The sequence below is a fragment of the Helianthus annuus genome, chromosome 8 (assembly GCF_002127325.2).
Source record: "Helianthus annuus cultivar XRQ/B chromosome 8, HanXRQr2.0-SUNRISE, whole genome shotgun sequence".
In the NCBI taxonomy this organism is placed as follows: Eukaryota; Viridiplantae; Streptophyta; class Magnoliopsida; order Asterales; family Asteraceae; genus Helianthus; species Helianthus annuus.
In genome coordinates, this window is record NC_035440.2 from 22,989,948 (window position 1) to 23,062,036 (window position 72,089).

The following is a 72,089-nucleotide window of genomic DNA, read 5'->3' on the forward strand; positions in this document are numbered from 1 at the left end:
AATATTCCGTTCATCCTGGAGCCGATAAGATGTACCAGGATTTGAAGGAAAATTATTGGTGGATAGGCTTGAAGAAGTCTATAGCTGCCTATGTAGCTAAATGTCTGACATGTGCTCAAGTCAAGGCTGAGCACCAGAAGCCGTCAGGTTTGCTACAACAACCTGAAATTCCCACTTGGAAATGGGAAATGGTGACGATGGATTTCATCACCAAGTTGCCAAAGACGCAGAAAGGAAATGATACTATATAGGTCATAGTTGACAGACTGACTAAGTCAGCACATTTCCTACCCATTAAGGAGACTTATAGTTCGGACATGTTGGCCCAACTGTATGTTGATAAAATCGTGTCCCTGCATGGGGGTACCAGTATCTATTATCTCTGATAGAGATACTAGATACACATCTCATTTTTGGAAAAGTTTCCAACAGTCTCTGGGCACGCAATTAAATTTTAGTACGGCTTACCATCCTCAGACGGATGGGCAAAGTGAGCATACCATCCAGACCTTGGAAGACATGCTTCGTGCATGTGTGATTGATTTAGGAGGTAGTTGGGATAGGCACCTACCCTTGGTCGAGTTCTCCTACAACAAAAGCTATCATACCAGCATTCAGGCTGCGCCTTTTGAGGCATTATATGGTAGGAAGTGCAGAACGCCCATTTGTTGGGCAGAGGTAGGAGACACTCAATTATCAGGTCCCGATCTAGTCTTTGAAACGACGGACAAGATTGTCCAAATTCGTGACCGCCTGAAAGCTGCCCCGGATAGGCAGAAAAGCTATGCTGATAAAAGGCGAAAACCCCTCAAGTTCGAGGTTAGTGATAAAGTTCTGCTCAAAGTATCACCCTGGAAGGGGGTGATGCGATTTGGTAAGAAAGGTAAGTTAAGCCCGATGTATATAGGACCATTTGAGATCATCGAATGTGTTGGGTCTGTGGCTTATAAGTTAAACTTACCTGAAGAGCTCAGTGGTATTCATAATGTGTTCCACATCTGCAATCTGAAGAAATGTCAAGCTGATGAATCACTAGTCATACCACACACAGATGTGCATATAGACGAGAGCTTGAAATTTGTGGAAAAACCTGTGTCGATTGAGGATCGACAGGTAAAGAAGCTTCGAAGGAAGTATGTGCCTATTGTCAAGGTCAAATGGGATGGCCGTAGAGGTCCCGATTATTCATGGGAGTTAGAATCCACAATGAAAGAAAAATACCCTCAATTATTTCAGTAAATCTCAAGGTCGGGATTTCTTTTAAGGGGGTGAGGATGTAACACCTTGGAAATTCCTGTCCAATAAAATAAAGGCACGTGTCATGTGAGACAAACGTGTCAGGAACCCGGATCAAATAAAGATGTATGGTAGGATTTAAAGAGGGGCGTCATGTTATTGAAAATACCTCTGAACGACCCAAATTATAAATCCCAAGATCCTTAAATCGTTTGATAAGCATCTGATATATAACTGGTTGTTCTAAATAAATAAAATTCCATTTCTATATGGAAAATTTGAATTTTAAGAATATTGCTATGACATTCGGAAGTTAGATTTTGATTTAAAAAGAATTGAATTGGAACAAATTAATGTCTATTGCATTTCCGACATTTCCAAAGCTTGAGACAAAAAGCCAAAGTGATGTAAAGGCATGCAAGGTCTGAGATAATGGTCCCTACACTGCAGTAAAAGCATGAGGAATCCGACACTACACAATTGCATGATCAATACTTGGAAGTTTGCAAGATTTTTGGCTTCTGGCCATTGGTTACGGACCGTATGGGTTTAAGCTTACGGTCCGTAAGGTGCATACCTGGGCGATTTCAGCAAGGGTTGGTTACGGACCGTAACAGTTCAAGCATACGGTCCGCAAGAGGAGCATACGGACCGCAAGGTCTTAGGCTTACGGTCCGTAAGCCTGTCGCTGGCAGCAGAAAATGGACAGCTGCCTGTTCAGCATGTTACACCGACTTATGAGCATGGTTTTCGAAACCAGGGACTTTCTAGGCAGTATTTAGCCACATAGGGGCACCTGGGATCATCTCACAATTATTGTAGAGTCACTTGGCATGATCTTGAGCCATGAGGTTCACTATATAAGGAGCTTGAGTTGCGAACATTAGACTTGCTCACTTGGAACTTTTGTTCAAGACTTCTCTGGAGCTCTCTCGACAGCAAGCAACCTTCTTAGTGATCTCTAGCAGTAATTAGGACTCTTGTAAGTGTCCTTAACCTCCCTTATTTCAGTTTAGCCTAGTTAATTAGCTAAAAGTCAAACCATCGTAATGAAGGTTTGACTTCGATATTAGTCAATAATTACTCAGTCAAATCTCGAATTAAAAGTACCTATAAGTAGGTAATTATGTGGGTAACAAACCCTTAAAAGGGTATTTCCAAATTCCCACTCTAACCATGATAATTGTCGAGTCAAAGCTTACTTTAAAAAGTCAACAGAATGCTTAAATCCAAATTAACTCATAATTAGCAATGTAGGATACATGCAACCTGTTTGATCATTAATATAACTTGGTAACTAATGTAAGAACATGTCCCAACATGTTCAACTCGACAATTTTCTGTTTTGACCCGGTTTGGAACTGAAAGTCGTATAGTTTGACTTTCTCTTTGACTTTCAGTTCTGACCCGTTTTGGTCAAGTTTAGGATTGCCTTAAGGCTTCTTTTGGACCTAGTTACATGTTAGTATAACCCTCTGTGATTATACGGCTTGGTTCACTAGCTGTCTAATTATTATGTAAGTTTCCGTTAAATGCCCATATGTTGACCATTATGCCAAGTGTCCATAAAATGTGATTTTTGAAAATATAAAGGATAGACATCTTAGTTGCTGAATTATAAACTTGTACCTAAAATTTGGCATCAGTTTGAGGTCTAGATTAAGAGTTATGCTCATTAGCGTAATTAGAAGCTTTCGTAGTAATTAATTAGCATAATTAGCATATAGCCTATCTAAACCCAAATTTTTATGTCAAACTCTATACCCACTGATATATAATAATATTTTGGGATTTTTAAAGATTTTTATTTATTTTTAGGCTGAGCATAACTTAGAGTTTTAAGCTTAATTCGGTTGTTGCCGGTTTTGCCCTTTTTGGCCATAAAATGAGTTTTATAAATCCTTTTGACCCCAAACCTTTTTCTACTGATTTATTATGTCAAATATGTTATTTTGAGCCTTCTGGAATTATAAAAATATCAGCTTTTCTTTCAAAACCTGGAATTTGGCTCCAAATCGCCTTTTAGGCATTTTTACGACATAGTATGTATTAAAACTAGTTTATATATATAAGGGTTGATACCTACTGATATATTCAGTAAAATTTTATATTATAACAGTAAGCTAAAGTTCCAAACTCAGATTTCCAGTTTTGACCTTTTAGGCTTATGTGGAATTACCAAAATGCCCTTTCGGTGCATAGGATGGTTATAACTATAAAATTCACATAAATATGATACCCTACTGTTATAACATAGTAAACTAAGTATATTTACTAATTTATTCAGATATGTAACTCAGATTACTAGTTTAACTCTATTATACCCTTTAAAATGACCAAAACGCCCTTATAAGGCATAAATTGAGTTTAAAATTATTTTGGGCATAATTGGACATATCTTACTGATGTCACAACATATTTAGTGCATATAATCTCAGGAAACTTGTATATGATTTATATAGTTACCCGTTACGCACTTTCGCGTTCGGATCGGTTTATGTAACTAGTTTACGCATATTAGCCGATACGGGTCAAACCATATCATCTTTGTCTCAAAATCCAGAATGTGTTTAGTTTACCCATATTATACAAGTCTCCAAACTTGTTGGGTCTAAACCACATTCTAATCCGGTCTTCGCCTTCCATGCGATTGAACCGTATTCTTTTATTAAAACTAACCAGTCTAAGCTTAGGCTAAATTAAAGACCCGTTAGGATTCTAATAGGTTATTATAAAGCTTCGTTCCAGAATAGGAGATCCAGTAAAAGATACGTGCACTTGCTTGTTGTGAATTATACTTGCAAAAGTAAATACTTTTAACTTATTTTTCCCTTATACGGGCTTGGGGTACGGTATATAAAATACCGCTTGGTCGGGCAATTGACCTTAATCGATTAGTGGTTAAGTATTATCAAGATGACCCGTTTGAAAATTGGTTTTGTTTGTTTTACGCCTTTGGGAGTTTAATGACCATGTCCCGGGTATCCTTGGCATCATTCATGAAATGGCCACGACATTGACACGCGGGTGTAGGCGTACACCCGACAATGTGTCCATATTTATTTAGGTATAATCCGTTGGTTTCCCGCCGCGTATTTATACTATGTGGTGTGTCTATTAATCTTAAATCCGGCACGAATCGGGCGACTGAACGTATAACAAACAAGTAATTCTTTTACAAGTTTAGATTTGATCAATTATCCCAAGTTATAAAAAGTTTTGTGCCATGTGCATTTAAATCAATTTTTAAAACATTTTCAAAATGAGTCAGTTAAATTGTATTTACTATTGTAAACTGACGTATCTTCCCCAAAAGATTAAGTGCAGGTTCTACACGAAATAGGCTGGCCTCTCCTTAGCATCGTTTAGAGTCTCGCAAGCTTGGATGCAATGAATCTGTTGAACAATTTTTTCTTTTTATTATGATCCGCCTGTTGATCTGTTTCGACTACTTGTGATACTTGGATATTACAATTTGTTGGTTGAAATAAATCTATCTTTATGCTTCCGCTGTGCATTTATAATTTGTGTTGTTTGACTATGATGATATCAACTACGTCACGATGCTCCCCCACCGGGCCCACCGGTGACACGTGGAAATTAGGGGTGTGACATTTGAAAATCCAATATTTAGGTAGGATGTAATGTGAAAACTAATATATTGTTTGGGATTACTTCTCAAAAAACAACTTATTAACTTATATAAGTCATAAATTATAAGTTACAAATACTAAATTATCATTCTTAATTTCTCAACACACAAAAACAATTTAAATAAGCTAACCCAAACACTATAAAAAACAATTTATTAACTTTTATAAGTCAATAAGTTATAAGTTCTTCCAAAATAAGCTAACCCAAACACCCTCTAAAGGTTTTGAAACCTAATCAAATCTTTTAAAACCGCATAACCATTGAATAACGGAAACAACTTATTAACCGAAACCGAAAAAATTTTAAAAAAGTTTAATTACCGAAAACAACTCGGTTATTCATTGAGCTGTTTAAAGTGAATAACCGAAGAAAATGGTTATTAACCAAATCGCTTAAACTAAAAACCGGTTAACGAAAAAATGAGAAAAAAACCGGTTGTTCGGATAAACAAACCCTTTATGGAAAACATCATTTTGTGCACCTTTACGATATGGTCCATTAAGACATGTATGACCTAATATTGGTTGTCGTGATCCATTAAGGCACAATATGATCCATTAACACATGTATGATCTATTGTTAGCCATCGTGATCCATAAGGCCCAATATGGTCCATTAAAACATGTAAGGTCTATTATAGTCCATTGTGATCCATTAAGAACTATATGATGTGACATCTGTGTCACTTCAACCATCAAACAAATACCAAACCAATGAAATATTGTATTTCATACTTGGGATTTGTATAAACATGTGTATCATTTGCACATATCAACTCTTGTTCGATTTCGGGCTTTAAATCGCTTTCTGGAAGGTTATACGCGCACTAAATGCGTAAATATAACCAGTTTAATGCAACAAACACTCCAGAACAGTGAAATAGGCTTAACATACCTTAAATAACCTTTACATAACTTAGAAATAAGTTTTGGAAGGTTTGGTGTGCCGAAATCAAGTTTATTCGCTTACAGGGACTAAATTCGACAAACTGCGAAAGTATGTCAATTTGTACTGTAACGGACATTCTGGAACTTGACCATAAGTTAAACATACCCTAAATATCCTTTACATAGCTTAGAAATAGGCTTTGAGGGGTTCGGTATGCTAAAATAAACTTTATGCTCATTCAGGGACTAAAAGCGTCAAAAAGCGCATAAGTTTGCATTTTCGCGCATATCTTACGTTCTGAATACATCCGGACATCCAAAAATTTATGTAAGCATTAAAATATTATGTTTTAGTCCATTCGTTGCGCAATTTGGATCATTTTCGCGTCCGTTACGACTTCCATCGTAATTAACCGAACAACGCAACCGTGCGGCCAAACAAACTGACATCCGACATATTTTTGAGCACATTTTAAGTTACCTATACTTTAACTTCATATTTGAGCCTTAAAATGAGGTTAACGGGGCTTAAACATGTCAAAACGCATCAAAAATCAAGTTTGGAGTTGCAGGGGCTTGTTCTGCCAAATAGCCAAACTTTCTGCCAGCTAGCCAGGTCCTTACGGACCGTATGGTCATGCTTAAGGTCCGCAAGCCATGCCCAGTTCAGCAGAAACCATTTTTACAAAACCCAGCTGCTTGTACATGGTTTTCTTTGCTTGTTTTCTATCTTGTGGGCTGGTTTTGGGGTTCCCATGGTTTCTTAAATCAGTGGGTGCAAGTGTAGGGCCATGATCGAAGCTCGGGAATTGAGAAACGATCTTAAAGGTTCTAGGAAAACTATAAATACCCCCATACCTTGCTCATTTCCTCACATTTGATCTGATTTTATACTCTCTAAGTGGAAGTATATGCTTCCTACCTGAGAGTGAATCGGGTCAAATCTTGCGGGGACCTTCTGTAAATCTTCTTTCATGCTTTTCTTTCGTTTCTAGCATTAAAGTCAAACTGTGTTTGACTTTCAGGTCTGACCAGTCAATTGTCTACGCGAAGTTCGGCTGAACTTCATAACGTGAGCGTAATCACGATGGTTATAGTCCCTAGTGACTATACCTACTGATTACCATGTTATCTAGGCTTAGTAACGAGTCGTAGTTTCGGCCAAAATGTGTTTTCTCGCGTATTTTGTAACCAAACTACTCTAGGGTATCAAAACCATTTGTTTTGATACCAAACCTGTTTTCTAACTTAACTAAACATGTTCTAGCATGTTTAGCTCGTCACTTTTAGATTTATGCTTGTTTAGGGTCGTAAAGGTAAGCGATCTAATCAATCACTTATGCTTTCGAACCCGACCCATTTGGTCGATCATTAGGATCCGACCAAACACATTAGGTGACCATAGTTGTATAGGGAATAACTTTCCGAGGTTATACCTTATGGTCACGTCGTTTAAGTAGTTGTATGATAGGTAGTTTATATGCCTTAGGAAAATTACCAAAATACCCTTTTTACGCATAAATTCAATTTAAGCATATGTAACCTAAATTTTGACATCTAAACTGATTAGGCAACTATATTAGACATGTTAAGGCATATTCTACTTGTCATAGGACTAGTTAGGCAGTCCGCACGCGTTTTACGCGAACGACGCGTTAAAGTAGCATAAGCTACCTAAACGGGTTGTAATGGGTCGTAAGCACTTAGGTTAGGTTTCATTTTAGTATGTAGGCTTTGTTAAACCATATCATATGAGTTCCAATACTCATTTGGTTTACGAAACCTCATACTATCCGATCTCCCGATTTAGGTCCGGTTATTTATGTAGTTATCTATATAGGGTGCCGTTTGATTCCGTGATCCCTCTAGCTTTGCTTGGTTGTTGTTCAAGACTTCTAAGCACCCTCAAGTGAGTACATAGTCCCCTCGTTTACTGTTTTTCAAACATTTTGGGGTGAAACACATGTGCCTACTTGTTACTTTCGTGCTTTTCATGTTTTCATATCATATACTTGCTATGTTCATTAGTACACTATTAGTACATGATTTCATTATGTTTTTGCTATGTATGTCCATTGTGTGCATACTTAGTACATCGTTTTACATGACATTTTATGCTTTGTATGTTCATTTAGCGCATACTTAGTACATTGTTTTACATTACCTTTTCATGCTATGTATGTTCATCATACTTAGTACATTTTACATCACATGCTATGTATGTCCATTTGTTGCATACTTAGTACATTTTCATCTCATCACATGCTTACATTTTGGGTATGACATTTGGTTTGTTTAAGTGGGACAATATACATTCATTAACATTGATCACGATGTTCGTTAGTAGGTAGTGGTACCATAGGAATTAACAACTCCCATTCCTGAGATCCTAGGTTTGTTTGGGTCGAAGAAATGACCGAATTCGATATACATTTACTCAGATAAACCTTTAATTCGTTAGGGGTTTATCGCCACAGTCGCAAGGCTTGAATGTATGCATTTTCATAACACCGCATAAATGTTTGTATCAGTATAGCATGCATTTCCACAAAACATAACTTTGATTTAAACCGAGTTTTACTTCAGTACTTTGTTTTGTGCATTTTACCTATGGTTTAGTTGATGCATTTCACTTGCCATACATATCATTTTGGTTACACATTACATGATTTACATTTGGCACATAAACATTTTTGACATTGGTTATACATCACATGATTTACATTTTGACATAATATTCAATACATTTGGCAATTGGTTTAAACATAGACATTTTACATTGGTCGTTTGTTTGGGTAAGTGATTTAAGTAACGAAGCGTGTGTAATATGATACAAGCATGGTGGATACGCCGCTGGTACTTCCTATATATAAGTGCTTGTATGATATTACATATCGCAGCGTTGTTTAAATCATTTCAGTTTAGACATATACCATATTTTTCACAAGACATTGTTTTACAAACAACTCATTTTATACAAACTCATTTTTACTTGGTTATTCACTTAACCTTACATTATTCTTTTAAATATACATATCTATCATCGCTTTTCAAATGATTTATAAAACAAAACATTTTACAAGGATCATGACTGACTTTTGTTAAACAACTTTTTCTAAACTTATAAGTCATGAATCCTAAATCAATAAAACCTATGTACTCGCCGGCATTTTTATGCTGACGTACCTACTTTCACATGTGTTTCAGGAGATGATGCATAGGATTGATCAAGATACACATAGGCGGATTTGGGCCTTAGTGACAATAAAAGATGCAAGACTAGTTAATTATGTTATACTTCTTTGTTTGTTTAGACATTGTAACTCAGTTAATCAATAAAACAAAATTTCAAATTTCCATGTGTTATGAAACAATGATTCTGTTACAACACTCCCCGATGATTCCGCCACGTTTTGTTGTTTTACGTGGTCGGGGTGTGACATATGATCTACTATTGGTCATCGTGATCCATTAAGGTCTAATATGGTCCATTAACACTTGTATGATCTACTATTGACCATTGTGATTCATTAAGGCCCAATATGGTCCATTAACACTTGTATGATCTACTATTGACCATTGTGATCCATTAAGGTCTAATATGGTCCACTAACACTTGTATGACCTACTATTGGCCATTGCGATCCATTAAGACCCAATATAGTCCACTAACACTTGTATGATCTACTATTAGCCATTGTGATCCATTAAGGCCCAATATGGTCCACTAAGACAAGTATGAACTATTATCTGTTGTGATCCATTAAGGTCCAATATGGTCTATTAACACATGTGTGATCGATCTACTAGTGTCCACTGTGATCCGTCAAGGTCAAATATGTCAACGAAGACATGTATGATGTACTATTGTCAATTATGATCAATTAAGGTCCAATATGATCAACAAAGACATGTATGATCTACTAAGTTTCATTGTGATCCATTAAAGCCCAATGGGGTCCATTAAGACATATATGATCTACTATCACCCATTGTGAGTTGTTAAGGCCTAATATGGTCCATTAATACATATATGAGCTACTATTGTTTGTTGTGATCCATTAAGGCCCAGTGTAGTCAATTAAGACATATATGAGCTACTATTACCTGTTGTGATCCATTAAGCCCCAATATGATCCTTTAATACATATATGATATACTATTGTGCATTGTGATCCATTAAGACATGTATGATCCACTATCATTTAGGCCCAATATGGTCCATTAAGACATGTGTGATCTACTATTGTCCATTGTGATCAATTAAGGCCCAATATGGTTCATTAACATATATATGACCACTATTGGCCATTGTGACCCACTAAAGACCAATATGGTCTATTAACACATATATGATTAGGGATGAGTTCGGTACCGGTACTGGTACCAAACATACCGGTATCGAAAATGCCGATACCGGAAATCATCAAATATGGGTACAAGTACCGGTACCAAAAATGTTCGGTATGGTACTGTACAGTACTCGTACCGCAACGCTATTTGAAAGTAAAATTCAGTAAACTACTGGTACCGTGTCGAACTAAAAGTTCCAGTACCCAAAACAATTAACTACAAGAAATTTGGTACCATTATTAATATGCATACATTAATATATTATTTAGAAGAAAACAAATATGGTTTAAAATATATAATATTCAATAATAGTTTGAATTATTAAATATCTAGTAAGATTTTTTTTTAATATTAAATAATGTAATTTTTTAAAAAAGAATATTATTTGAGAGGAAAGTTTTGAATCAAATATTTTGGGGGAAATTTAAGTTTTAGAATAAAATATTTTGGGGGGAAGTTTAAGTTTTAGAATGAAATATTTGGGGGGAAGTTTATGTTTTTGGATGAAATATTTTGGGGGAAGTTTAAGTTTTAGAATGAAATATTTTGGGGGGAAATTTTAGGATGAAATATTTTAGGTGAAAGTTTAAGTTTTGTAATTAAATATTTCGTGGGGATTTTTTAAAGATGTAGCAAGTTTAACATTTGGTCACACATTTTTTTAATGGCATTTGATAACATTTCGTCACACAAAATAAACAAAATGATGATTGTGTGACGAATGTTAATGTAAAACCACATTAAATTTTGTAATTTTAAGTGTGAATATTGTCCAACTTTTGGTTACATAAAATAATATATGTGGCCATATGTATTAGATTTTAGCCACATTAATAAACAAATAATGTGGTTGTAGAACACATTTGGCCACACTTTTCTAATGTGGATGTTTTATTTTAACGTGTGGCTAATGGTTTGGAATAGTTTTGTGTTTAGTCACGTGAAACAAATACAGTAACTATAGATCAAATTTGGCCACACTTTTATTAGTGTGACTAATAAATGTCACAGTTTTTTCTTAAAGTGTGGTTAAAGGTTTTGAATACACATATTATTGGTCACAGGAAAATATATAATGTGATTATAGATAACATTTAGCCACACTTTGCTAGTGTAGCAAATATATGTCACAATTTTTTTCTTAAAGTGTGGCTAAAGGTGTCAAATACATGTTTTTTTTTAAACAAAAATATGTGGCCATAGATCACATTTGACCACACATTTCGATTTGTGGCTAATAAATGTCACATTAATTTTTAAAGGTGTGGCTAAAGGTTCTGAACTGGTATAAATGGTCACATTAATAATAAAATGTGTGGCTAAAGGTGTTTTAAAATGTTATGAATAACCTTTAGCCACACATTTTTACAAATGTGTGACAGGGCGGTTATGCCAAAAGTGTGGCCATAGCCCCTTTTTCACGTAGTGATCGTTACAAAGCTTCGGGTTCGCTAAAAGGTCACTCAGAGGTATAAGTTAAACATGTTGACACTTTTAACCCTTGCGGTTTGTAAACTTTCACTTTCTTCCACAAACGACTTCATATGATTCACAATTCATTCGTTTAAGGGTATAAACATCGTGTAGGATCGTTGAAGGGTATATTTATCAATCATTGACACTTTGAATCCTTTTACACACATACTTTCTTTGCTTGTCAACTTTAGTCCTTCTAAAACAATTCTTTACACGTTTAAAGTCCATGACACGTGTCGATGTTATATTGGACATGAATTTACGAGGTGTTACATTATCGGAACTAAAAGTTTCCTTAATTGGCAGAAAATGGGCTGACTTGGTGAGTCTATCGACAATTACCCAAATCGTGTTATTGCCATGTTTGGTCTTTGGTAACTCGGTAATCAAATCCATAGTTACCATCTCCCATTTTCATGTGGGAATTTCGAGTTGTTGCAGCAGTCCTGGCGGTTTCTGATGTTCGGTTTTAACTTGTGAACACGTTAGACACTTAGCCATATAAGTGGCTATGGATTTCTTCATACCCATCCCCCACTAATTTTTTTCCAAATCCTGGTACATTTTATCTTCTCCAGGATGTACAGAATATCTGGAATTATGAGCTTCCTGAAGGATCAGATCTCTGAGTTCTCCAAAGATAGGAACCCATATACAATTATTAAATCTCAGAATTCCATCATTCTAAGGTGTTAACTGATCAACAGTCCCACCTAATCCTTCAATAGAAGCATTTGCTTCTAATAAGGCTTGCTTCTGAGCATCTAACAGCTTTTCATTCAAGCTAGTTCGTAGCTCAATACTTTTGGCGTTAACCCTGATAGGTTTAACCCTTTCTTTGCGACTTAATGCGTCGGCAACAATATTTGCCTTACCCGGATGGTAATGAATCTCACATTCGTAATCATTCAAAGTTTCCATCCAACAGCGTTGTCGCATGTTTAAATCCTTTTGATTAAACAAATGTTGGAGACTTTTAAGATCAGTGTATATAATACACTTTGAGCCATATAGATAATGTCTCTACAACTTTAGTTTGAATACTACGGCACCCAATTCCAGATCATGGATGGTGTAATTCTTTTCGTGCACCTTAAGTTGTCGTGATGCATATGCAATCACTTTGCCTCTTTGCATGAGTACACAACCCATACCTGTGTGTGAGACATCACAGTATACAACAAAGTCTTCAATGCCTTCAGGTAGGGTTAAGACAGGAGCATTGCTCAATTTATGTTTCAGAATCTCAAAGGATTCTTTCTGTTTGGGACCCCAGTCAAATTTGACATTCTTTCGGGTCAAGGTAGTCAAAGGAGTGGGGTATTATTGAGAAGTTCTCAATGAACATTCTATAATAACCAGCCAATCCTAAGAAACTACGAACTTCATATGGAGTCTTAGGTGCTTCCCAATTCATGATAGCTTCAATCTTGGCGGGATCCACTTAGATACCACGCTCGCTTATGACATGTCCTAGAAACTGGACCTCTCTAAGCCAAAACTCGCACTTAGAGAATTTTGCATAAAGCTTCTCCTGCTTTAGCAAATTAAGAATGCATCTAAGATGTTTCTCGTGATCATTCTGATTATGAGAATAGATAAGTATGTCGTCTATAAAGATAATGACAAACTTATCTAAGTATGGCTTGCAAACTCTATTCATGAGATCCATGAATGTTGCAGGTGCGTTTGTGAGCCCAAAAAGCATCACAAGAAATTCATAGTGGTCGTATCTGGTTTTGAAAGCAGTCTTTGGAACATCCTCGCTCCTAACTTTCAGTTGATGATAACCAGATCTCAAATCAATCTTCTAGAAATAACTAGCTCCTTGCAATTGGTCGAACAAATCATTGATCCTTGGCAATGGATAACGATTCTTGATCGTCATCTTATTCAGCTCGCGGTAGTCAATGCACATCCGCATTGAACCGTCTTTCTTTTCAACGAACAAAATAGGAGCTCCCCAAGGTGAGAAACTAGGCTGAATAAAGCCTTTCTCCAATAGCTCATCTAGTTGAGCCTTCAACTCCTTCATTTCAGTTGGTGCTAATCGGTATGGAGCTCTAGCTACAGGAACGGCTCCAGGCAAGATGTCGATTCTAAACTAGACTTACCTCTCCGGTGGCAGACCGGAAAAATCTTCTGGAAACACTTTTGGGTATTCTGAAATAACTGGGTTGTTTTCAATCCTTGGTTTCGGTTCATCAATAGTCACATGTGCCATGTAAATGACACATTCTCTTTTCAAACACTTGGATGCCTTAAGCAGAGACATTTTCTCGGGCAATCCATAGTGTTGATCTCCACGAATGGTAAGTACTTCACCAGATGGGGGTTTAATTTCGATAAGTTTCTTATCGCAGGCAATACTGGCTTGGTTATGAGCTAACCAATCCATGCCTAAAACTATATCAAACCCTGTCAAATTCATTGGCAAAAGATTAACAGGAATAGAAATGTTCTTAATGGATATAACACATCCATCAAGAATCATGGAGGCGATTTCTATACTACTATCAGCCATTTCAACTTCCTAAGTTATATCTAAAGCTCTTAGGGGTAGGTTTAGTAGTTTACTAAACTTATGATCTACAAAGCTTTTATCAGCTCCAGAATCAAATAGAACTCTAGCAAATATATCATTAACGAGAAACGTACCCGTAATGACATTTGCATCATTGACTACTTCTCTTGCAATTAGCTGAAAAGCTCTTGCATTCGGTTTCTTTGCCTCTCCACTCTTGCATTCGGTTTCTTTGCCTCTCCAGGCTTCACATTACCCTCCGTAGCTCGTTTATGGCAATTAGTCTTTATGTGGTCCTTCTCACCACATCCAAAGCAAGCAACATTCCAATAATACGTGATAAAACCTTAGGATATACATTTTTGTGTTAATATACTATACAAGAAAAGTTGATGCATGTTAAATCACATATGTTCCTATTTTATAATTTATGTTGCTTTAGTTTTTTCAAATATTCAAAATAGTTTCCACAAACTTAAGTGATCTAAACACAAGGCATTAAAAATCCACCTGAACAATCATGTGCAGGGGCGTCTTTAAGAATTCACGTACCTTGTTCGAGCTTGAAAAAATGTACCCTTTCGTAATGTTTTATTATTATTTAAAAAATCAAATTAGTATTTGGCTCAGTAAACCTAATGCCAAGTGGGGTAAATTCTAAATCTAAAAAATGATTTGTAAATGAGCCTATGTTGGAATTGGTATATGTTTACTAATTAAAAAAAATGATTTTTTTTAAATCACCTGCCTCTCGAAATCTCAAACCTTGTGCATAGGTCCTCCCCGCACACCATCATAGCCGCCTTTGACCATGTGCAATGTTAATTAACGAGACGAAAATCTTCTTCTACTGCAACTATACAAGTAACACTGTTGCATTTGTTACGGTGAAAAAGAATTTTTCTGATGATCCTCTTCGGAGTGAGAATGTGTAACAATTGACTTCTTATATCAACTAATGTTGTCTGTTTGGTCCACGAGGAACTCACAAATTTGTTTTTGTTTGTTTGAATGGAGACTTCTCAAGGGGTTATTCGTTTCGGTACTACTGTCATCTAAGCACGCTTAATTGTGGAGTTTCCCTGACATCTACGGGCATTGTGCAAAAAACGCGTTGGTGATATTTGATGAATGATATTCCTTATGAACCCAACGTATCTCTTGTCCACGGTCGATGTGATATTTTCTTACGGCATTACACTCACCCCCTTCTGTACTCACTGTCTTTGATGAGGTTTTCCCCACCATTACAATCAAGGATGTAGGATTAGTCTAATGTGTCCCTCTGAACACGTCCGTGGACTCATCATCTTTGATGATGTTTGTCCCACCATCCCGAACGCCACACGAGTGGCTCTATTACCATTTATAACATCTGCCCTCTTCTACCAATAGATATTATTCGCTTTACAACGAGCAGCTCATGAACTTTAAAAATACTTTTATTAAAAATACTAATTAAATTAATACATGATTTTATTAAAAATACTTTATACTAAAATTTGCATTTTATCGATTACCTTTCCGACCTAGTTTACAAAACGATTCGGGTTTTTTTTTTCTAATACCCGTTTTTACGGATGTTACAAAGCACTTAGGGTCATTCATCCAGAGTGATTGGGACATTGGAATTGATGTAGTGCATCGTATCCAGGCAACTAAGGCAACTAACTGGGTGCAAGTAAGAGTAAAAAGGACATTATACAAGGTTGTAGTCTGCCTAGCTATGCTATAAAAAATTAATTGTTAGGCTGTCAATAAGGCACAACGCAAAAGTTAGACGTAGTAGTATTATACGATGTTGAGATGGATGTGTAGGCACACCGAGTTGGATCAGATAAGGAATGATGGGTGTTGCATGCATTTTGGATAAGATAAGAAAAGGGAGATTGAGAAGGTTTGGATATGTGTATAGAGGACAAAGGGCGACACAGGTAAGAAAAGTGGAGACCCTAATAGTCGGGTGGGAGGGGGTGGACCAGAGGTAGTGTAACACTCGTCTTATAATTTCATTTTATAACCATAAAATACGGACTTTTTAAATTCGAAATACATGACCAACAAAAGTTTAGTTAATAACTAAGATGTACGTCATTATAGTATTTAAACATAGTCGACTAACTAGATTAAAATGTTCAACATTCAAAAGAGTTTACAAAACAACATGTTTTAAAACTAGATTAGCGCAGAAGCATTCAAAACTTGTGTTCGGTTCTTGATTCCCTTGCTTGATCAACATCCACAACAAACGAGCATCACCTATGGTCAAAACCACAATAATCGTTAGTTTTGACGTGTTAATATTAAGTAAAAACGAGTTCTATTGCTTAAATAATGAAAAATAAACAATTTAACTGCCAAACTGTGAGCCACGGTTCAGGACTGTGGCCCACGGTTCGCCCAGCTCAAAACAGAATTGCCAGACTGTGAGCCACGGTTCAGGACTGTGGCCCACGGTTCGCCCAGCTCAAACCAGAATTGCCAGACTGTGAGCCACAGTTCAGGACTGTGGCCCACGGTTCGCCCAGCTCAGCCTTCTTATATTAATTTTTTTTTGCTTAATTCCCCATAACTTTTTATTTACATATCCGTTTTAGCCGATTGTTTTTCCTATATGTCCGTATTAAAATTACGGATCTAACCATATAAAATTCACTTAACGAAACCCGTATTATGAATGAATGGCCCACAAAACCCTTGTTTCGATTATTCGACCCATTAACTATGTGTGCAAATTGTTTGTCAATTTATTCTTTGGCATTCTAATCTTATTTACCCATTCCCCGGGCTTGAAATTCTTGGCGTATCTGTACCATTACATGGCTTCACGCTCGTATTCGAGTTTCATGCTTGTTTTCTATATATTCAAGCATTGCTACATTATGCAATTCTTGCAACTAATTTCTACCATTCGACCCGATAACACGGATTTATAACCTTAACTTAGTATAACCTTTCATTGCTAATATAGCACTAGCGCAATATGATATTTCCAATTTACTATGCACATGATCATTTTATGAACATGGTTTTGACCCGTTTGGTTGACAAGTGAAATCCTCACCTTATTGTCGAACCAAACTGTTTATAAATAATATTTCGACCCGTTTGAGTGTCGAGTGAACTACGCCACTTCGTTGACACGTCAAACGCATATTCTACATTTCTACATCATTAACGCACTAAAATTTAAAAGAATATTCATATTATGACGGGACCAAAGTCACGTACTTGCGTAATTCATCATCATTGGTTTCTAACCACAATTACCCATTCCCGGGCTTGTCCACCTTAGCGTATTACTTCCATTCCATGGTTTACGCTTTTATAACTCAAATTTAACGAATGACATTTAAGTCACTTCAAGCACTACCATTTCCATCATTATTTTGACCCATTCTTTGTCTAATGAGTTACATCACTTTATTTACATTCCGACATGACTAATTAAACAATATTATCAATAATCGTACCTAACCAACTATTTTGACCCGTTTGATTTGTCGAGTGAATTTCATCACTTCATAGACTTACCAAACACTTACAATTTCACTATATCAACATTAGCATAATCACGACTAAGCTTGTCTACACAAATATAAACACAAGACAAGTCGCGTACCTTTAAAGCGCTCCCTTCAAACGTGTGTCACCACCGGCTTGTCCGCTTGACGTCCCGGTTTCCTTGCCTATAGAGTTCAACCACGAGTCGTTTAGAACTCTTTTCATATTACATAACGCATAATTCGCCATAATATACAAGTATGCGTTTTAGTTCAAATTTCCAACATTTAGCTTTCTTTTAGGCATTTCTACAAACAAGTAAAGGGCATATTTCATATAATTTACAATCAAGTTCATGACTAATTATTTAGCCAAGATTAACATCAATTAGGTAAGTTCATGTCGAATTTTCACATCAACAAATCTGAAATTACTTCATCAAACTCAAAATACACTAGAATGATAATCATAATCCTAGTGTTTGACATGTTTCTACAAAACCCACTAAACACCTATATTGGTGATTATGGATTTTCATAGTGATAAACATAATTCAACGAACTAATGGCTAGGGTTTATTCCTAGGCATGATTTCAACCCAAATTCACCCAAACAACTATCATGCAAGCTCAATTTCGAATCATAAGTGTTCATCCAGAATTTTAGATGGAACCAAATAGTGAAATTTTTACATACCTTATGATCCCTTTACGGAGGTGATCACTAATTTGTGCTTGGTTTTCTATTTGGGCTTGATTTCCCCTTTCAATTTGGTGAATTTTTGTAGTTTTAGGGTTTGAACATGAGAGCCTTTCTTGGCTCTGGTAAAATCGCAGACACACACACACGTATGTGGGTGTTTTGTGTTATTTATTTGTTTTAATTAAAACTTGTTACAATTGCCCATGTTTAGTCCCTCCACATTTATAGGTTTATAATTTGGGCTAATTTACATCAAGCTTTCTTATTGTTTAGCACTTTATGATTAACTAGGTTAGTAAATCCTAGTTACATTATTATTCGATAGAACAAATATGTACACCATGTGTAAATAATCATCAGTTCCTAATATTTACCTGGTTTATTTTTACCGCTTACGGTATTTTACCCGTTTATTTTCGGTTACTTTAATATAATTAATAAACCCATTTTTTTGGGGTGTTACAAGTCTACCCCCTTAAAGGGGTTTCGTCCTCGAAACCTTTATCACGTAATTCAATGGGTTAGATTTAATGAATCTGATTTGATTTTTTTTTTTTTTTTGTGATTTACTTGGGCATTGCCCGCATTCACTAATCTTGTTAGGGAAGTATAGTAATGTCTTTTTGGTTTCGAAGCGTATGCGCCTTTTGCGTGTAAGACCTCATGGGTCGTTACCTTCGACTCTTATCCTTTATCTTTATTGATTGCTCGTCTTGGCAGTTAGACTTATTAGTCACCGGTTACCTTATACTCCATCGCTCGGATATATCTATTTTGCCTTCTTAAGTCTTACAAACTTCTATTATCCCCATTTAATAGTTCACGCTATAACGTGGTTATATTCCATATTACTTTTCTTGACTGTGATCGCATCATGTCATATTTAACTTTATATAAAACTCCTTATTATCGAAAATCTTCCTTTCGATTGTATCGTCTTGCACTCATTCTTTTAGTGTTTTCTTTTTTTTTTTCCAATTCTTCACATAATATTTATATTTGTTAAAACATTATTTCTCACTAAAACTAAATTTTAGTTTAACGTTTTCTCTTTAACTTATGTTAATCACTCATATCAAGGAATTTACGTCCAACGATTTATTCCTTTACGTTGTCATTTTAGTAATTACTGGGGCGTTGCTCATAGTTTTATAATTTATTGGTATTACCAGGAAGGTACGGTAATGTCTTCGCCTTTTACGTGAAATAACACAATTTCAATAATTGTGAATTCTTTTGTCATTTCTGCCCCTTTTAGATGCTTTAGTGAAATCTTTCACTTTGTCAATCAGTCTTTTCATGATCTCTTCACTTTGGACCCATTCAGTTAACTTAGCAAAACCCATCGCTTTCATACTAACGTTGCCTTCCCAAGGCTTACAAGCATTTGTAATCCCTCATGCTCTAGCTTGAGCTATAATGCGATTACGTTTTATATTATCCTCCCGTTATTATTTTACGCGGGGAACTACAACCAGTTTCCTTGCTTTACGTTATTGACCCGTAGTTTTTTTTTACTTAGCCTCGCAGCTATTTCCTTAGACCTTCACCTTTTTAAGATGAGACCCCTATAGTTCATTTCTTTTCATTTGTGTCCCGAAGGTAATTTTGGACCCGTGGACCTTAATACTACTTATATCTCGAAGGTTATGATGATCCCTGTAACAACTATTATTAAAATCAATAATTAGAATGATAATTAGTCAATAAGGAAACCCTAATTGAAACACCCAAGTAATTCTGCACTAACCCTAAAATTTTCGAAACAATCAGAATCAGGATCAGGGCCCCTAAAACTTGGGGGGGGGGGTAAAACCCTACTCGGTAAAATCAACAGTTTGCTGTCAAAAACTTAAAATTACGCGAAACCAACTCAGCCAAGCTACTGGGACACAAAGCAAACCTAGGGTAGACTAGGGCCTGTCGCGCCACGCGACAGGAACAGGAGGACCCCTCGCGTGGCGCGAGGGGGGTGATTTTCTAACTATAAATAGTAGGCTATGGGACTGGAACTTCTGCGTTGATTTGACGTTTAAATTCCAAATTCACTTCGAGTTATGATAGAAATAGTCTGAAAACACACACTAATATCGAATCGCTGCCGCGGAACAGGGTAATTACTCGATCGCTATTACGATTCATTTTCCGGGATCAATATCTCCAAAGAATGTCTAAGTGCCGCCCACATTGGGTTATACTTTGTCGTTTGTCGATAATTCGATAAATGAGTTGAAGTATTATACTTTGTCGTTTGTCGTTAATTCGATAAATGAGTTGAAGTATTGCACTTTGTCATTCATTGTGAGAATTTGATCTCGTGAGTTATCGTAACTGCTGTATTGATCACTAACCCTGTTTTGTGTGCATTATTGTTGAAATTAGGTTAACCGGGCTAAAATCATATTCTGTCAGTACTAAATCTGCAATGTGAGTTATTCTTCTTTTATAAACTCTTTTCTCACAGTTTGTGAGTTGTTAACAGTTTTTACAATACTCCAAATTATTTTCAGAATTATAACTTACAGTGATTAAGTTTATGTAATTTGTAACTTCTGCAAATCTATAGGTCATAGTGAAGAAAACTGTAAGAAGAAAACTGTAACCTGTTTTCACTGTGGGGAAACAGGACATTACAAAACCGAATGCCCTAAACTGAACAAAATCACTGATAACAAGGGCAAATCAGTTGAAGGAACTGTTAAAAAGAATGCCAGAGCTTTTCAGCTAACTACTCAAGAAGCCGAGCTCATTCCAGATGTGATAGCCGGTACGTTTTTAGTTCACAACGTCTATGCAAAAGTATTATTTGACTCTGGTGCAAACCAAAGTTTTATAAATACTTCATTCTGTCAAGCTCTTAAGTTACCATTAACTACCGTTAGGCAGATTTTTACAGTTGAAACTGCAGATGGGAATTCCGTAAAAATTAATCAGGTTTTGCAAAAAGTAGAAATAGAACTTTCATGTCATAAATTTGTTGCAAATCTATTGCCTATGAAATTAGCTGAGTTTGATGTTGTGTTAGGAATGGATTGGTTAATAACCAACCATGCTCAAATCATTTGTGATCGGAACTCTATAGAAATTCAAGCACCTACTGGAGAGGTAATTAAGATTTCAGGAGATAAACCTCGGAAGCCATTAAAGTTCATATCAGTAATGAAAGTTACTAATTATGAACGGAAACAAGGAATAGTATATATGATTTCAGTAATCATTTGTACTAAAGGAAAAGAACTTAAGGAAATCCCTGTAGTCTCAGAATACCCAGATGTATTTCCAGACGATTTACCTGGATTGCCACCAGATAGAGAGGTAGAATTTAGAATTCATCTAATTCCAGGAACTACACCGATAGCTAAGGCACCGTATCGATTAGCTCCTACCGAAATGCTAGAATTAAAGAAGCAATTAGATGAATTACTAAGCAAAGGATTTATACAACCTAGTTCATCCCCTTGGGGTGCACCAGTGTTGTTTGTGAAAAAGAAAGATGGATCAATGAGAATGTGTATTGATTATAGAGAATTGAATAAGGTTACAATTAAGAATCGATACCCATTACCTAGGATTGATGATCTTTTCGATCAATTACAAGGAGCTAGGTATTTCTCTAAAATAGACTTAAGATCCGGATACCATCAGTTGAAAGTACAAGAAGAGGACATACCTAAAACTGCTTTCAGAACTAGGTATGGTCATTATGAATTTACAGTCATGCCCTTCGGATTAACCAATGCCCCAGCTGCATTCATGGACATGATGAACAGAATCTGTAAACCATATTTGGATAAATTTGTGATCGTGTTCATTGACGATATACTCATTTATTCCAAAAGTCAAGTCGAGCATTGCCAGCACTTGCATGCACTCTTAACTTTGTTAAGAAAAGAAAAGTTGTACGCTAAATTCTCGAAGTGTGAATTTTGGCTACAAGAAGTGCAATTCTTAGGACACATGGTAAATCACGAAGGTATTCACGTAGATCCTGCTAAAATAGAAGCCATTACCAACTGGAAGGTTCCACAAACTGCAATGGAAATTAGAAGTTTTATAGATTTAGCCGGTTATTATAGACGGTTTATTAAGGATTTTTCCAAGATAGCTGTACCATTAACTAAGCTAACCTGTAAAGCCATTAAGTTCGAATGGGGACCAAAACAAGAAGAAGCTTTCCGAATCCTAAAACAGAAATTAACCAATGCGCCAATCTTAGCCTTACCAGAAGGAACAGAAGATTTTGAAGTATATTGCGATGCTTCAAAATTAGGATACGGATGTGTGTTAATGCAACGCAAGAAGGTAATTGCATATGCCTCCAGACAATTGAAAAAGCATGAAGAAAACTATACGACTCATGATTTAGAATTAGGAGCTATAGTTTTTGCCCTTAAGATTTGGAGACATTACCTATATGGGAGTAAGTTTATTGTTTATACAGATCACAAGAGTTTAAGGTATATATTCGGGCAAAAAGAGTTAAACATGAGGCAAAGAAGGTGGATGGAAGTCTTGAGTGATTACGACTGTGATATTCAATATCACGAAGGAAAAGCCAACGTAGTAGCAGATTCCTTAAGTCGTAAGTATCATGAAAAACAAAGGCGAGTCCGTGCTCTTAGAATAAATCTACAAGTAGATTTACGAGAACAAGTGAAGGAAATCCAGAAAATGGCAATCAAGGACGATGCCGAAGGAATGAAAGGTTACCTAAAAGAATTGGAACAAGGAAATGATGGAATTTGGAAATTCCACAAAAGCAGAATTTGGGTACCTAAACAAGGAAATTTAAGATCAAAAATTTTAGAAGAAGCTCATAAATCTAGGTATACGATACACCCAGGAAACAATAAGATGTATCAAGATTTAAGAAAGAATTTCTGGTGGATAGGAATGAAGAAGGATATAGCTGAATACGTATCTAAGTGTTTAACCTGTTCACAAGTTAAAGCCGAACACCAGAAACCCTCAGGTTTACTACAACAGTTAGAAATGCCTGTATGGAAATGGGAACTCATAACAATGGACTTTGTTACTAAGTTACCCAAAACCAGAAAAGGTAATGATGCAATTTGGGTAATCGTGGATCGATTAACCAAATCAGCTCATTTTCTACCAATAAAAGAAACCTTTAGCATGGAAAGATTAGCCAAGTTGTATGTGGATGAAATAGTATCCTTACATGGAGTCCCGCTCTCCATTGTATCGGATAGAGATAGTCGTTTCACTTCCCGATTTTGGACAAGTTTCCAAGAATCAATGGGAACCCGACTCAATCTGAGTACTGCATATCATCCACAAACCGACGGACAAAGTGAAAGGACGATCCAAACTCTAGAAGACATGCTCCGAGCATGTGTAATTGACTTTGGAGGTAATTGGGATAACCATTTACCATTAATTGAATTCTCCTATAACAATAGTTATCACTCAAGTATTGAAGCCGCTCCATTCGAGGCACTGTATGGACGCAAATGCAGAACGCCTGTATGTTGGGCGGAAATAGGAGAAAGTCAATTATCAGGTCCAGAAATTGTGCAAGAAACCACAGACAAGATAAATCAAATCAAGGAAAGATTGAAAACAGCCAGAGATCGCCAGAAGAGCTATGCAGACAATCGTCGCAAACCACTTGAATTCCAAATAGGAGACAAAGTACTACTTAAAGTATCTCCTTGGAAAGGCTTGTAAGATTCGGTAAGAAAGGGAAACTGAGTCCCCGATATGTTGGACCATTTCCAGTGATTCAACGAATCGGACCAGTTGCTTATCACTTACAGCTACCAGAAGAACTAGCAGGAGTACATGATGTATTTCATGTATCCAATCTCAAGAAATGTTTATCAGATGAATCTCTAGTAGTACCTCTTCAAGACATAGAGGTAAATGAGAAGCTGAAATTCATAGAAAAACCTTTACAAATAGAAGACAGGAAAATCAAGTTTCTCAAACACAAGCGACTCGTATTGGTGAAAGTCAAATGGAATTCCAAGAGAGGACCAGAATACACTTGGGAACTGGAATCCGAAATGAAGCGCAAGTATCCTCATCTATTTCAGTGAATCTCGAGGACGAGATTTTTCTTAAGGTGGGGAGAATGTAACAACTATTATTAAAATCAATAATTAGAATGATAATTAGTCAATAAGGAAACCCTAATTGAAACACCCAAGTAATTCTGCACTAACCCTAAAATTTTCGAAACAATCAGAATCAGGATCAGGGCCCCTAAAACTCATTGGGGGGGGGGGGGGGGTAAAACCCTACTCGGTAAAATCTAAACAGTTTGCTGTCAAAAACTTAAAATTACGCGAAACCAACTCAGCCAAGCTACTGGGACACAAAGCAAACCTAGGGTAGACTAGGGCCTGTCGCGCCACGCGACAGGAACAGGAGGACCCCTCGCGTGGCGCGAGGGGGGTGATTTTCTAACTATAAATAGTAGGCTGTGGGACTGGAACTTCTGCGTTGATTTGACGTTTAAATTCCAAATTCAATTCGAGTTATGATAGAAATAGTCTGAAAACACACACTAATATCGAATCGCTGCCGCGGAACAGGGTAATTACTCGATCGCTATTACGATTCATTTTCCGGGATCAATATCTCCAAAGAATGTCTAAGTGCCGCCCACATTGGGTTATACTTTGTCGTTTGTCGATAATTCGATAAATGAGTTGAAGTATTATACTTTGTCGTTTGTCGTTAATTCGATAAATGAGTTGAAGTATTGCACTTTGTCATTCATTGTGAGAATTTGATCTCGTGAGTTATCGTAACTGCTGTATTGATCACTAACCCTGTTTTGTGTGCATTATTGTTGAAATTAGGTTAACCGGGCTAAAATCATATTCTGTCAGTACTAAATCTGCAATGTGAGTTATTCTTCTTTTATAAACTCTTTTCTCACAGCTTGTGAGTTGTTAACAGTTTTTACAATACTCCAAATTATTTTCAGAATTATAACTTACAGTGATTAAGTTTATGTAATCACCAAATTACAGCCGGTATGTGGGGTATTGTGCACATTACTTGATAATCTTCACCATTGGGGCAGCCATTGGGTGATATGACCATAATCACAGACACCATTGGACATGTGGGCCAATGGGTCGAGTGGTAAAGTACTGTGGGTAGATTGGTTGATATCAGAAACATTGTAAAAGATCTTACCACTGTGAATTATAATAAATGTGTCATTTTCCAATAACTAGAATAATTCACTCAGTATTTCCCCGCTGACAAAATCTTTTTCAAACATGTTTCAGGTGATCTGCTGTAATTCAGGAAAAATGCAGGGGAAGCATTTCAAGCTTAAGATAGTGGCTCAATATAAAATAAAGAAATATGTTTTATCAGTAAAATCTTATTATTGTAAATTATCGGGGTTTATCCTGAATTGTGAAATAAAATAATCAGGAAAAGTTTTAACTTAGCCGATCCTGTAAATAAATTTTCCGCTGCTAAACTCATAATCAATCAAGTACCGCAGGATTTCTGTCCCGCGGCTCCTGGAACGGGTCAAACCGAGCCGGGGGCCGTGACAATCCCGTAGTTTCATCTCTTACTCGTGTCATTATTGAAATGTATGTATATTTACATAGCATCAAGGCACCCCTTGTTATGTTTGGAATAATTTATTTTTGTGTTTGAAGTTCATTTGACCTTGACCGTAGTCTAAGGCTACATTCGTTTTCTTTTTGAACTATTCTTCCGACTGTATGACTTCTTACGTCTTTTACACGTCGGTTTGTTCTCTGCTTACCGTTACCCAGTTTGTACCTATATTTCTTTACAGCCCGTTACCCGGGTCTTTTTATCTTAATGTTTTTTTTGTAAGGATTTAATTAATAACGTGTTACTTGGATGGTTACTCATACCCAAGTTTCTAAATCTGCATTTAACGATACTTTCTTATTCGCACTGGCGTCTAAATCTGCATTTAACGATACTTTCTTATTCGCAATGGCGAATAACACGTATCATTCATTTAGTTTTCCTTGAGGATATTTTCAGCCCAAGTCTTAATTTCTCATTCTTAGCCTTAATCCATTGTCTACTTGTTGCCCAACGTTATCTTAATGAAATTTTAATACGTGTACCTGTGATACTCACCCCAATGGGCTTTCTCTCAACTCGTTAATCTTTTCTTTCTTTGCCGTTATCATGGTGACATTGTAGCCTTTCCGTTATTTCGGGTTAATCGACTTCAGTAGCCTTTCCGACTTTCCCATAGATCCTTTCGCGTATCTCCTCAGTCATGAGGGATACCGTATCGTCGCCAACTATGGTTGACATCATCCTCTTATAATAATAACTAATATTAATTCATTTCATTTTATTATTCCATGTCCTTGTATGGAATTTGCCCACATCGTTTATCAATATAATCGATGTTTCTACATGTTTTTATTTGGCTTGGCCCAGTCTATAACCTTGTCTTTGCTATTTACTTCTATTGCAAATTCTGGGTTCGAGTGTACACACACTCTTTCCCATTATGATACTTATCTTTCTTTGCATTCCGGGTTCGAGTGTACGCGCACTCCTTCCCATTGCAACATTTATCGATATTACTTTTACCTCGGTTTCACATACTCACCCTTATTTATATATTCTTTTTACATAATTCATTTATTTCATTAATCAAGTATGCCTATATGCAACTATCATTCATTATGTGAATCGTTGCATTCTACTTGTCTTATCGTAATTTAAAACGTGTACTTGATTGGCACTTCGTTATCTCAAGTCATAACTTGATTTAGGTTCTTTGCTAGCATGTTCTTCGTCATGCTTCCGAACCTTTTGCCATTTGAATCGTTTAACCCCTGACATCTTAAGACACGGTCATCATCTCATTCGAACATTTCCAATTTATTATTAATCTTACTATTCGATGTTTCCCGTACTGTTATATACGAGACATTCAAATATACTTACTTTACAAATACTTATTTTATATTCAATCTATGATTAGGATTCATACTACCTAATCATCTTTTACCGACATCAGACATCTCAATTCTGAAATGTTTATATCCATTGTCAAACATTTTGTTCCATTATCGTTTGCATATTTTATTTTGATTTAGCCAAATTTGTAACTTGCTTAAACCATTTATGTTTAGTGCACTTTTCGGGTTTGAGTGTATTAACACGCTCTTCCCATGCACATCAACTCGAATTCCTTTTTCTAACAATCTAATATAATCTACTAAATAACTAATTCTTACCGGATGATTGATCAAGCTTGAACCGAACACGCTTTGTTGACAACCTTGAGCTCTGATTACCAACTTGTAACACTCGTCTTATAATTTCATTTTATAACCATAAAATACGGACTTTTTAAATTCGAAATACATGACCAACAAAAGTTTAGTTAATAACTAAGATGTACGTCATTATAGAATTTAAACATAGTCGACTAACTAGATTAAAATGTTCAACATTCAAAAGAGTTTACAAAACAACATGTTTTAAAACTAGATTAGATTAGCGCGGAAGCATTCAAAAATTGTGTTCGGTTCTTGATTCCCTTGCTTGATCAACATCCACAACAAACGAGCATCACCTATGGTCAAAACCACAATAATCGTTAGTTTTGACGTGTTAATATTAAGTAAAAACGAGTTCTATTGCTTAAATAATGAAAAACAAACAATTTAACTGCCAAACTGTGAGCCACGGTTCAGGACTATGGCCCACGGTTCGCCCAGCTCAAAACAGAATTGCCAGACTGTGAGCCACGGTTCAGGACTGTGGCCCACGGTTCGCCCAGCTCAGCCTTCTTATATTAATTTTTTTTTTTGCTTAATTCCCCATAACTTTTTATTTACATATCCGTTTTAGCCGATTCTTTTTCCTATATGTCCGTATTAAAATTACGGATCTAACCATATAAATTTCACTTAACGAAACTCGTATTATGAATGAACGGCCCACAAAACCCTTGTTTCGATTATTCGACCCATTAACTATGTGTGCAAATTGTTTGTCAATTTATTCTTTGGCATTTTAATCTTATTTACCCATTCCCCGGGCTTGAAATTCTTGGTGTATCCGTACCATTACATGGCTTCACGCTCGTATTTGAGTTTCATACTTGTTTTCTATATATTCAAGCATTGCTACATTATGCAATTCTTGCAACTAATTTCTACCATTCGACCCGATAACACGGATTCATAACCTTAACTTAGTATAACCTTTCATTGCTAATATTGCTATCTAGCACTAGCGCAATATGATATTTCCAATTTACTATGCACATGATCATTTTATGAACATGGTTTTGACCCGTTTGGTTGACAAGTGAAATCCTCACCTTATTGTCGAACCAAACTGTTTATAAATAATATTTCGACCTGTTTGAGTGTCGAGTGAACTACGCCACTTCGTTGACACGTCAAACGCATATTCTACATTTCTACATCATTAACACACTAAAATTTAAAAGAATATTCATATTATGACGGGACCAAAGTCACGTACTTGCGTAATTCATCATCATTGGTTTCTAACCACAATTACCCATTCCCGAGCTTGTCTACCTTAGCGTATTACTTCCATTCCATGGTTTACGCTTTTATAACTCAAATTTAACGAGTGACATTTAAGTCACTTCAAGCACTACCATTTCGATCATTATTTTGACCCATTCTTTGTCTAATGAGTTACCTCACTTTATTTACATTCCGACATGACTAATTAAACAATATTACCAATAATCGTACCTAACCAACTATTTTGACCCGTTTGATTTGTCGAGTGAATTTCATCACTTCATAGACTTACCAAACACTTACAATTTCACTATATCAACATTTAGCATAATCACGACTAAGCTTGTCTACACAAATATAAACACAAGACAAGTCGCGTACCTTTAAAGCGCTCCCTTCAAACGTGTATCACCACCGGCTTGTCCGCTTGACGTCCCGGTTTCCTTGCCTATAGAGTTCAACCACGAGTCGTTTAGAACTCTTTTCATATTATATAACGCATAATTCGCCATAATATACAAGTATGCGTTTTAGTTCAAATTTCCAACATTTAGCTTTCTTTTAGACATTTCTACAAACACCTAAAGGGCATATTATACTCTTATACATTTACTAACCAAATAACTACCAAATAACTACCAGCACCGTTTTAAATGCAACGCCACTGTTTCAAAACTTGCATTAATCCCACCGTTGAGCCAATATAAATTAACCGTCACATAGCCATGCAACGCCACCGTTTCAAATGCTTGGACTTAGGCCACACGGGGTGGAAGGTTTATAACGAGTGATGGCCATTTTCAACGAGTGATGGCCACCCCACCCATAAACATCAACGCGTTATATCATCACGGCAGCGGATTTTCGTTATTTTTATCACTCCGTTATTCTTTTGGTTTGTGAGTGTAATTGTTGGTTGGGGGGAAATTGTTGGGTGTGGTGGTGAGTGATGACCACCCCGCCTAAAAAAGATTGTGAGTGATGAAAAAATGGTTGATAACATGGCGAAACTTGATTGATGCTTGTGAGTGATAGATTCTATCACTAGTGAACCACCCCGTGTCCCCTTATCCCACCGATTCATTAAATGCTATCATCTTTACCCCTGAGTCTAACTGTCCAAGTATATTTGAAAACTGAAAGTTATTATTTTTTATACTCCACCGGTGGTAGACACACCGTTATGGAACCGACACAAACATTCATCCACCGACGTGTCTCCCCCACCATCGTTTCACCGCCGTCAGAACCGTTTCTACTCCTATATAACCCTCACACAACCAGAATAACCGCCGGTCATGTATCACCCATCTGAAACCTTGGCAGACTCATGGTGTGAGGGGAGTTGCATTCATAAATCCAGTCACTCAATTTCCAATTAATAAAACTATTCCGCCGCAAAGTAATCTGCCACAAAACCCGAACGTAGTTGGCACCGGCCGGATTCTGCACAAATTTTCAATTTACTCCACCGTCACCGGTTCAACAAGAAGAGACGGCCGATGGTGGTTTTATTAATTGCATAATCTCGCAACAAAAAGTAAATCCATTTGCTGTTCCAAAAGAAAAAGTAAATCTGTTTAATTTTCTCCCTTGCAATCAATTTGATTTAACTGTCCAGAAATCTGTAACCTTTTATCCTTTTTTTAATTTTGGTAGAGTTTTTACCTATTTTTTGACCTTGCATGCAATTTAGTCAAAATAATTTTCCAGATGTAGCATTCCTATGAAAAGGAAATGTTTCATTTGGAGCAAATGATGGAACCGTGGTGGCTGTGCAGGTTCGGTGGTTGTGCTGTGGTGGCGGTGGTTCAATGGTGGTGTTGTGGTGTCGGTGGTGATTTCCTCCAATGCTTTTGAATGGTGGTATTTGGAGATGTGAGAGATGATTTTGAATGGTGGTATTTAGATAACACACGTATTTTTGATGAGTTGTTTGGTGCTTACATCCACTGTTTTACCATTAATCTCTCACCCACTATTTTACCACTCCCAATATGATAATTTTCTCCCTCCCTTTTCCCTTACTGCACAAATTAGATCTCATTTTAATGTCATATCTTAAATCCCAAGTTTTAATAGGTGTATATATTCACTTTAAAAACTCAAAACCATAACATCACTCCTACGAATCAAAAAGTTAACTAACTATTGAAGAATTAAGCAAACCTAATAAACAAATGAGTTAAAATTTCTGATATAAGTTTCACGAAAATAAATAACGCCCCATCATACGCATTTTATAGTAATGATAATTATTATTATTAATCTCAAAACTAAATTACTCTTCCCTTTTTCTTTTATTTTCTATTTATTTATTAAGGTAGAGATGCCAGAAGCAATATTAATAACAGGTTCGTTATAATGTCAAAAGCAGTAAGAGAAATAGTTGCTTCGACAGAGAGATAATATTTGTTGTGTATTTTTAATTCACGTAAATTTTATATTTTTTATAATGCGAGAGAGGTAGAGAAATTCATCTTTATGGTTTTTGATCGATGTGAATTCTTTTGGGCATTTGGGTTTTCTCTATTGTAGCAGAGCGAGTGCCCGTTGCATAAGGTACTAATGTTATCGCTTCAACTTAGTCATTCTTTTCATAAAAAGTTATACGTATCGGTCCGTAACACGCGTGCTTGGTTAAACGTTTTAATATTTATATTTTGTTCGATTTAACGGTCCCGCCGCAACGCGCGAATTCACGTCAACTCGTTTCATACAATTTACAATCAAGTTCATGACTAATTATTTAGCCAAGATTAACATCAATTAGGTAAGTTCATGTCGAATTTTCACATCAATAAATCTGAAATTACTTCATCAAACTCAAAATACACTAGAATGATAATCATAATCCTAGTGTTTGACATGTTTCTACAAAACCCACTAAACACCTATATTGGTGATTATGGATTTTCATAGTGATGAACATAATTCAACGAACTAATGGCTAGGGTTTATTCCTAGGCATGATTTCAACCCAAATTCACCCAAACAACTATCATGCAAGCTTAATTTCGAATCATAAGTGTTCATCCAGAATTTTAGATGGAACCAAATAATGAAATTTTTACATACCTTATGATCCCTTTACGGAGGTGATCACTAATTTGTGCTTGGTTTTCTATTTGGGCTTGATTTCCCCTTTCAATTTGGTGAATTTTTGTAGTTTTAGGGTTTGAACATGAGAGCCTTTCTTGGCTCTGGTAAAATCGCAGACACACACACACGTATGTGGGTGTTTTGTGTTATTTATTTGTTTTAATTAAAACTTGTTACAATTGCCCATGGTTAGTCCCTCCACATTTATAGGTTTATAATTTGGGCTAATTTACATCAAGCTTTCTTATTGTTTAGCACTTTATGATTAACTAGGATAGTAAATCCTAGTTACATTATTATTCGATAGAACCAATATATACACCATGTGTAAATAATCATCAGTTCCTAATATTTACCTGGTTTATTTTTACCGCTTACGGTATTTTACCCGTTTATTTTCGGTTACTTTAATATAATTAATAAACCCATTTTTTAGGGTGTTACAGGTAGACCCAAACTGACATGGATGAGTAGATAAAGATGATCATTTGTTAGATTTGTACCTCCACTAGGACATATTACATGATAAGAGTTTTTTAGAGAAGTATGACAATGGTTAAGGGATTTTTAGGGAGTTTAGGGAGACGTTTTAGAGAGAGTTATAAGTTTCTTGTACCTTTGCATAGGCGGTCTTGGTGTATCATACATTTTTTAGTTCCTTTTTAGATGACATGTGTTTTTCTTTGTCACACACTCTTTATTTTTGTTCTTTTCTACTACTAATATGTTCTTTATGTTATTTGTATTTCTAAAAAAAAGGATTTGATGAATCAAGCTTCTCCTTGGGAGCCTCTCTATCATCTGGGATAGAGATAAAGCTTGTTATCACCTCTTCCTTCCCAGATCATACCTACATGTAGGACATAACAGAGTGTGTTTTGTTTCTACGCCGGGTTGGTTAGAATTAGAGGTAAGGTTTATCTTCATCTTTACATCGTTGTCTCCTTTTTATATATAAATTTTCTTGATTATTGTTTAAAAAAACGTTAGCCCTCCAGACTCGTGTCACACACTAGAAAAATAAAGACCATACAATTTGACACCAAACGATACATATAATGCACCTAACCCAAGTCCGCACAATGTGTCCAACATTGATGGTTCGTGTCTCCTTTATGTTGGTCATTGATGAGAAAACGTTCATCCTCTAAAGTAAGAAGTACAAATATAGCTAGGATGCAGGGTCAGGATTGTTAAAAAAAGTCAAAAGGTGCTAGTGATATAGGCCAAACTGAAAACGAAGGATCACAAGGTTTTGCCCTAAATTATGAACAAAAAAGGAGTCCTCCCATGCAACATGTGTAGTTCCCTACAAATATACTTTTTTTTTTAATTTAATATACTACTGTATAATCATTAGAAAATACAAGAAGTTTTGAAAGAAAAAGGATTTAATTTTACTTTTATAGTAATTATTAAATATAAAGAAATATACTTTTTTTTTGGATAAAGTAAAGAAATATACTTTAACCACACTTAACACCAACATTAAATTTGGCATATAATTAAACCTAACACAACTACTTAATTAATATAATACATAGGGGGGGAGGGCACTCCCGTTATTTTTCCATGATACAATGGATAACGCGTTGAACTTCCATATTCCCACCCCCACCTAATAGTATAACGCGTTATATATTAACAAAAACATGATTTCATTATTTTTACAACGCGTGATGGTTTTATTTGTGAGTGTAATTGTTGGTTGAGGGGGAATTGTTAGGTGTGGTGGTGAGTGATGACAACCCCCACTAAAAAAGGTTGTGAGTGATGGAAAAATGGTTCCTGAGATGACAAAACATAATTGAATATTGTGAGTGATAAAATTTTATCACTAGTGACCACCCCTAACTAAGCAAAATGTTTATACCAGAAAAAGGAAAAGCTAACTAAAGTTGGTCACGATTATTCTTTATATCACCCAAAACTACATATTTTTTACTTTTTTTTTTTTTGGGCTTTATATTCAAAACATCATAGACTTTTCAAAAAGAAAACTTAGTAGAATCATTGGTGGATTCTAATGTTTTTGAAAGTAATTACATGAACTTAAATTAATTACATGAACTCATATCAATTACATGAACTCATATTAATTTTGTTTTTTTTAAGTCTATAAGTGAAAATATATAAACTCGTAGAAAGTTGCAATAACTTACGTTCGACTATGCTTAGAAGAGTGGAGTCGATTTTGATTACTTCACACTTACTAAATTTGAAAAGATAAATATATTTGAATGGCATATAAAATTGTATATAAAAGTCTGCATTATGCCATTATTGATGTCTTTCTAAAACATTTTAGGAATTTTATCCAAATTATATATTCTTAATGATGAATATTAACTTTATTTTTATAATAATATATAACTTTTTTTATTTTTATTTAATATATTATAATAGTTTATTTTATATTTACTTTTAATAACATATTTTTTACCTTTTTTCCTTTTTAAACCATATATTTCCTTTACCATTTTTTCTAATAATTTTTTTTCTTTTTTTAGAACATATATTAATTTATCGATTAACTTAACTTGAAAGTTTTTAAATAATTTACGTTTATAACTTTTTTTCTAAAAACTTAAGTATATAGTTATGCTTGATTTTTTTCCCGACATTTCGTTATAAGTTTTGTTAAAAATGAAGTTGAACTCATAATAAAGTATTTATTTGGTACCATAAAGCGGTACGATTATAAACTAAATCGCTTTAATGATTTATTTTTCTAAACAACATGATTTATTTTCAAATCACGTTTGTTTTAAATTATCATTTGCTCAGTTTTGCCACAACACGCGACGTCAAAAAAAGCTAGTTTGATTTAAACGGCATCAGTTTTAAGCTTGAATGACGTTCTGACAATTTTATTACAAGTTATTATCATATAATTTACCAAATATATAATTGCATTTATCTACGAAGTTGAACGTTATTTTTTTTTTTGAGTTAAATGTCATTTTAGTTCTTGTGGTTTAGGTTATTTTGTCAGTTTAGTTCAAAGGTTTCATTTTTACGTGTGGGCCAAAAAAGGTTTCATTCTTGCCATTTTAGTCCACTGGGTTAACTTCATTCATTTTTTCTGTTAACGAGAAGGGCAATTCGATCATTTTATATACAATTCTGTTAACTAGAAGGTTAATTCAGCCTTATAAAATCACCAAATTGCCATTCTCGTTAACGGAATTAATGGATGAAGTTAACCTAGTGGACTAAAATGACAACGGTGAAACTTTTTTGGACCCATGGGAAAAAATGAAACCTTTGAACTAAACTGAGAAAATGGCCAAACCACAGGTACTAAATGGCATTTAACTCTTTTTTTTAACTAGTGAAATATACCGCGTGTTGCGGCGGTTCTGTTTTGAATATCGAAATGTAGATAGAAAAAGCAAGTCGCTACTGAGATAATAAAAAATTTCGAAAATCGAGAAAAATGTCACGTCTAAAATTATATCATATATAACCCTACTCAGTTTTGCTTAAAATTTACATCGAAATGTAGATGATTATTGAAATATAAAAAGAAAAAATCAAATGTAAATAGAAAAAGCAAGTTGCTTCTTAAATAACGTAAAAGTTCATAAATCAAGAAAAATGTCATGTCTTAGGAATGAAAGCTTATTAAAAAAAATATAACATATATGACCCGACTCAGCTTTAATTAAAATTTACATCAAAATATAGACAACTCGAAAATGAAAGCGATTGAAACTTAGATACAAAAGGTACTACGTACATTCGAAGATCAAGAAAAATGTCACGTCGTAAAAATAAGTGTTAAAAATGGAAGTGTATTTAAAAAATGAAATAAATATATATTAATAACTCAGTTATGATTATAATTTACGTCGAAACGTAGATTAACTCAGCTACCGAGACGTTGATATTAGTAAGTACGTCGTAGCATTTGAAGTATGCAAATCTTTGAAGTCATAATGGAAACACAACATATGTGCAATATTAAAGATTGAAATTGAAATAATAATATAAATAATTAAAAAAAAACCATGTGTGTGCGAGTGAAGGAATTAAAAAAACAAAACCACAAACTGAAAGTCAAAAATTAAGTAGTGTATTGTATATGTGAAAATGAACTATGAAGAAACTAAAAAAAAAAGGAAAAGTTATTTGAGAAACAAAGAAAAATAAAAAAAAGGAAAAGTTATTTGAGAAACAAAAAAAAATTCGTGAGAGTTGTGGCCGAATGAATTAATGGCAATAATGTAAATAAGCTTTAAATTTTTGCCAGTTCTTACACTCTTCACAAGCTTCAATGTAAATCTATCTCTTATACTAAAGCAAAATAATGTTGACTTTTTACTTGATATGTGGCAATGCTCTTTGGCCAGAGAATTGTTTTTTGGACGCCATCTATCTCTTCTCTCTATTTTCTTTCAATTTCCTTCAATTCTCTAATACGCTTCCTTTAGATTATATATGGAAGGTTGAATACTGATTCAATAATTGGAAGTTTGTTTAGGAAATTATGGAACCGTTTCCAATTCTATCGCCTATTTACAAATTATTGCTTTTAATCGAATGTTTCAATCGATCACTGAAGAATCGTGCTCTGTTTTATGTTCATCATCAGACTTCGAAATATAAGGATCGGTAAGTTGGATTCCACCTCTGTATTTGATATTTTTGTTGCTATTCAAAAACCCTAATTTTGTTGTATGATTTCTATGATGTTGTTGATGTCAACGGATCCGCTAATTGTTGTTGATATGCGGATTTAACCCGTTCATTGTTGTAATTTGTGTGTTTATTGAAGTTGCTAATTCTTTATCCAGAGTTTTGCATCGAACGGTAACTTGCATTCCACCTCTGTATGTGATTTTTTGTGCTTGCTATTAGAAAACCTTAACTTTGTTCTATGATTTCTATGTTGTTGTTGATATCAACTGATCCGCTAATTCTTTTTCATATGCGGTTTATCCAGTTCATTGTTGTAATTTGTGTGTTTTTTGAAGTTGTTATACACCCTAATGGAATTGTACAGACTTTTTGTTCTTTCTGGTAGATAATATGGTTCTAATTTCAATATTTTTGTGTGTATTTTTTTTTTTTTGCAGGTATGGAAGTTGGGTTTCTGGTTCATATGACGGATCTGTATAAATCTGAGTTGGTTAGGATCCCTTCTTTATTTGCCATTTTTCTTTTGTTAGATGTTATGAAGTTTTAATTTGGTTGTATGATTTCTTATGTTGTTGTTGTTGATTAGGTCGTTAATTGTTTTTTGTATGCGGTTTTGTGTTGGTCATGGTGATTTTGTGTTGTCAGGAGGGTGGTCGTCACTGGACGGTCGTTAATAGTTGGGTATCAACGTTAACGCTGGTTTAGAATACCTAGCCACCGCCTCCGGGCATGGCGGCTAGGGTTTTGTTGGACGTATGGTGATGCCGGTTCATTGGTATATTCATTTATGTACTATAAAATGCTACAACATCAACCAGTAACATTTTATAGCTATTTGGTGTTGTACCGTGTGGTGAAACGGTTGTACCGTTGTTAGAAATAGTAATTTAACGACCGTTAAATAGGAATTGTAATTGTGTTAGGTTTAAATGGATCGTTGTTACACAGAGGCTGTGATGAGTTATAACAAAATAAAGGCAATATGTCGCCATGGTGTGGCAGCTATGGAGGATGGCAGCTTAGTACCTGTAACCCCTATTGCAGCCATGGTGGCTTGGTCCTTTTGCTTACTCTGAGCCTCATGAATCTGTTAATTGTTGCCTATTTGTTTAGAATATCATGTACACTATAATGTAATTAGCAAATATTGTTGTAATGGTAACAAGCTTGGATTTATGATGGTAGAGCAAATGAGTAATGGTGTGTATGAAATCATTTGGTTGTTTTAAATTTTCACTAACTGGTTTGTTTTCGACACGCCCAATACTTTTAGTGAGCATTACGATATGCCGACAGGTAACTACCGATACCCTGTTTTATAAATGTGGCAAAATGGGTGGGTGGGGGATAATGGGTCAAACTGGGTTTGGTGATGCAGAGTAAGCATCTTTCTTTTAAGAGTAAATTACCTTTATTCCCAGACCAAGTCCAGCCAACAAACCATTTTCATTCATTTTATTTTATTTGTTATGAAATATATATATTATGCTAATCATGATTACAAAACAAAGGTGTATGAGTACTTTTGCAGCATTTTATAGCTACTTGAAAGCAATCACATCTGATCGGGATGTAATATACAGTAAGAGCTTGAAATGGGCCAGTTAGTACATATGGGCATTATCCTTGCTGGTGATTTTATGGTAAGTTTGCTTTTGTTCGCTTTTTTTTTCAATTTAAATTTTAGTTTTTGCTATATTTTGGTAAAGTTGCTAAGCATTATGTTTTTACAAATCTGAAATCATTAGAGGCATCTTTGTTCAAGTCTTGGTATAACCAGTCAGATGGTTAAGCTGCTAAAAAATGCATTCAAAAGCCTAAAAGACTTTAATATAAGGTATTAGACAAAAAAAAACTTCTTTTTTTTGGTGACTGAGCTTTTCGGTAGCGGTGACAAAAGAGCAACACCAAATAACATAGTTAATTCTTCATTTTTTTTTTCGTTCCACTTGACTGCATTGTTTCTAATTTTTCGAGCTGACCTTTATGTATTAATGTTAGTTGAATAATTGTTTAATTTTGTAAACTGTTATGTGTAGGTGGCATTTTGGCTCACCAGATTGACTTCTACTAATTGTTGCGGGTGCTCATCGGGACAGAACCAGACAGTACCAACACCGGAAGATTAAAATATCAAATCGAGGAGAACCAAACCTATCTAAACGAGTTCCATTTAAGACTGTAACGATTTGCGTTTTGGATTTCCTAATTCTCACAAGGAATGTAATAGTTTTTTAGCGTTATCAGGGAAATGACCACCATACCTACCTAATATATAGTTTTTTTTGTTTTGCTACTTATCATTACTTTGCTTTCATAATTAAATTGTTGTCGAATTTTGGGTGCAGGCCATGGATACTGAAGACAAGGAGAGCAAATAACTAATTGGACATAGAGTTTTTGTTATTACTGGTATGCTAAGATTGAGACAAGGTTAAACTTTTATGTTAAATGAACTAATACATATATTTGGAAAAGTATTGGAGTTATGTGTTTTTTTAATTGTTGTTTTATAGAGAGGCATGAGTGTAGCAGGTGGTTTGAGTGCGAAAATCTGGTGGCAGATGAGTTGTTAGTGGTTGTGGGCGGTGGTGATTGTTAGCCATACCATTATGGTGATTAAGGAAAAGAGGGATGGTTTTCAACAATCGGTGAGCCATTTGTAGTAAAGGAGGATCATTGCCAGTTTCATTCCAAGGTAAGTGTTTACTTTTTTTTTTTTTTTGTAAATACAGGTGTAAGTAAACTGGCAACTCACATGTTTTACTGTTTTTTTGTTATGTGCATTCAAAGAAATTGGCATCAATATAGATTTCGCAACTTCGACCAGTTAATAATGGGTCGATTCTGTTTTATCTTTAATGGGTCGATTTAACAATTTAAAAAGCTAACTCAGATAAAATTACTTTGAGATGGAAGTGGGTCATACTCAGATAAATGGTCCTCAGTCACCATCTTAACACCATCTTTGTCGAAAACATATTGTGAAACGATACAGAGGTAGAATACTGAAATCATTAACTGGCCGATGATGGTGATGCTCAGAGGTTGTCCGGTATGCGCCATGCTCTTCTCCTGTTTCTTTGATTTTTTTGGTTAGGTTTGTTGGGTTTTGTGGACATCGATGTGGAACGTTGTTTGGCATGTTAAAGTGTTTTTCATTAAAATTACATTTACATTAAGCTTTTGGAAATCAAAAACTGCAACGCTCTTGCTCTTTGGGCTTGGGGTACAATTTCTGTCTTTCTACTTCTTTAAGTATTTGTGATTTTTTTCTCAGTTAGTTTGTTGGTTGATGCAGATACTGTCATCGATAACTGTTCAATATGTAGGAACCACATCATGGATTTTTGTGAGTTCTATATTTTTGTATTATTACTTTCATCAGACTTTGGGTAAAGTGTATCTGGGTATGACTTATTGATTATGTAGGGGTAAAATAAATTTAGGAGTTGCTACAATAAAACAGACTCTGATTTATTTTTACCTCTATTCACATCTAAACATTATATAATCTGAATTTTCAAACACTCAGAGGCTCAAAACAAATTTTCAAATCACGTAATTGCTTTAAACACAACACTAAATACCCCCTAAATCACAATTGATAGTTGGTTTTAATAGTTGAAAGCAATGAAACTCTTGACACTCAATAGGTCATCTGTTATCATATTGGTCTTTTAAAACCATAATTTTGTAATCCTTTAAAACGCAGTGTTGATTTAGAGCTTAATGGAGTCGTTTTGGAGTAATGGATTCAGTACTAATTTTCTAGATTTTATCTTCATGTTCATGTAATTTAAACTCATATGGAAGTTGATTTTGTTCATTAGTCATCTTTTTTTTATTGTCGGGTTCATCATATAATTTCTAAAGAATTATATGGGTTTTGATTTATCCATGATCTAATATTATTTGGGTTGTCGAGATTCGGTGGGTTTAGATTTTTTCATGATCTAAAATTAATTGTTGGATGATATAGACTACTAATAGATAATTTCAACTTGAAGTTGTAATGACCAGCATTTAGTGTTTGGATAACATATTATGCTTCAGATTATTTGGTTATTCAGAGGTTAAGGAATCACTTTCTTACATGCTGCAAGTCTACAACAAAACTAATTATCTATTTTTACATCAGATAATGGGAGGAAGGAGATACACAAGATGGTTCATGAAGAGTATGCAATGGGCCACCATAGCCATAGGTATGTAGTTATTCTTCCTTTTTTTTTTTTTGTTAATTTTCCTCCGGTGCATCGTTTATACATCATTCGGAGTTTACATAGGAATTGTGTAGTCTTCTATATATGTGCATTGATGGGTGGGTCGAGTAACATTTCCAAACTGTTAGTTTTTTTATCTCACATGGAAAAAACAAATTGCGACAAGGTCAGTGTTTTGAAGAATTTTTTTCTTAACAAGTTGACCCGGTGATTAATGTTTAAGAATGGCGAAGGCCGCAATTTATTATCCATTTACCTATGAATGGGTCATTTGGTTATTGTTATTTCAAGTGGGTCAATGGGTTAAGTGAGAATTAAGTTACCTAAATGTGAATGGGTCAAACGGATTGAAAGTAGCCTGATAATGCTTTTGATGGATTGATATTGTTGAATCTTTAGCTTCAAAATGGAGAGACGCGTCGTCTGGTAATCATGTTGAGACTAAAAGCCCTTGTGTTCAGGTAATATTTTTGTACATATTTAAGCATTTTAGGAGATATGAGTGCTTTATTAATAATCGACTCGTGTTATGTTTTTTTATAAAATGCATTCTAAGTTGACTTTCTTGTAGTTGACTCCATATGCTGATTATCTAATTTAATTATAGTATTGACGTTATCTTCAACTGGTATAATATTATTATAACCACCTAACAAAAGAATTATGTCATATATACTCATTTGCATACATATAAAGCTTAAGGAAAATGAGAAGGGTGAAATTATCATATTATAAATTTTATTAGTTGCCCCATTTTTATTATGAAGGTAATATCGATTAATGTTATGAATGTATATTGTGGAAACAGTTTACAGGTTAATGGATGAAAAGAAGCTCCATATTTTCAAGGCTACACATCTGCTCTTAGGGGATTCTTTGGCAGCAATTTTTTTTCTTTCTTATAAAACCATTTGATGTAACATAATTACTATTAATTATACCTAAATATGCAATTTGATGCTTTTATATAAAAGTGGGAAAAGCGGGGTTGTGATTTAATGTGGACATTTTTTATTAGGTAAGAGTTAACTACTTTTATGTAAAAGTGGGAAAAGCGGGTTTGTGATTTAAATCCAATTTATATTTTTTATAGATTTAATACAACATTTATTTCATTTCAAAAAATTACTTATAGACGTATACATGATAATTAATATGAAATGTAATCGTTAATTAATTTTTATAAGATCTTATTTATCTTAATATTCGAACAAACCTGTAATAAAGTATTTACGTATTAAAGTATACATTTTTTGTTGTTTAGCTACCCGTGTATTACACGGGGACTTAGACTAGTTGTTATATATAAAAATGCCTCCATGGATCATTCTACGCGTAATGAGCAAATATTTGCAAATCAAAAGCATCACATATTAAATAAACATCATGGACCGAATATTATAATATGTACAGTGAAGAATGCATGGTTTTATCTCATATCGTAGTCGGTGGCGGTGGTTGACAATGATCAATACCAAATTAAATAAATTACATGCCGTGGATGAATCCGGCAGGTGACAACATGATCAATCGTGTGGCTGTAGATTGCGTTTATGACCAGTTAAAAGGCGACGTATGGTCAAGGAGGACACGTGGCGTGAGTAACTGAACTAACTGCTTGTTGTGGAAGGTGCTGGATTTGGACGGTGCAAGTTATCCTAATCAAACTCCGCATATACCGGAAGATTCTGTCATCTTTACGCTAGGTAGGTCCTAGACTCGAGTCTTATGTAGCAAGTAACATGTAGTGTAATAATTTAATGAAATGTTTGTTGGGGTATTTAAATAACTGTTTTTTAACCATACAATAATATTTTAGCAAATTATTGTGAATTTAACATCATTCCACCCCAATTCATCCAGGATTCTAGTCATGTAGTTTGAAGTGTTTATATTTTGTATAACTGGTATATTTTTTTAATGAAACTGGTATTGTTATCGAAGTTATTCGAATTAATGATATCGGTTTGGTTCTTCATAGTTTTATCTGTTTGATTTTGAACAAAACTTGTATTCAAACGTATATAGACACAAACACGTCACAACAGTATATTCAAAATTTTTTATTCGGAAAACTTCTCTTCGTGACTCTGATATGCTCTTGATTGAACCAACATCGATGTAAATGCTCTTCTTCTGTCTTCTAACCCTAGCTTTTATTCCTCAATTTGCATGCTTAATTCTCACCACATCGCAATCGAAATGTGTTATTGACTTCTTGTAATTGATGTCACTTTTTTTTCTTTTTGTTCTTGGACGAACCTAGCTAGTTTCCCTTCAAATGCAACTCTAGATGTCTCACACGTGACTTGACATTAATTAAAAATAGATCTAGCTTTGGAGTGTTGGACATATAATATCTCATTTAGATGCTACATTTAAGGAGACTGCAACTCCATGCATGTACACTGTTATAACCTTATGTTTAAGCACAAAACCTTATATAAATTAAGTGAAATTTTAGAGATTTAAGTTTGATCTCACTTAAAATTAGTCATTATTAGTGATCTCTTTCTACCATGGGCGAAGCTTTTAAGGGGCGGGAGAAGGCGGCCGACCCCCCGAACTTTTCGCTCATTGATGGAGAGTGTAGTTTTCGTATAGAAATTTTTTGGTATATACGTTTTCAACTCCCCAATTTAATAAAAACTTTTAAGTCCATTGACTCCCCCCCTATGCGTTCGAAATATTAAGCTTCCCCACTACTTTCTACATCAGTGTTAGTGTTAGGTATTAGTATAAGATGTAGTGTTTTATTGCATATAATTCAATTCAAACCTGTAAGTGGCTTTTGATTTTATTAAAATACAAGATTGAGTATTTTATTTGATAATATTAGATTATATAGATATATAGATATAGATGAAGATGTGTATGTATTCGATTGTATTAAGGTCATTCAAATATTAGAAGTATCATATATAAATTTTGACTAAATACATTTTCAAATGAACTAGTTGATTTTCCGTCCGTGCATTGCGGCGGGGACCCAATGACTGCAAAACGCGTGTCAGCAACGACAAGCAGATAAAGAATATCAAAACATAAATAAAAATGACCCTTACCAATAGTCAACCCGTCCTAAGAAAACGATTTTAAATAACCTAATATATAATAATAGGACCCACACGTCCTACACGTTGGAAATTCGGTTGTTTTCAGTTTAGTTATTACGGTGCTAACATGTTAAAATATGGATGAGCTTGGTACCGCTAACGGCACTGAAAGTACCGATCCGAAAAATCATCAAAATTATGTACCGGCACCGAAAATGCTCGGTACAATACGGTATGGTATTTGAAGGTAAAAATCAATAAATACAGGTATGGTGCTAGACCGGTGTCGAACCGAAAGTAACGATTCTGAAAACGCCAAAAGATGGGTAGCAAATTGGTACTGAAAATGATTTGGTATAGTAAATTTGGTACCACTACGATACCGGTTTGATTACAGGATTTGATACGATTTGCTCATCAATAATATAAATATCCAAGTTAATTTTACATGTTACAATTCATTCATTACAAAAAAAAAGACCAAAAAAAAAAGTAAAATTAGTAGTTGTGTATATAAAACCCCATTCAAACGAAATACAGTTTACTTACTGTCACACCCCAACCGATGGCGGAATCATCGGGGCATGGCACTGAGCGAAACAGATTGTTCAAAGAAATTCCATAACAACTATTATTACCGAATAGTTTAAATATCACGTCCCATACCGTGACCCATAAGATAAATTTAGTTATTACAGACACAGATATCCTTCAAACAAAACATGTTCCGACAACTCAGATTTAAGTACATAAATATAAATTGTCTTGGTTTCTAGACTCTTTCCTAGCCTCTATTTCACAGCAGGAAGAGCAAGTAAGCATCCTAAACACCTGTCACATACGTTAAAATAAAGTCAATACATATAATGTAAAGGTGAGCATACAAGTTTGATAATAGCATATAGAGTTCGAATGTTTACGCAAAACCAGCACGTATACAGAGGGAAACGAAGCATGTTAATTATCGACATGGGTCCATCGATACCAACGATTGCGGGTTGACTGTCCGAGACAGTTCGCAATACATGATTACCACCGTAATCCATGCAAGTAATTGTCCTTAACAACCCCCGTGTGAACGGGTGCTGAGTCCAAACTATAGTACCATGTTGCTAAGGCAGGTAGACAGCATTCCATGTGTAAACATAACAACAAGCATTCATTTAATCATGTAATACATGCAATCGGTTAGCGTTTAAATAGTTTGAATAGTGCGTTCGATTGTGATTTGATAAATAACGTATGTAACACCCAAAAGTGCTGAAAGCAAAAAGGGATCGAGTATACTCACAGTGATTGATTATGGATTGAAGGGAGCGCTGAGAGTAGGGTTAGCCTGAATAGTTCGATAGCACAACAATGAGTAACGCGGAAATGCAAACGAGGGTAAATGGATCGAATAGCCTGGTCGATCGAATAGCAGGTTCGATCGAACGGGCTGTTCGTTCGATTTGAAAGTCCGTTTGAACAGTCCTGTTCGATCGGCCGGTAGGCTCGATCGGCTGGCCATTCGAGTGGATTATTTCTTCCTCTGATGTGTTTGTGTATGATGGTTTGAACTTTTGAAGTTTTCGTTGTAGTATTTGAGAACACTGAAGTGTTCTTACCTTCCAGGTCGATCGAGCGAACGGTCTGTTCGATCGGCCGTCTTAACCGATCGGTTAGGAACTTCAGAAGTAGTTCTCAGCAGGATGTCACTCGATCGAACAGCATGCTCGATCGGGTGGCACTCCATACTACGAACAAGTTATAAAATCGATTAAGTGCTGAAGCATAGTATCTCATGATCCGAAGAGTAATGTTTACCAATTGATTAGCATATTCGATCGAACATCACTTCGTCAATATCATACTTCATGAAGTTTGAAAAGTGTGGGACCATGTGCTAGCCGATCGGCTGGCCCGGTCGATCGGCTGGTATGTCCGATCGGCTGGGCTGTTCGTTCGAACAGCATAGCCGTTCGGCCAGCAATTCTGACCTGGTCGGCCTTTCGTCTACCACTTGGTTGTTTTGGTTGTTTTGATATGATTTTGAGGTATTTTGACAGCGAGTTAAACCATAGAACGTGGGTTCTTACTTGCTTCACCGGTTCGGACAGGAATCACCCAAGTCCGGCCGGTGAACTGTTCGGAACGGTAGTTTAACGTTTAACCCGAAATCGGTGAAATGTCTAGATCTATGATAGATTTTAGTTTGTCTATGTGGAAATCGGTTAGATATTAGCTATTCATGGTTGAATGAGGCCAAAGTATGATGTTCTTCAAGAACACCATGATGACATCATCCAAGAACACTTAGATCTTGGTGATTTCACGGTTAGAAATCAAGTTTTGAAAGATAGAAAGGTGTAGAATCATGCATTGATCAAGAACGTACAAGAATTAGGATGAAAACTTACCAGAGTTGAGAGAAATCTGAGAAAAGGTGAAGAACAAGGGCTGGTTCGGTCAGAGCTTTCCAAAAGTGGAAAAGAAGACAATGACAGCCCTATTTTTAGGCTCCAAAAGAGGAAAATGGTAACCGATCGGCCAGGGTCTCCGACCGGTTGGGCTGCTCGATCGAACAACATGTTCGATCGGCTAGCCTGTTCGATCAGTGATTCCTGTTCGATCAGGAACCCCTTTTTGAGTGTTTTGCGACGATTTTTGATATTTCGATTTCGACGGACAATGATACGAATACGATAGAGTTTCCTATTCAAATTACTTTCAGTCCCAACTACTATATCTAATATACAATCATCTATAATTCACGTTTCGATGTCGGTTCCGATTTAGTTTGTTTGCTTTTCGAGTTTCGATTGATCACCACACAAAACATAAAGTAAACACGCACAGGTAACACATAAGGCACACATAAACGTATAACCACACCAAAATTCGTGTAATTCGAGTTTCGAGTTCGATGATAGTTAGATCGGTTTGATTACTGATTAGTTAACTTTATCGCATTGTTACTTCCTACTATTCACAGTCGTAAATCGGTCGCATTGAGTAATCATTCGATCATTTTATTTAGACAACACTTACTCCACATAATACATAAAGCAAGAGAAACATTAACAGTCAAAGAAGTCAAAGTTGACTTGGACTTTGACTTTGACTTTGACATTCGAAAACACGGGGTGTTACAGCCTCCCCTTGTTTAGGGAATTTCATCCCGAAATTAGGCTCGAAGTTGCACATCGCCGTGAGTCGTTTACCAATTTGACGTTTCAGATCTTTATTCAAACAATTGCGGGTACTTGGCCTTCATGTCGCTTTCGAGTTCCCAAGTGAACTCCGCGCCTCGCTTGCCTTCCCATCGGACCTTCACGATAGGGATGCGTGAGCGCCTGAGTTGCTTGGTTTGGCGATCCATGATTTCAACAGGCTTTTCCACGAAGTGTAAGGTTTCGTTGACCTGAAGATCGTCGAGCGGTACGATTAGATCATGATCCGTAAGGCATTTTCGGAGGTTAGACACATGGAAAGTCGGGTGGACGTTGCTGAGTTCTTCCGGTAGTTCGAGTCTGTAGGCGACTTTTCCGATCCTTTCCAGAATCTTAAAAGGTCCAACATACCGAGGCGCTAGTTTCCCTTTCTTGCCGAATCTGACTACACCCTTCCAAGGTGATACCTTTAGGAGTACGTAGTCGCCAACTTCAAATTCAAGGGGCTTGCGTCTTCTATCGGCATAACTTTTCTGTCTGTTCCGAGCTTTCACCAAGTTGTCTCGAATCTAGAGGATTTTGTCAGTCGTTTCTTGTAGTATATCGGGACCGGTTTATTGCGAATGACCGATCTCGTGCCACACAATAGGCGAACGATATCTCTTTCCATATAAGGTGTAACAACCCTCACTAAAATTAATATTTAGTATGATAATTATGCAATAAGGAAACCCTAATTAAGTTTAGTATGATTAATTAATCAGTTAATCAATATTAATTAAGCTAACAAGATTAATTAAGCTAAGTAAGGTTTATTAAAAAATAGATATATATGGGGTCGTATAAGAACGTTTAATATTAATAATAAAATATATTATTTTTTTTCCTTACTCCGTTTTTAATGAAACTTAGGTTAAAACGTAGATAAAAATATGCTCGTTCTAAAGACATATTCGTCGTTTTATAAAACGTTATATTTTAAAAGTTATGCAAGAAAAACGAGTGAAGCAGCTGAATTAATATATATAAGCAAGCTAGCTAGCACGTCAAGCAGGTAGGTAGGCACGTCAACTTATCATCGATCAGAATTATGAATTGAGGTGCTTGCCTGCTTGCTATAAATAAGAAGCTTAGGATTCATTTTTCTTTGCTCATTTCTTTTCTTCTTCTCTCTATACGTTGGAGTTCTAACCAATAATCACTCAATCGCTATTACGATTCATTTTCCGAGTGATCAATATATCCAATGGATGTTTAAGTGCCGCCCACATTAGGGTTATACTTTGTCGTTCGTCGTTAATTCGATGGATGAGTTTAAGTATTATACTTTGTCGTTCGTCGTTAATTCGATGAATGAGTTTAAGTATCGCACTTTGTCGTTCGTTGTGAAAATTTGATCTCGTGAGTTATCGTAAAAGCCGTATTGATCATTAACCCGGTTTTTGTGAAATTCGTTAAGGTTCGAATCTCATGACTACCGTTAAGGTTTGATTTGGGTTTTGCACCAATACGTATTCCATTCTGTTAAACTACCAAGAATACTCCCAACTACACCCTTACAATCAAACAAACTATAAAATCATCAGAAGATCCAGAATAATAAAGTGCATGCCTAATTATCGAAAGAAGTAGAATCAGGAAGTTTGTTAACTCAATCCTGCATGCTGATTTGTGAGTTATTCTTCTTTTATAAACTCTATTCTCACAGTTTGTGAGTTGTTAACTGTTTACAATACTCCAAATTATTTTCAGAATTATAACTTACAGTGATTAAGTTTATGTAATCACCAAGTTACAGCCGGTATGTGGGGTATTGTGCATATTACTTGATAATCTTCACCATTGGGGCAGCCATTGGGTGATATGACCATAATCACAGACACCATTAGACAGGTGGGCCAATGGGTCGAGTGGTAAAGTACTGTGGGTAGTTGGTTGATATCAGAAACATTGTAAAAGATCTTAACACTGTGAATTATAACTAATGTGTCGTTTTAGTAAAATGAATGATTCACTCAGTATTTCCTGCTGACAAAACCTTTTTAAAACGCGTTTCAGGTAATTACAATAGATTGGAGTAAGGATTGGATCCGACACTGAAGGACTTCATGAAGTGGCTTATTTTCAAATTAAGAAATATTGTTTTTATTAAAAGCTACCTTTGTAAAACATGGAATTTATTCCATCTTTTTAAAGAAAATCCGGTGTTTCTAAACTCTGATATTTTTCCTAACTCACGGTCCTGATGAAATTTCCGCTGCAATGTTTTTCAAAATAATCACCGGTACCACTGGACTGCTCACGGCATCGATTCCGGCCAGGATGGGGTCGGGGGTCGTGACATAAGGCCTCGAAGGGTGCCATTTGGATGCTGGCATGGTAACTATTATTGTACGAGAATTCGACTAATGGTAGGTGTTTGTTCCAACTACCACCAAAATCTATGACATACGCCCGGAGCATGTCTTCAAGAGTACGGATCGTTCTTTCAGTCTGTCCGTCGGTTTGTGGATGGAATGCAGTACTCAGATTAAGCGACGTACCAAGAGCCGCTTGAAACGTTTCCCACAATCTCGAAGTAAACCGAGCGTCACGATCTGAGATGATGTCACGAGGCGTACCATGATTACATATGATCTCGTCGGTGTAGATTTGGGCTAGTCGTTCCACCTTATAGTCTTCTCGTATCGGCAAAAAGTGAGCTGATTTGGTCAAACGATCAACAATGACCCAGATACTGTCGTGACCTGATGGCGTGGGCGGAAGTTTCGTTATGAAATCCATAGCTATACTCTCCCACTTCCATATAGGTATCGGCGGTTGTTCGAGTAAGCCAGAAGGTATTTGATGTTCAGCCTTGACTCTTGCGCAAGTTAAGCAACTTCCAACGTAAAGACCGATATCCCGTTTCATGCCCGGCCACCAGTACTTATAACGCAGGTCCTGGTACATCTTATCAGCGCCAGGATGAATAGAATATCGGGATTTGTGGGCTTCATTCATGATAATCTTTCGCAAATCGGTCCGCTTAGGGATCCAAATTCGGTCCAGATAGTAGAAAATCCCATCAGATTTGCTTACTAACTGAGCTCCATCGTGATAGATCCTCTCTTTCTTCAATGTACGCTCGTTAAAGCAAGCATGTTGAGCTTCGCGGATGAGGGTTTCGAGGTTATGCTGGGCTTGAACATTTCAGATACTGAGCACGTAACTCTTTCTGCTGAGCGCGTCGGCAACCACATTCGCCTTGCCTGGGTGATAACGAATCTCACAGTCGTAGTCGTTGAGGAGTTTACCCATCGGCGTTGACGTATATTAAGTTCCCTCTGATTGAAGATATGTTGTAAACTCCTGTGATCAGTGAAGATCGTACACTTGGTACCATACAGGTAGTGTCGCCAAATCTTTAATGCAAAGACAACTGCGCCTAGCTCGAGGTCATGGGTTGTATAGTTCTTCTCGTGGATCTTGAGCTGACGAGATGCGTAAGCTATAACCTTGTCTCATTGCATAAGAACACAACCAAGGCCAAGGTTGGAAGCATCACAATAGACAACGAAGTCGTTGCTTCCGTCGGGCAGTGTAAGAATTGGAGCGTTGCACAGCATGTGCTTGAGGGTTTGAAAGGCAGACTCTTGTGCGGTTCCCCACACAAAAGGCTTGTCTTTATGAGTAAGAGCGGTAAGCGGCACAACGATTTTGGAGAATCCTTCAATAAATCGTCGATAATAGCCCGCTAGTCTGAGAAATGAACGAACTTCTGACGGGTTCTTAGGCGTAATCCAACTTTTGACTGCTTCAATCTTCGCGGGATCGACGTGTATACCTTGACTATTCACGATGTGACCCAGAAACCGAACCTCCTCCAACCAGAATTCACACTTGGAGAACTTGGCATAGAGTTGGTTCCCCTGAAGTAACTCGAGAACCAAACGTAGATGTTGCGCGTGTTCGGTCTTCGATTTGGAATAAATCAAGGCATCGTCAATGAACACGATGACGAAACGGTCTAAGAAAGGCTTACACATGCGATTCATCAGATCCATAAAGACCGTGGGTGCGTTAGTTAGACCAAAAGGCATAACAACGAATTCATAGTGGCAATATCGGGTTCGAAAAGCGGGTTTGGGGATATCTTCCTCTTGAATCCGCAACTGATGGTAGCCTGAACGTAGATCGATCTTCGAGAAACACTTGGCACCTTGTAGCTGATCAAATAGGTCGTCGATTCGGGGTAAAGGGTATCGGTTCTTAGTGGTCAGCTTATTCAACTCCCGATAATCGATGCACATCCGGAACGACCCGTCCTTCTTTTTGACGAAAAGGACTGGCGCGCCCCAAGGAGAGGTGCTCGGGCGAATAAAGCCTTTTTCGAGTAATTCCTGGAGTTGTTCGAGAGTTCTCGCATTTCGGATGGAGCGAGTCGATACAGGGCTTTGGCAACAGGGTTCGCTCCCGGAATAAGGTCGATAGAAAGTCGATATGTAGTCCAGGAAGGTCATCAGGGAACACCTGAGGAAATTCACGAACCACTGGAACGTCTTTGACTTCAGCTTTCTTCTTCTTCCCTTTTTCCGCTACTACTATGTTGGCCAAGAAAGCCCTGTACTCCTTGCGGAGATACTTACTGGCTTGTACACATGACATTAACTTGAGACCTTTCGACGCTGTTTCATCGTATACACATAGAAAATCACCATTTGCGAGCGAGAATCGAATCATCTTATCAAAACACACAACTTCAGCATGGTTTTCGCGAAGAAAGTCCATGCCTACTATGACGTCGAAACTTCCGAGTTGCATCGGAATAAGGTCGATTGGAAAGATGTGATTGTTGAGCTCTAGAGTACAATCACGGAGAACAGAGTTAACGGCGACAGTTCTTCCAGTAGCGACTTCGACTTCGAATGACGAGGACAGATAAGAGTGCTTACGACTAAGGAGCTTCTCGAATTCAAACGATACAAAGCAGTTATCGGCTCCAGTATCAAACAAACACGATGCATAAATACCATTCACAAGGAACGTACCATTAACCACGTTGTTATCCGCCTGAGCCTGACGGGCATTGATGTTGAAGGTTCGAGCATGGGCTGCTTGCTGCTGTTGCTGAGGCTGCGGTTGTTGCTGCTGGGGCTCTTGTTTGACCACCCTGTTCGGGCATCTTTTTGCAAAGTGGTTAGGATCACCACATGCAAAGCATACTCGAGCATTGACTGCAGGTGCTTGAGCTGCTTGTTGGCCTTGAGGGGCGGGGAGCAGAGCTTGGTGGACAGTAGCTTGCGCTGGGGCTTGATGGGGACCAAAGCGACAATTCGAAGTGAAATGACCGTAAAGGTTGCAGTGAGCGCAAAAACGACTGGCTAGACCCACTGGATGATGATACGAGCATGTCGGGCAGAGCGGGTGAGGGCCTGTGTATGCATGCTTTGCTGGCGGTGCATTGATCACTGGAGCTGTGCGGTGGTGCTGTTGCTGCTGAGCTGGTACAGCTTGTAGAGGAGCAGCAGTTGTTGCGGCAGCACAACTTGTTGCTGGAGCTGTTGTTGTTGTGCTTCTTCCTTCTTCTTGATGACTTGGAGGATTGAGCAGTGGGGGTGTCGGTGGGTGCTGTTGCGGTGGCTTGGTGCAGAGACTTGGTTTGCATATCCCAAAAGCCAGACTTCACTCGCTTGTCATTGGCCTCAGTGGCAAGTAGGTAAGTCTCTTCAATCGTTGCTGGCTTGGCGGCGTGAACAAAGTCGGCTACACAATCGGGCAGAGCTCGAATGTACTTCTTGATGGTTTGATCTGGGGTCTTGACCTGATCGGGACATATGATGCTAAGCTGCTTGAAGCGAGCAGTTAAAGCAGCATTGTCTCCATCCTTCTGCTTGATGCTCCAAAACTCGTCCTCCAGCTTTTGGCGTTCATGAGGAGGGCAGAATTCGTCGATCATAATTGCCTTCAACTCCTCCCATGTTAGCTCGTAAGCTGCATCATTTCCGCGCTTGTTCCGTTCGGTTGTCCACCAGTCTAGAGCACGGGACTGGAAGACGCCTGTAGCATTGAGAGTGCGGAGATTTTCAGGACATCCGCTTTGGCGCAGAGTGACTTCGACTGAGTCGAACCAATGGAACATGGCAGTAGGGCCATCTTCTCCGGTGAACTCTTTGGGTCCGCATGCTTTGAATTGCTTGAAACTGAAAGCAACCTTGTTTGCATCTTTGGGAGCGTCTGTTCGCGATTCTTCAGACGACTTGCTGGCGTTTTCATAAACGTTGCTCACAGCCTTTGCTACACTTTTAGCGATGATAGCGGCGAGACGCTTGTCTCTCTTCTCTTGACGAGTCAGGTGGTGTCGGGACCCAGACGACGACATGGTCTGCAACAGACATCGTCACAGGACTCAACACAACGAAATCGAATCTCTCCTCACACGTCTAGACTACTAAAGCTCAGGAACACGAGCAAGGCACGAATCATATAACCACATAAACACCAAAGGCACAAAATTCACATAACCACAGTAGCACATAAGCAATTAGAGCACAGATTCACAGAAGCACATAGACACGTAAGCACAGAGTCAGTCAGAATACAGAAACCTATCCTTTCAAGCTCGCATGTCGTTCGTATAACGATCACATATAGCATATCGAATAGCATCGTATAGTATAGCCTAACTTAGTCGTATAGCATAACCTAGTATGATATCGTCTAGATTGCAGCAACTGGAGATCAAATTGAGACAAAACGGCAATGCAAGTCGTGTGTGTTGTTCGAAATGGTGGCAAAAATCGAATAACTTCCCAGAGATGTAAACAGATAAAGCACACATAAACATATAAAATCAACGAGTCATCAGAGTACGCGGCTGCGGTTCTCAGAATCGAAACACATAAAATCGGGTGATAGATTGTCTGCAGCTACTAGACATCGGCTAACCAAGGCAGTTCGACTATTCACAGTGGACTTGTCGTCACTTTCGACTCTAGAGGTCGTGTTTCTGCCTCGATTCCTGGGCATTCTACACGCATTCCCTAGGTCATACTTGTGAGTTCAGGTCGTTGGAGTCCGTCGAAGCCTTGGTGAGATGCAATAAAGATCGGAACAAATTGTCAAGGTTAGGGTTTCACCCCTGGCTTAACAATTCCTCCCTTGTTTTTAAGGAAATCTAAGAAGAATTTTCATCAAAATGGGGATTTCACTCCTGATTTGGTATAATTTTCCTCGTATGTTAGTGAAAATATCAGGATGAGCATGAGTAAATGGATAAAATCATCATAAGTCAGGAAATTTAGTCGGGAGTTTGCGGTTTTCACACCTAATCCTGACTGAATCGCTTGACCTTAGACTGGAAATTCGGGTGCAGTGATAGCGAAGAATTGCAGAATACAACACATAAACTTGGTCTGATGGTTCCTAGCTATAGTCTAGGTCTCTAAGACAGTGACCCGGACTAGGTCGTGTCTAGCCTAGTTCCCTATAGTTATGGCTCTGATACCAATCTGTCACACCCCAACCGATGGCGGAATCATCGGGGCATGGCACTGAGCGAAACAGATTATTCAAAGAAATTCCATAACAACTATTATTATCGAATAGTTTAAATATCACGTCCCATACCGTGACCCATAAGATAAATTTAGTTATTACAGACATAGATATCCTTCAAACAAAACATGTTCCGACAACTCAGATTTAAGTACATAAATATAAATTGTCTTGGTTTCTAGACTCTTTCCTAGCCTCTATTTCACAGCAGGAAGAGCAAGTAAGCATCCTAAACACCTGTCACATACGTTAAAATAAAGTCAATACATATAATGTAAAGGTGAGCATACAAGTTTGATAATAGCATATAGAGTTCGAATAGTTTACGCATAACCAACACGTATACAGAGGGAAACGAAGCATGTTAATTATCGACATGGGTCCATCGATACCAACGACTGCGGGTTGACTGTCCGAGACAGTTCGCAATACATGATTACCACCGTAATCCATGCAAGTAATTGTCCTTAACAACCCCCGTGTGAACGGGTGCTGAGTCCAAACTAGAGTACCATGTTGCTAAGGCAGGTAGACAGCATTCCATGTATAAACATAACAACAAGCATTCATTTAATCACGTAATACATGCAATCGGTTAGCGTTTAAATAGTTTGAATAGTGCGTTCGATTGTGATTTGATAAGTAACGTATGTAACACCCAAAAGTGCTGAAAGCAAAAAGGGATCGAGTATACTCATAGTGATTAATTATGGATTGAAGGGAGCGCTGAGAGTAGGGTTAGCCTGAATAGTTCGATAGCACAACAATGAGTAACGCGGAAATGCAAACGAGGGTAAATGGATCGAATAGCCTGGTCGATCGAACAGCAGGTTCGATCGAACGGGCTGTTCGTTCGGTTTGAAAGTCCTGTTCGATCGGCCGGTAGGCTCGATCGGCTGGGCCATTCGAGTGGATTGTTTCTTCCTCTGATGTGTTTGTGTATGATGGTTTGAACTTTTGAAGTTTTCGTTGTAGTATTTGAGAACACTGAAGTGTTCTTACTTTTCTGGTCGATCGATCGAACGGTCTGTTCGATCGGCCGGCTTAACCGATCGGTTAGGAACTTCAGAAGTAGTTCTCAGCAGGATGTCACTCGATCGAACAGCATGCTCGATCGGGTGGCACTCCATACTACGAACAAGTTATAAAATCGATTAAGTGCTGAAGCATAGTATCTCATGATCCGAAGAGTAATGTTTACCAATCGATTAGCATATTCGATCGAACATCACTTCGTCAATATCATACTTCATGAAGTTTGAAAAGTGTGGGACCATGTGCTAGCCGATCGGCTGGCCCGGTCGATCGGCTGGGCTGTTCGTTCGAACAGCCTAGCCGTTCGGCCAGCAATTCTGACCTGGTCGGCCTTTCGTCTACCACTTGGCTGTTTTGGTTGTTTTGATATGATTTTGAGGTATTTTGACAGCGAGTTAAACCATAGAACGTGGGTTCTTACTTGCTTCACCGGTTCGGACAGGAATCACCCAAGTTCGGCCGGTGAACTGTTCGGAACGGTAGTTTAACGTTTAACCCGAAATCGGTGAAATGTCTAGATCTATGATAGATTTTAGTTTGTCTATGTGGAAATCGGTTAGATATAAGCTATTCATGGTTGAATGAGGGCAAAGTATGATGTTCTTCAAGAACACCATGATGACATCATCCAAGAACACTTAGATCTTGGTGATTTCACGGTTAGAAATCAAGTTTTGAAAGATAGAAAGGTTTAGAATCATGCATTGATCAAGAACGTACAAGAATTAGGATGAAAACTTACCGGAGTTGAGAGAAATCTGAGAAAAGGTGAAGAACAAGGGCTGGTTCGGTCAGAGCTTTCAAAAAGTGGAAAAGAAGACAATGACAGCCCTATTTATAGGCTCCAAAAGAGGAAAATGGTAACCGATCGGCCAGGGTCTCCGACCGGTTGGGCTGCTCGATCGAACAGCATGTTCGATCGGCTAGCCTGTTCGATCAGTGATTCCTGTTCGATCAGGAACCCCTTTTTGAGTGTTTTGCGACGATTTTTGATATTTCGATTTCGACGGACGATGATACGAATACGATAGAGTTTCCTATTCAAATTACTTTCAGTCCCAACTACTATATCTAACATACAATCAGCTATAATTCACGTTTCGATGTCGGTTCCGATTGAGTTTGTTTGCTTTTCGAGTTTCGATTCGAGTTTCGATTGATCACCACACAAAACATAAAGTAAACACGCACATGTAACACATAAGGCACACATACACGTATAACCCCAGCAAAATTTGCGTAATTCTAGTTTCGAGTTCGATGATAGTTAGATCGGTTTGATTACTGATTAGTTAACTTTATCGCATTGTTACTTCCTACTATTCACAGTCGTAAATCGGTTGCATTGAGTAATCATTCGATCATTTTATTTAGACAACACTTACTCCACATAATACAAAAAAGCAAGAGAAACATTAACAGTCAAAGTTGACTTGGACTTTGACTTTGACATTCGAAAACACGGGGGTAATATATAGCTAAAATATATAGCTAATGGTGTAACAAAAAATTTTATGAAATTTCAAAACCATAATTTTAGGTTTTAACATATCAACACTTGTATTTTTTTATTATTTAATACGTGTAAGACAAGTGATTTAAATGACTTGTATGTTAAATTTAATACATTATTTATTTAAATTAGTTGAGTTTTTTTTTTTTTGGTAAAGGGTTACCCCGATGATTTTATATATTCACAAACATAAAAAACAAGTAGTGTAGAGAGTCTACACTAGTTCAATCATAGGACATGCCCTATGAAAGCAAAACCATGAAACAAACAACTGCTATTGTTATTTTGCTTATTTTACAAATCTACACTCTACAGAGAATCAGAGATAAACAATCATATCCTCAAAGGATAACAGTTCTTTAATATTTATTATCTTGACTTTAAGAAGGGAATGGATAGATTTTCTAGTTTTTTAAAGTGGGCCCATGATATCCAAGCAAATGGATTGTATATGTCGACCAACATCTCCACCGCTCCGCGTGTACAAACAACGTCATTATGGAAGCAAATGGATTGTGTACGGCGATCGGAGAATCGGAGAATAACGACGTTGTGCTTTTGTTAGTCAGGGTTCATTGAAGGCCAATATGTGAAATATAGGATCGCTAGTGTGAATTTTTAAAGTTGGAATTATTACCGGTCAACGGACGATAGTTAAGATGATTAAAATCTATTATTCCTTTCTATAAAGGGGCGACATAGTTAGCGGTGCAACCATATGCGCTCTTTTACTTCTATCATGCACATTTGTAATACGGGTTAATCATCATTTGAAAGTTGAAACCTACAGTGAAATCAAACTTTTGATGTTTATAGGAGTCGTCGTCCAATTCGATGTTTATAGGAGTCTTCGTCCAATTCACCATATAAAAAGATAAAAAAAACTCAAGCGGATACACTCGGTTCCTCGTGAGGTATTGAAATAAGTTGTATATAATCTTGAGATACATAATGTGAATACAAAGAAACCTTAGTAACCGATAAAGATATACAATTTCTAAATAATCTAACATCACATATTAAAGTAAAAAAAAACTTCCTAAGAAATCATTAAGAACATACCAACATTGAAAATCCACATGAGTCCACTTGTTATGAATATAAATACGAATTTCCATTTATATTAAGCTGAAAATCCCAGTAATCATAGTTACAAGGTACTTACAATCCCACACTAAAACCAAATTACCGAAAGCCACCTCACCAAAACCAAAATAAAAACCACTATTGATTTTAGTTACTGGCTTTCTCAAAACTAACAATAAAAAAAAAAAAACATTTGAAAAAAAATATATAATATTACTAAACACCATCATATATAAACTCTAAGCCGCCGACGGGGCGGTGATGTAACGCCGGCCACTCTTACTAACCACCGGAGTCGGCTTATCCACGGCGGTCACCTGCGCACCCATCGAATGCCCACAAATCCGCCAATAATCCAACGTCTCATCGTTATAAATCTCCCACCACTTCTCCACCAACATCTTAATATCAACCCGATCCATATTCACCTCTTTTCCAGTATACCTCCATGGCTTCGACCCATCAGCACAGTAATGCACCACCTTCACTTTCTCAAGCTCCACATTCTCTGGGTGGCGCCACAACATCGCCAAAATCAAGTTGTATTCGGTGGGAATAGGCTTGTAAATGTCTTTAAAAAACATGTTTAAGAAATCTTGTTCGGCGAATAGTGTTGGTGGGGTTGTTTTTACGGAGTCTAGGAGGTCGTAGTAGGTGGAGAGACTGGGCTCGAAGACGAACATACCGGCGTTGAAGTAGAGTGGGGGTTTGGGGCCCAGTTGGTGCTCTGGCCACTGGACTTTGTTTGGTGATTGTTGACAGTAGCCGATTTGGTATTGGGGGCTGTTGCGCCAGTTTGGCTCGCAGAAACAGTCCATGACGGCGTAGAAGTGGCCGTCTGGTAAGTCGAAGAGATGGTCTATGTTGTCGAATACTTGTATGTCTCCGTCTAAGTATATCATCTTGCTATACTCCACGAACTGCAAGATCATGTGTTATGTTATTACAGAGATTAAAAAGAAAAATTTTAACTTAAGAAAACTCTCACACGTATATATATAAACATAAGGGGACACGGGTGGTTCACTAGTGATAGAATCTATCACTCACAAGCACCAATCAAGTTTCGCCATGTCATCTCCCGTTTTTTCATCACTCACAACCTTTTTTAGTGGGGGTGGTCATCACTCACCACCACACCCAACAATTTCCCCCCAACCAATAACTACCCTCATAAAATAAAACAATAACGCGTTGAAAATATCACGAAATCGGGGTTTTCGTTATAATATAACGCGTTGAACAATAGCCGGCGGCGGCCCATCACGCGTTGAACATGTTTCCGTTATACAATAACGGCACGAGCCCGAGTCCCCTAAATGTGTATATATAAATACCAAGTTAGAAACTATATATGTATATAGAAAACATATTAGAAACTCGTGTGTTAAATTATGTTAAATAAATGAAATATTAAATAGTTCTAATCAACTTATACAACAATGTTTTAAAATAAAATATGATTGAAATTTGTAATTTCTAAGTTAAGAAATAGTATACGAAATGATAAGATAAGACGATAGAATCAGAAAAAGAAACTTTAGCTCACATAACTGTGAGTGAGTGCAGGGGCGGAACCAGAGAGGGGTCAGGAGGGTCCGTTGACCCTCCAGTCACTGGAACTTTTTGAATTTTTATTTATAATTTTTGAGTTTTTGAAGAACAAACTTAGAGATGGACCCCCTAATTTGAACCAGTGTAGAAAATAAGCTTATGATGACCCCCTAACTAAATCATTCTGATTCCGCCACTGAGTGAGTGTGTCGTAAGGAGTTATATTTGCTTATCAGGTATGGGTATAAATCCTAAAAATTTAAAACTTTGCATATACCGAAAAACAAGGTATATATGACCGAAAAACGTCACAGTTTTAGCGACGGAATCACATGATGGCAAAATTCATTGCTGTTAGTTTGGTCGCAAAAGGGTTACAAAATTTGCTACCGTAAATTAGTGCTTTTTTAACAACGAACAAAAAAAAGAATGATTTGTTACCTCCCAAATACGGAGCTTGGAGTAATTAATGACATAATAAGCCATAGCAAACTGTGTCTGGTTTTCCGGCGGGCAGAGTGGTTCAATCTCCCGGATGATGCACCCTTGCGACAACAATTTCTGTCGATGATCCATCGGAACATCAGGAAGCATTACGACGACGAGCGGGTAGATCGACTTGGCCTTGCGGAGACCCTTGGCGAGTGCAACCACACCTTTCCAGTAGTCACCGTCTCCGGCCAAGAAGGTGACGTAGGCACGGCGAGGCAATGTTTTTGCCTTCACCAGACCGGATGTCATCATTCCGTTGGCGGTGTTTTTAGCGACTGGTGGAGCCATGGTGATTGTGAATGAAGATTGAAGATTGTGTTTGTGTTTGTGGATAGGAAAGAAGTAATTTAAGTGTGTTTTGTGAATGGTTTGTTGGTGAAATGAACTTTGGCTGGTATAGGGTTTATATAGAAAGTGTAGGGGATTAAAAAATTGTAAAAATGAAACGTACGAATAATTTAAAATTAAGGGTTTGTTAATTATATTCCACTTCACTTTTGTTAAATTGGGATATCTGGATTTATTTTTTAGGATTTGTTAATTAAAATCAAGTCATCTACTACTCATTACATAGTTTGATGTTAAGGAGCCATACCGGATTTTCATGAATTAAATATTCACTTTTGTTAAATTGGGATATCTGGATTTATTTTTTAGGATTTGTTAATTAAAATCAAGTCATCTACTACTCATTACATAGTTTGATGTTAAGGAGCCATACCGGATTTTCATGAATTAAATAGATGGAGTTAGTGATAGGGGTAAAAAATGTTAGAAAAATTGATCTTGGGGGCTGAAATGTCAAAAGATTTCTTTTTCGTCTGATAGGGTTAAAGCGGTATAACTATTCGGCCCAAAAACGTAATTTACTCTATTTTTTATAATATTGTACATCTTAACTTATGAAATCAAAAGAAATCTAGTTTTTTAATTCCTAAACTTTAAAACTTATAAAACTATATTATTATTATTATTATTAATGTTATTATTATTATTATTATTATTATTATTATTATTATTATTATTATTATTATTATTATTATTATTAGAGTAAATTACAAGTTTTGTCCTTTATGTTTACACCAAATTACAGGCGCTGTCCTTTAGCGAAAAAGTTGACAAGTTTTGTCCTTAATGTTGCAAAATCTTTCACGTTATGTCCTTTAGGCCAAACTCAGTTAATTTTTTTGGTTAAATCTGGCCACCTAAGGGTACTTTTGTCTTTTTACCTATGTATTTATTATTATTATTATTAAAAAATACTATTATTATTATTTTATTATCTATCTATATATATATATATATATATATATATATAAATCATAAAGATAGAGATTCTCCTATTCTCTCTCTCACTGCAATTTTTGATCTAGTTCTCTGCCTCTCTCTCTATCTCTACACCATCAACCACAGCCTCAGCTGCTATCCACCACTGCAACCACCATCCCCACCGGCCACCCCTACAACCACCATCCACCACTCCACTCTATCTCTCTCTCTCTAAACCCAACCACCACCAGCGCCACCAGCCACCACCGCCCCCACCCCACCTACCACCGCCACTGTCAACGCCACCATCTACCACCTTCCCCACTCTCTCTCACTTCTCTCTCTCTCTCTCTAATAGACGGTGACCATGACCAGTACCCGATTAGAATATTTAGCAAGCATAAACCCACAATTGAAGCATGTAGGTCCGTGTTTCGGGATCCAATCCGTGATTTTCATGTTCATGGTCAAAGATGGAAGAGATAAGAGAGGATAAACATAACAAACTTTGTATTAATCCGGTAGTAAACATTACAAGTCGGCCCGATTACATGATAACCGAACTAATACCAAAGAAGTATACATCCAGGGAGAAATCAAGTGGTGATTTCTCCCGGTGAGGACTCAAACCTCCATTCACTCTCTAGCACACACTTGTGCTCTCACTCTTATGTTGCAAATGACAAGGTGTTGGTATTTATACCAAACACAGGTTGCACGGTCGAAGGATTAAACTGACTGGTCGATAGATCATCTGTCGACCATCCAGCTTTCGAAAGATACACACATACCTCGAAGGATGCCATATCCTTCGAGGTCCATCTTCAACCTTCGATGGATATCTTTCGAGCTCATCAAAGGATACACAATCCTTCGATGCCTTATCCTTCGACACCAACATATACAACCATAATTTGTCTAGCAAACACACACGGTCAACCGAATAACCCTCTCGTTTGACCACTTCAAACGAGCGGGTCTATACACGTTCGATAGACCGTTTCACTAACTATTACAAATTCAGCGTAAAATAATAACTAATCTATTCGACAAGCATCGGACACAAAATCTGCATCAACAAATTCCCCCTTGTCCGTTGCTGTCGAATGCTGAAAATGCAACTGCAATCATCGATCTTCAGTCAAGTAATCATCTTCTCTGTGTAAACAAATTCCCCCTTGACCGATGATCCAGGTAAGTAGTATCTTGATGCTCATTGTATAAAACTTCCCCCTCAGAGTACGCGCGTCCGTGTTGAGTGTTGTGCAATTTCCTCAAAGGACTCAATTGACCGATCTTCCGCTGATCTTCCAATACTCCAACCGGCATTTGATAAGGGTTCCATTCTATAACAACTGCATCAAGTCTTGATCTTCAAGCATACTACATTGATAGAGATTTCTGGTAAACTATCTTCTGTAAACCGTCTTTGTGGAATCGACCAAGTAATGCACTTTTCTGTGCAAAACATTCCACGCAGAACCCCCTTGTCTCACCAGAAAATCACAAACTCTACCACCTGTGATTGCGTTTAGAATTTTACCGAAGAAATTCAACAAATGAAAATTTTTATCCCCCCATTTCTTTGGTAAGATCTCTAAACCTTAACAGATTCTTTCCACTTCAAAGAAACTGTCGTCAAATGTTCACCAATTCCCTCCACTGAGCGGAAATGTCATCAATCTTCATTGAATGTTCTCGGTTCCGAAAATTCACGAACATGACTTTCTTCTTTGCATAATCTAGTTGAATAAGAACGTCCCCTGGTACCCCGTAGGATCTGACTTGTATCCCCCCAAAGACCAAAGACTTTGTGAACTCGTTAGGACCGGTATAGACGTTCCAGGTTCATACGTTCGTCTTCAAATGCGAGAATATGACAATAAACAAAATCCTTTCGAACATTTCCGAATAACCGGTAACAATCATAAATACTGATGCGCGGAAGCGAACATATCGTGTTGTTTTTGGCCCATAATAGTCGCGTCACCATTTTTGCCATTTGCATCGGTAACCGTGACTACCCCACATTTTTCAAAAATCAAGTTTTCATCATCTCTTGTTTTCATCATACTGCATCACCCCGCGCGCTCCCAAAACCCGTACGAATTTTGATGTTGAAATTTGGAAGCCCGATTCAAATAATCTTTGTGAACACCCGACCCCACTCCCATCATGACTTTTATACTGACCAGACCACATAATGTACAAATCACTAATCCCATCATGCACATGTCTACACTTCCATGCTTGGCACAATTGAATATGTAAGCCCACATACAGAATAAAATCACAATTTCTAATACCCAAATGTCATATAATATAACATCATTATATGAGTGGCCATTTAGATCCAAAATTTTCGTGAGAACAAGCCCAAATAATAAATAAATAAAAGACTGGGCCCAGAACATGTTTCAAGACTATGTAGATTTTGTTGACCACGCAAAGAGAAATACCATACCGTGTTTTTTTTTTTACTTTACAGCTGGCCAACAATCTCTATTTTGTCTCTCTCTTAGCGATAACAAGAGCAGCAACAGTCATTTTTCTTTACACCTCAACCATCACTTTGTCTTCTTCATTCTCCTCTTTCAATTGCCTTCAAACAATCAAAACCCTAAATGCTCAAAGTCACCAGCTAATTTCATCAACATCATCGATACACAAAGAACCAAAACCCCAACAATCTGTCTGAAGAACATATCTGGATCCTTCAAAAATTGTCAACCGAAAGATGATGAGTTCCAGATCTGGATCCTTCGAAAACTGTTTCGTCATTCGAGCATATCAGATCTGATCTTTCAAACGAAAGACAAACACCAAAACGGTCTCGAAAGATGATTCACAGATCTGGATTTCACACACATCTTTCGAACATGTTTGATCTTTCGAAACAACATGAAGATCTATCGATTCTGATCCTTCGAAATTTGTTCTTATGACCCTTCGAGATTGTTGAAGATGACCATTCGAGAAACACAATGATCTTTCGAATTTTTTTTTTTTTTAATTTGACCCTTCGAACAGAACTGTTTATGATCCTTCGATGAATTGAGTTGACCTTTCGAGGACAGGAGTTGATCTTTCAAGGGATTGAAGTGATCTTTCTAAAACAGTTGGTTGACCCTTCGAAAATATAAAGAAAATATCTGATCTTTCAAAATTTTGTGTTGATCCTTCGAGATTATGTTTTGAACCTTCGATGAATTCTTTTGATCTTTCGAAGTTCTTCACATCTTTCAACACATGAAGATGTGAAGAACATCAAGACCACAGACATCTGGGTAAAACAGCAGATTTAACGAAAACACTTGTACACGATTTTTGATGAAGAAAACTTGAGTATTTTAGAGAAAAACATAAAACCCAACACTCGTTTTATTACAGATCTGAATATTCGGGTCCAGATCTGAGTTTTTCTCACTTTCACCATTTTTACATCTTGAACAAAAACCCATAAAAATCACAGATCTAGAGCACATGTGACTTAGTAAACGGTTAGTTTTACTAAATCGGGCACCATGGCTCTGATACCAATTGTAGGTCCGTGTTTCGGGATCCAATCCGTGATTTTCATGTTCATGTTCAAAGATGGAAGAGATAAGAGAGGATAAACATAACAAACTTTGTATTAATCCGGTAGTAAACATTACAAGTCGGCCCGATTACATGATAACCGAACTAATACCAAAGAAGTATACATCCAGGGAGAAATCAAGTGGTGATTTCTCCCGGTGAGGACTCAAACCTCCATTCACTCTCTAGCACACACTTGTGCTCTCACTCTTATGTTGCAAATGACAAGGTGTTGGTATTTATACCAAACACAGGTTGCACGGTCGAAGGATTAAACTGACTGGTCGATAGATCATCTGTCGACCATCCAGCTTTCGAAAGATACACACATACCTCGAAGGATGCCATATCCTTCGAGGTCCATCTTCAACCTTCGATGGATATCTTTCGAGCTCATCGAAGGATACACAATCCTTCGATGCCTTATCCTTCGACACCAACATATACAACCATAATTTGTCTAGCAAACACACACGGTCAACCGAATAACCCTCTCGTTTGACCACTTCAAACGAGCGGGTCTATACACGTTCGATAGACCGTTTCACTAACTATTACAAATTCAGCGTAAAATAATAACTAATCTATTCGACAAGCATCGGACACAAAATCTGCATCAACAAAGCATATGATTTCTTCTCTTCTAGGATTGCAGAAGAATCTGGTTGGTGTTGCGGGTTAGGGCACCGGTTTTGGAGGTGAGGAGATGTCGTTTTGTGGCGGCAGTGTTGCGGGTTTGGATGGCGGATCGATGACGGTGAACGAACCCCTGGGTTTGAAGATTACAACCACCACCGACACAATTGACGGTGTAAAATGAGATTTTGGTATGGGTTTACATTATGTGTATAAATTGTTTGGGGATTTTTGGATTTTTTACTGATATCTAGTGTTCCCGTTTGGCAAAAGTCCAAAGTACTTACTAGTTACTAATCTGTGTTCTTCTATGTTTTCATTTGAAACAAAGCATGCTTATGATTTTGTTCTGTTGTAGATATGTTTCTATGTGATGGCCCCACAGTTATGTGAATCAGTAAATGACACAGATGAAACCATGGATATCTTATCCTATTCTTGTTTATGAACAATGGTTGAAGATCGGATGATGTTTTAGTTTGGGGGTTCTGTTTATGAATGACTATGGTGTTGAGAGAGTGAAGAGAGAGAAAGAAGGGAGAGAGACTGAACAGAGAAAGGGGTATAATGTTTTTATTTTTTTATTTTTTAATTAAATGGATAAATTTACAAAAATACCCTCATCTGGCTTCTTAAATTACAAAAATATATTTATTTAACAGAAAAAAATTAACTGGGTTTGGCCTAAAGGACATAACGTGCAAGATTTTGCAACATTAAGGACAAAACTTGTTAACTTTTGCACTAGAGGACAGCGCCTGTAATTTAGTGTAAACATAAAGGACAAAACTTGTAATTTACTCTTATTACTATTATTATTCGTTTTCCTTACTAAATTACTATTCTTTATATTATAATGTTCAATAAAAATGTGTATACAATTCTTTTAATAAATACTGCCATTCTTAAAGATTGATTATCAACTTTGTTTTTCAATAAATTATATCTAACAAATATTAGAAGATTTTTCTAATATAATGGAATATCTACATATAGTAGTAAAGTCTCCCTAACAAATACATTTACCAGCAGTGTGCCTCAACAATGGGGTCGGTTAGAAGATTGGAGTGTATTAGTTTGTATTTCATAGATAAGTTAGCTTTAGATAAAACAATTATGCTACATGTATGAACGAAGCAAGCAATTTTACTAATTTCGTAAAAATAATTCTACTTAACTTAGTTTTAGGTAAAACAATTTTACTAATTTCGTATAAATAATATTAAAAGCGGCGGACGGTTAATCATGCATCATGTGGTGCCATTGATACCCGAAAGACAAAAGGGTACCAACACTAATCGGCCTCTGTCCCGATTTTTTAGTGTTATGTGCCTTATGTCCAAGGCTTGATGCAAAACTACTATCGAGCCGGGTGTAAGAACCCGCACGTTCGTGCGTTGTTACTACTCGTTATACTCGTTACGCCTAGCACCAGAGATTCAGATCATAATGTGGCTATATCGAATACATCGCTACTTCGCAGTATTTTTGCATATTACGCATACTATATCTCTATAACACATCACATCGCACATACTAACACTCACGATGACGTTGAGTGAGGACCTATTATACCCTCCTCGATAGCCGTGATGTGTCGTAACGCAACGCATATACGAAACGCGCAACTCGATTGTCGCAACGCAGACTTTGAAATGTGGATATTTATACGACCCTTTGTGACTAATTATAATAAATATATGAATGTGGATATGAAAATGTGTAACCAAACTATCGCAACGCTTAGCGAACAAAACGAAACATCGAAACGCAATTCGCCGGAGACCACCGATCGAGTGACTATTCGATCGAATGGTCGACCGATCGGATTGCCATACGATCCATTGCACTCTATCACATTCTCTTCTCTTCACCTATAAATAGCACCTGTCACATCACTTGAACAGTGATGTGACAGCTCCCGTTCGACCAGCACGCTTTTGGCTCTATTTCTCCCGATTCCTCGCGATTCTTGTAAGTTTCTACCTCAAATCTTGTACTTCTATGATCTACATGCACTCTTTCATCTTTTCCAACATCAAATCTCACATTTTCACCGTAAAATCCTCTGATTTGGGGCGTTCTAAGGTGATGTCATCATGGAGTTCTTAGGAACAATGAAGTGTGACCTCATCTCATCAAGAACAGTTCAGATCTAATGGATTCCACGATGTGTAAGCACTAATTTCACCTAGATCTAAGACGAATCTAAGTATTTCAAGTTTCTCTCAAGCTTTCTATACTTTTCACTCAAAACCGATAGAATCGGAGCTCGTTCAGACCTTCTACTCATTCTATAGTGAGGTGTCGGTTTGAGAACTGATTTCTATCGACGAGATGACCGGTTAACGGGTTGAACACGAACAACCGTCAAGGACAGTTAACTGATCAAACGGGGTGATTCCCACCCAATCTGATGACTTAGCCTTGGTGGAGTTCCACTGTTAATACGTTGCCACACCATCTCGATCAAACCACAAACTTTCAAAAATAATCAAGTTCAAAACGATCAGATTCGTTGGGACGGATTTCCGTCGATCGGATAGCCATCCGACCGAGCTGCTATCCGATCGGATTGCACTTGGTTCAAAGTTTTTATTCAACTTCCAAAGATCTGAACGTCGAACGGATTGTCGTCCGATCGGATAGCCATCCGATCGAACGACCATCCGATCGTTTGACATTTGGAACTTCGACACTTAACCATTTTCATAACTTTCAAAGAACATCAATTCTAACGGATTGCTATCCGATCGGATTGCTATCCGATCGAGTGACAATCCTGCTGGGAACTTGTTATCACTAAGTTTCCTGCCAATCGGATCGCTATCCGATCGAACGACGGTTCGATCGATCGACCTGAAAGGTAGAGATACTTCTCTGTTCTGAAAATGCTACAACGAAAACTTTAAAGCCAACATACACAAACACATCCTTACCAAACGAATGTCAATCCAATCGAATGGCCATCCGATCGGATGACCATCCAAATGGATTGACATCCAATCGAATGGCCAACCGATCGGATAGCCATCCGATCGGATTGCCATTGACACTAGGTTCACTCGTCACAATTTAACGCACTGTTCAACGCTTACGCTATCAATCCGTAATCAGGCTAATCTCAGACGCGCTCCCTTCAATCCAACCAAGTTGTGGTATCTCTTTTATGTATGTGGTAATTCGCAGCACTTTTTATCTACTATGTTTCGCTACCAAAACTTGTATACTCGCCAATACTTTTGTATTAACATTGTTTTAACGTATGTTGCAGGTTTAGTCGCAGTCTACATCAAATCAAGCTAGGAAGTCTAGAAACTCACCTAAAATCTAAGTTGCCGGATTTGTATTGTTCGAGAGGACAAGAAATCTGTGATAACTTATGTAATTGTATTGTTTGTTAGTATGGGATAACAAATGTAATAAATATTGTCGCTTTTAGTTGTTATGGATACTCTTGAGCAATCTGATTCGCCTAGTGCCACGCCCCGATGATTCCGCCATCGGTTGCGTTGTGGCAGATTGGTATCAGAGCCATAACTATAGGGAATTAGGCCAGACTTGACCTAGTCCGGGTCAATGTCTTAGAAACGACCTAGTCTATAGTCTAGGTACCAACGGGCTGACTCGTGCGAACCCAGTAGGAATTGTACGGGCCTACTTGATACTCTCGCTCGAATACGCTAAAACTACAAATTCGCGTGAACATCGCATACTACAATTTCACGCGAAGCGCCTTTCCTAAGGCCGGAATATTACTTAGCCTTTCCTAAGGCCAACATAATACACATGTTTTCGAAAATACTCGCATAACACAACCGAGTGGTCCAGTCGAGATCAGGCGTGAAAATCAAGAACTCTCGATAAGATCGCTCACTCTGCGCATTTTTCTAGCATGAGAACTTTTCGTTGAGCTAGGAGTGACATCCATAACTCAACGAAAGCCTCCATTTCAAAATCTAGTGGAACTCTCGAACTTATTCGAAGAGCACAACCACAACTAGGAGCGAAGTAATTAAGTCAGGTGTGTAACCCGTATCTTAATAAACTGTTCCACTCTATATAAAAAAGGTTTTCAAAAGCTCTCACCAAGGACTCGACCATGACGATGACTCGAGCCACGCGATGACTAGGAGGATGAATGCCATGAGTTGCATCCCAGTGGAAACATAGTCTTCTAGGGCAACGCGCGTGTATGAACTTGTTGGGTATGGTTGGGTTACCTTGGGTAGTTGACGCCTAAACACCCGAGGCATTCTATCTATCTGTCTAGCATACGAATCGCCGATTTTACGCTTTATGGAACTGATTTACCCTTATGTGTTTACAACCTAAAACTTTACGCTTTATCGATTTCTCGATTTACCAATTTTCGCTCCCTGCTTTATAAACGCACAACTCGCACAGCCATCGCAATCTAAAACGAAAAAAAATGAATGTTCGCAACAAAACTAATGCCTAATTACTCGCTCTCGCTCTCTCTCTCTACATCACGTCCTCGCGCTATCTATGCAAGCATAAAGGTGTAGTTTATACGAACCTATATATATACATATACAAGCAAATCAATTGTGTGGGAACTTAGGAATCTCATGTCTCCTATGTGGCTCCTATATGGCTCCTATGTGAAATCTATTATATTACTCGCAACAAGTTTTGATCGCGCTCAATCGCATCGCAAAACTCAAAAATCATTATGATCGAATCTCACTCCAAATCTCTCTCTGTCTAGATGTCTTCCAACGACTCTACCTCGAGACAAACAGCTAGGAGAAGGGCCAAACGAAGCGCCGAAAAGAGGATTGCCTCGATTGTGGCCTAGGAAGTGGCCAAGGTCATTCCTCAAATTGTCGCTCAAGTGCACTCTCTCAGCAACTCTCGAACCTCGGAAGACGCTAAGACGTAAGCGCCGCAATTTGCTTTCCTTTACAAACACTTCAAAGCCTGTGATCCGATGGAATTCACGGGTGAAGGAGGTGTCTCCCAGCTACCACAGTGGTTCAATTCTATCGACGTTACCCTTCGTCAGAGTGGGTGTCCCGATAGTTTCCGTACTACTTGCGCAACCGGAGTATTTCAATCGCGAGCACTCGACTGGTGGACAGCTGAACGTAACAAACGTGGGATCTCTGCGGCTTATGCTCTCTCTTGGGATGAGCTGAAAGAGCTCATGAGGAAAGAGTACTGCCCTCCCCACAAAGTCCAGAAGCTAGAAGACGAATTTTGGGAAATCAAGCAAGTCGAAGGTAACAATACTGGCTACACCGCAAGGTTCAAATAACTTAGCATAACCTGCCCAAGTCAAGTCAACACTTCAGAGAAAGCCATCACGAAGTACATTCGCGGCTTGCCTGAATGTGTGGGCGATTTTGTCGAAGCTGCAAGACCTGAAGCTGCAAGACCTGCTACCATCGAAGAAACCTACCGCTTGGCCGCAGAAATCAACGATAAACGAGTCTTGGATGGATTCTTCTCCAAGAATCCTGTCAAACAAGCTCACCAAGCAATTGTCATCGATTCTTCCGACGATTCTACCAACGATTCTTCAAGTGAGTCCTTAGACGAATCCCCCGATGATAACGCACCACTTCAGGAAGCTCAGCTCAGCCGCAAACGAAAGACCATGAGCCCAAACTCTTCAAAAACTGAACTGTCGCAACCAGAACCTCTCCAAGCAGTTCCAGTTCACTCGAAGCGCGCCTACGACGGAACTCATCCCCTGTGTTTCACGTGTACGTATCATCACCCGCCAGAAGCTAACTGTCGCTATTGCGCAAATTGCAACGGGTATGGTCATTTTACCCAGCACTGCCGCACGGGGCCGCAGACTTGAGGAATTTCAGCAACAATCGCAGTCTCCACAGAAGTCCTCCCCAACAACATTAGTTATGCTTCCAATGTTGTTCTAATGATACGATTTTCATAGTTAATTTCTTTTACATGTTGAACTTGTTCTATTTCTCGACACAATGTGGACTCTCATTCCCTCGTACTCGCGCACGGACTATATACTAGCACTATATATTAGCACTATATACTATATAATGTGTTTTACCCCTACTATGTGTTCTTGAAACGAGTTGCGATAAACGTGCAAGGGACAACGTAATCACGGGTGCACACGGGATTATTGTGATCAGCGCACGGAGATCGTAATGAGACTCAATGATGTCGTAACGTTAAAAGCATGGTTAAGCGTGGTGGATACGCCGCTGGTACTTCCTATATATAAGCATTTTGACCATGTCGACACAGTGTGACACCTGTTCACGGGACAGAGGAGTGTGGTGAAAGCATGGTGGATACGCCGCTGGTACTTCCTATATATAAGTGCTTCGCCATGCCAACCAATGTCTTGTGAAGAA

General features: G+C 37.3%; 1 protein-coding gene and 1 long non-coding RNA gene across 2 annotated transcripts; both read right to left on the reverse strand.

The window, feature by feature from the left end:
• Positions 1-27,836: 27,836 nt before the first annotated feature.
• Positions 27,837-32,051, reverse strand: LOC118481205. Its single transcript, XR_004864842.1, has 3 exons — positions 31,923-32,051; positions 29,226-29,292; positions 27,837-27,913 (listed from the first exon to the last, which is right to left on the reverse strand). It is a non-coding gene; the product is annotated as an uncharacterized LOC118481205 (long non-coding RNA).
• Positions 32,052-58,203: 26,152 nt separating this feature from the next.
• Positions 58,204-60,624, reverse strand: LOC110872410 (galactinol synthase 2). Its single transcript, XM_022121201.2, has 2 exons — positions 60,190-60,624; positions 58,204-59,114 (listed from the first exon to the last, which is right to left on the reverse strand). Exons 1-2 carry the CDS (start codon positions 60,526-60,528, stop codon positions 58,434-58,436), a joined length of 1,020 nt encoding a protein of 339 aa, XP_021976893.1. The 5' UTR covers positions 60,529-60,624; the 3' UTR covers positions 58,204-58,433.
• Positions 60,625-72,089: the final 11,465 nt, after the last annotated feature.

Bases quoted from the DNA above. Each gene is read 5' to 3' on its own strand.
- LOC110872410 (XM_022121201.2), bottom strand. From the start codon at position 60,528: ATGGCTCCACCAGTCGCTAAAAACACCGCCAACGGAATGATGACATCC. The intron at 59,115-60,189 runs GTAACAAATCAT...ATGATCTTGCAG, and splicing joins CCAAGCTCCGTATTTGGGAG to TTCGTGGAGTATAGCAAGAT.